Source organism: Pseudorca crassidens, chromosome 2 (assembly GCF_039906515.1).
Source record: "Pseudorca crassidens isolate mPseCra1 chromosome 2, mPseCra1.hap1, whole genome shotgun sequence".
Classification (NCBI taxonomy): domain Eukaryota; kingdom Metazoa; phylum Chordata; class Mammalia; order Artiodactyla; family Delphinidae; genus Pseudorca; species Pseudorca crassidens.
The window spans coordinates 146,934,081-147,001,475 of NC_090297.1; the positions used below are offsets into that span (position 1 = coordinate 146,934,081).

Sequence of the window (67,395 nt, forward strand, 5' to 3'; positions counted from 1 at the left end):
GGCAACCACAAGACTGTTCTTTACATCTGTGAGTCTTCTGTTTAGTAGAAAAGTTCTTTTCTGTTGTATTTTGGATTCCACATGTAAGTGATATGGTATGGTATTTGTCTTTCCCTTTCTGACTTACTTCACTTAGTATGATAATCTCTAGGTCCATCCATGTTGCTGTAAAGGGTATTATTTCATTCTTTTTTTAAGGCTGAGTAATATTCCATTTTCTATATGTACCACATCTTTTTTCACCTATTCATCCGTCGATGGACATTTAGGTTGTTTCCATGTCTTGGCTATTGTGAATAGTGCTGCTATGAACACTGGGGTGCATGTATATTTTTGAATTAGAGTTTTGTCCAGATATATGCCCAGGAATGGGATTGCTGGATCATATGGCAATTCTATTTTTAGTTTTTTGTGGAACCTCCATACTGTTTTCCATAGTGTAGACCAATTCATTTCTGAGGATAGAACGAAGTAGGGAGTTCTGGACAGTGTGCACCGAGAACTCTTCCAAAACGTTGGAACTTCACCTTGGATCTATAGATGGGAACTTCTAGTTGTCATCCTATGTGAAATCAGTTTCTTTGTGAGTCTCTCCCAGAAGACTGTGGGTACATTAGAAGCAGAAACTGTGACTTAATCATCTCTGAATCCTCAGGATTTATCAGGGACCCAGAGAATTCTTGCTGAATGAGCAATTAACTCTAGCTTTTAAGGTTCTCAAGATCAAAGAGTCAGCCCTTATTAAAGCAAATCTATAATTCAAAATCCAGTGTAAGTACATTCAAGTACAATACAGTACAATAAGTATGTTCCAAGTCACTTATTGACTATTACATGTTGCCACAATTTCCAAACAATGGTCTGTCAGTAACATGGGTAGGTGATCTTTGGGGAGACAGTCTACAAAATATTTTCTCTCAAAGATCACCATCAATAACTCCTATAATCTCATTGAGTAGCTTGAGGCTGAAAATTATCCTGTATTTCTCTTGCCCACTACATTATTTGCTGAGCAATATACAGAGACCAAAAATGGAGGGGGCATTACCAGGAAGGGTGTTAAAAATAAAACAAAACTATCACCTTCACTTTTAAGAAGTTAAGCATCAGGCAGACTTGAATTCTAGTCCCAGCATTACTTCATAATATGTACCTTGGGCAAATTGCTTAACAACTCTGAGACTCAGTTTCCTCATCTGCAAAATGGGGATATACTTCCTACCTCATAAGGTTATTGTGAAGACTAAATGAGTTAACACTTGGAAAGGACTCAGAACAGTGCTTAACACACAGTAAGTATTAACTATCATCATCATCATCATCACCACCACCATGAGGACTAAGTGAGAAACTGCACCTTAAGGATTTTGCATAGTACCTGGTGTATAATAGGCACCTAACAGATAAAAGCCAACTAGTACTGATAATTCTAGTTAGACATGATAAATAATACATTTTAAGTTATGCAAAAAACCAAAAGATCATGTGTTTCAGATAACCAGAGTCAGTCAATTTCAGGCTACTAGGATTTGCTATTTCTCCAGAAATAGGGAGGCTACAAGGAGAACTAACATTTATGGGACACTTATCTTTGTATCAGCTAGTTGCTAGGGGCTTTACAAACATTTTTTTTCTATTTAAGCTAATAATTAGTCAAAATTTTATAGACTAGTTTCTTAAGGCCCAAAAGATTAAATATCTCTCCCAAGGTTGCATGAGACAATAGTGATAGAGCTAAGATTTCAACCGGATGTATTTAGATTCCATATTTGGACACCATAGCATGTGCTCTTTTCACTTTTCGAATTTACTGAAACAACAACAGCAACAACTTCCCAGAGATCTCTGGCGCTCTCAGCTGTTCTCCTGAGCTTTCTTTGCTGTGTAGGGAAGCAGGCACACTTTGGCTCAGGCTCAGCTTTCCTGTTTGCCAAAAGAGCCATCTCAGGGGGCATAGCCTGGAGTTGCAGCTCAGCAAACATATGTGTGACTGCTGAGTGCCAAACACCACACTGAGATCTGGATTTACTAAGATGAATAGGACATGGTGGCGGCTGTCCTTGAGGAAGTCAGTGCCTGCAGAGACAGATTCCATGTAATCTGATAATGTTGGCATAATGATAAAAGTTGAAGGGCAGAGGCATGCCTAGGGAGCTGCAGGAGCACAGAGGAGGGGACTGGGGAGCCTGGGCTTTGAAGGAAGATTTTCTGGAAGAGAAGATGTCAGAACTTAGCCAGATGAGGAAAGGTGGCAAGAGTATTCAGGAAAAGGGGAGAGCAGGGGCAAAGCCACAGAGGTGAGGAAGAACGTGGAGTGTTTGGGGGATTCTCCAAAGTGGAGGGTGCAATACAGAAGTGGGAAGATATCAAGCAAGAGAGGTAGGCAGGGTCAGGTCTCAGATGTCCTTGTATGTATGTCTGGGAGTTTGGACTTTATCCTGTGCATTCTAGGGATCCAGTGAATCCCTCCTGGCAGAGAAGTGGTAGGTAAGAAGGTTGGAACTGAAGTAAAGGAGGCTGGAAGTAAGGGGACCTGTTAGGAGGCTATTATTCATGGGTAAAGATGATAGGAATGAGGATAAAAGCAGAGATTCAAGAAGCATTAGGAGGCCAAGTTTTCAGGACTTGCTGGTTGATTGGGTGTAGGAAGGAGGGAACGAGAAGATCAAGGATGATTTCCAAGATTTTGCCTTAGACAAGTAGGACAACGATGGTGCAGTTGACAGAATATTAAGAGGAGGAGGCTTATGGAGAGATATAAAGCATTGATTGTTGTGCGTGTTGAATCTGGGGTGTTTGTTGGGCACCCAAGTGAGGATAAACGTCCAGCAGGCATTGTATCTTGAGACTGAAGCTAAGGAGGGGGTCAGGTTTGGAAACCATAACTTCTTGGCCACATCCAAGTGCAGAAATTATCAATGACTATAAATGTCTCTTCTTGACCTCACTAGTCTTACATCTTCCCTATTTCCTATTTGCATGTTTTAGCAGAGTAGCACTGTTGTGTGGAAAACCAAATTGCTTGGCCTGGATTCCCGCTCCCACCATGATGTTCCACCCCTGTGCCTTTGTTTATGCTGTTCCCTTCATTCGAAAGACATTTCCACTTTCTTCACTCAGGTAATTCTTACTCAGCCTTCAAGACTCAGTTCTAGGTTCAGGGGCAAATATCTAAATCAAACTCTACAAATAGCCCCCATGATCCCCATAGTCTTCAAGGCAGATACATATCTGGTTTTGACAAATCACCCCGAGTTACACCATCAGACACCTGTGTGTCATCGGAGTTTCCTCTCCCCTTCCCCCTTTCCCTCTTCCTCCAGGCTTCTATCAAGTCTTCTTTTGTGACCTGAGGTTTCAAACACTGCAAGCCTAACAGTAGTGACTGCAAATCAAGAAGCTTCCCTCCCAGCGGGGTTCTGCATGGAGGTCCCCCCATGCCACCCTTGCCCTGGGATTTCTCAGCCACTCCAGTGATCTGCATTGGCTCATTGAAAGTCAATCCCAAGTCAAAACGACAAACTCACATAAAAGAACACTGTGGTTTGGGCCCAACTGCTCTGGAATCAATACCTTTAATTGTGGAATTTAAAGTGAAATAAAAATAGAAAGAAATGAAGAAAAGAAGGAAGGAAGGAGGAGAAGGGGAGAAGGGAAGAAAGAAAGAAAAAAGAAGCAAGGATTTATTGAGTTTCTACTATGTACCAGGCTTTGCACAAAAAGCTGGTGATCCATAGGGTCATTCGACCTCCGTTTATCAAGCACCTACTCTGTTCCAAATATACCAGACACTGAGGATACAGAGGTAAATAAGCACTTACACAAGCTTTGCAAAGCTTACGACTTAGGGGGCAAATGAGCACCTAATGAATACACAATAGAATGATTTTTCTGTACAAAAGTCTACGGAAGCACACAAGAGAGAACAGCTTTCTGTGGTTGGGGAGAAAGGTGGTCGGGGGAGAATTCATAAAGGGCTGATAGGAGTGTCTGAACTGAGATGGGATGGAGGAATGTCCTAAGCAGAGATTTGCAGGAACAAAGGCACAGGAACCCCCACACCTGCCTGCGTATTTGGGGATTATTATGCACTTTGGCTCAAAGTGGCTCCTACTTGCCAGTGCCCAATAGAGTAGTTCCCTGAATATTTACTTTCTTCATTTGCCTTTAATAATTAAGAACCAAGGAAGTTGCTTTGACTGTCAGCCTCCCTCTTGGGGTTAATTAGATATTTCTGAATAACTTGCCAAATGCTTGCTTTTGTCCAAAGTTTGGCTCCCCCTTTCTTTCCCTTTCCCCAAACACTGATTTCTCTAGAGAGCTCTTGTTGGACAACTGACAGGAGCTAATTATTCCAGATAATTAAAATTGCTAAGCAAGGCAATTTAATTCTTTCTATTTAAAATTTTTTGAGAAATGTTAATGCCTGCAAAGCACACCATCAATAAAACTCCTTTTAAAACGTTAAGTTGGCTGAGCGCTGTATTGAATTGAAAATGACTGGGATCAAATGAAATTCAGTAAAGATATTTAGCAGAGTAATGAAGTTTATTCGGGAACAAATGGCTTTTTCTTAGAGTTTGCTTTTACTCAAGGCAGTGGTGAAATGGGGAAGAACCAAGTCAGCCCAAGCCAACTGTATTAAAAGAAGTTTGTTTTCTGTGACCTTCTGTGCTCGCCTTGCCCACCCTCTGTCCTTTCCCTCTCCCTCCTAAGCGTAAGACTGAGAATCTGGCTTCCTTCTCTCCTTCTTTCCCTTCCATGCATGGGTGCCTTTAAGGCTATAATTCTCTCCAATGTCCTCTGCATCACAGAATGATGACACATAGGTCAGAACTCATGTGACAACTTGGGGGGGGGGTAGAATATACAGTATTGAAAAAAAACAGGAATTTAAACATTTGGAGACTTCACATAAATCCACATTTCTAGCTCCTAGAAGCCTGGCATTCCTCCACGATAGCAACTGACTGGAACAGACCAGCTGCTGTCTGCTTTAGACCGGCACATGAGCCAACAGCCCACCCAGACTTCTTCATTTATTACCTTACCTGCTTGATCCTATAGACATTTAGGTTTGAAGCCCTTGATGGAAACTGCTCTTTCCACTTCTTCCTTTCCCCATTGTACCCAAACTAACATTTTCTCTTTTCTTGGATGGATTTTAATTTTGTAATAAGAAAACAATCTGATTAAGCAAATCTATTTACTGAGAGTAAATGATTGTTTACTCAATCCCACCAGGGTGATTTCTTTTGCAAATTATTTCACTTGGATCTCTGTTTAATTTGGGGTCCTGTGCCAAAGAAAAGTGAAGAATATTAGGTAATAGGAGGAGTATTATTGGATAGCCAGGTTTCCCCAGGTGGTCTTCAAACACTTTCATGGTTGCAGTATCCTTTAGTGGAGAGAGAAGGGGCTTTGTTCTCAAACAGATCTGGGTTCACATCTAGATCATCACTTGTTATCTCTGGGGACCTTCACACAGTTTCTCATCTTCAGTTTCCACGTCTGGAAATATAGTTTGTTCCTAGGATTGCTGAAGGGTGCTGTTGGACTGGTATATGTAAAGTGCTTGAGACATATTAGCTGCCCAAGAAACGCCGTTCTTTCCACTGCCACTTTTACCTTAATTTGGGACTGTTGATAGATATTGTGAATGTTTCTGGATGACAACAGAATCATTGTCTCATTTTTTTATTTACAAAGAATTATATGCAAAATATCAGAAAACACATTTACTGTTAAGAAAGGACTTGCTTAAATTAGCTGATTTGGTGATGCACAGACACAACTATCATCCTAGCTAGGAACTGCACAAATCATAATTCACTCACTTATTCATTCTTTTATTGGTGCACCTATTTATTCAGCAAGTCTTTGTTGGGTCTGTATTAATCAGCTTTCACTAGGTTATGATGTGGTAAGAAACAAACCCAAAACCTCAGTGGTTTACAGCTGAATACTTATTTCTTCTTCATATTATGCACTGGTTGCAGGCCAGCTGTTGTTGTGGTCCTGTTCCAAGGTGTGTTCTGGCTTCTGGGATCCAGGATGAAGGAGCAAACTCTACCTGGGACATGCTGTTCTCACATGTAGAGTGGGGATGGGAGATGGTGATATCATGCAATGCCTCTTGAAGCTTCTTTTTGGAGCTATCGACCATCACTACCACTCACATCTCATTGGCCAAAACAAGTCACATGATCACGGGTGGTGTCAATGGGCAGGGAAACTACTTTTGCCTTAGGAGAGTACTGCAAGTCACAGGCAATGGGGAGGGATGCTTAATCCTCTTACAGGGAAGAGGGAAGCAGGTATTTGGGGACAGTATGCTAAGTGCTAGGCATAAAGGAATGGACGTGATATGGACTCTTCCCTCTACGAACTCACAGCTTAGAGAGGAAGATGGACCTGACATGACTGCAGGGAAGTATAATTAATGGCTTTAATAGCTCATAATGAGCACTGTTCTAAGTAATTTACATGTATTAAATAATTTAATCCTCATACAACTCTATGAAGTAGGAATGGTTATTATCTCCCCCCCATTTCATAAGTGAGGAACAGAGGCACTTGCAGTCAATAAACTCACTCAAGATCACAGAAGCAATACACAGCAGAAATTAGACTCAGACCTGAGTGATGTGGCTCAGGTGTCTGACCATGGTACTGGATTGTCACTCTGGGTGTGATGGTAGAGTGTCACACAGGTTCTGGTGGCACAGGCTGGAGGTGGGAAAGTGGTACAGTAGATGAGATGGTCCTTAAGGACTGAGGAGGATTTAGCCAGGTGGATAGGAAAGAAGAGACAGAGGCTCAGAGTGGCACAATGTCCCGAGTGTGGCACCAGGAGCAATTGGGTGCTGCTGAAGCTGGAGGTGTGCTGCTGCAGAGCTGGAGAGGTGCCAGATCATGGGGGTCTGGCTTTATTTTTAAGATGCTGGGGAGCCACTTAAGGTGGATTTGGGAGTACAGGAGTGGAAGCAGGGAGACTGGTATAGGGTGATTGCAATATGCCCCTCTATCCCCTTCCCCTAAAGAGATTTCCTATTAAGAAATTCGTTTTCCTATTTACAGGATCATTTTTTCCTAGCTGTCTGCCTCCATCTCCCCGGGCAGGGGTGCTGAATGGGGAGCAGGGCTTAGTGGCCCCTGCGTTGATAAAAGAGATGACTGGCCTGTCCAGCTTGTGGTATTTCTACCTCATCACACTGTAGTCCACAGGTCTGCAGAAACACTGAGCATTTTTGTTTTCCCTGAAAAGCAGAATGTTGCAGCTTTATTTTTCTCCAGGGTATAATGCTGAATGTTATTTATTGTTCTGACTCTGAATTCAGTGGTGTCTTTTTTTCTGTTGCCTTCTGACAGATGATTTGCTCTTGAGCAATTAGCAGACTGAAGGCTGTGTTCCATCTCCTCATGGGCTCCCGCCAGGCATCCCTGGGAGCGCAGGAGGAGAAAGGTTTTCTTCTTGATCCTATTACTCCTGCCCAGCATTGAGCAGGATTAATTAACCTACCAGGTCTTGCTTCATTACCAGGAAGAAAGAAAAGCCAGTGACACTGAAATTCAAACATGGAGAAGGCAAAGAATTCGGTGCTCAAGCACCTGCGAGCCCTTCCAAGACAGCCCGGCTGGCCAGTGGGGGACCTGGTGCAAGTTACAAACCCTCACAGCCTTGTGTCTCATCCTCATAATTCGCACTTCAATTCCACAAAATCGACCGCGAACTCTGAGCTGAGCCCCGCGGGGGCCAATAAGAAACCGTCTCATTCTTCTGAAGTTCACCGTCTGGTCTGAACTGGGGAGCATAATCATACCCACTCCCCAGGTTTGTTGTGAGAATTAATTAAATGTGGCACCATGTGTGAAAGAACTTTGTAACTAAGCACTATGTAAATGTTAGTTATTACCATTTGATATTCAGACTTTCCAACAATGACTGAGCACTTATTTGGGAAGAGGGCTCTACTTGGAGCTAATGGTTATGTGAAAGGATTCAAAAACATTGTCTTCGCTGTTCAGGAAAGTGCAATAGGCGTGCACATGAAATAGTTTAATGACAAATTCAGGGCCTCAAAAAATTTTCATCTCACATGCCAGCCATGGCTGTTTAGCTATGGCTGTCCGGAGTATTTGCTGAAAAGGATTCTGAAACTCTTTTTAGGCTCAGTTTAAAAGGATGTTGAGGCAGAATAGAAATGAATGACACAGTCACAAGATGGGCATGTGGAGATACACATACCAGGCAGTTATAATGCCTGATGTTAGGCAGCAAATTGAATGATTAAAAAAAAAAACTATTATAATAATTTAGCGAAGTCGGCAATGGTTGGGCTTGCGTGGTTAGCAAATAACGGAGAGGAGCTAAAAGTCAAGCTTAGCCCTGAATTATGGGTGGGAGAGAGGATGACTAGTTCAGTGAGGGGGAGCAGAATGAGGGCATCTGGTAGGAAGGAGCAGATAATACAGGTCAGGGAACCTGAACAAAGTCAGGAAATGTGATTCAGAGTCCGGAGTGTTGACCATTCCACCGTGGAACCACCATGGGAGACCTGATTCAAAGCTCAGGTCTCCCAGAGGTGAGAGTGTGTCTTGTGTAGCCCTTATGGTCTCAGAGTTTTCATTATAAAATTATAGAGCTTGACTTGATGTCCTTAAACATCTTTTTAGATTTTATCGAAGTATAGTTGCTTTACAATGTTGTGTTAATTTCTTCTGTACAGCAGACTGACAGTCACACACACACACATATATATATATTCATATCTATATTCTTTTTCATATTCTTTTCCATATTCCTTTCCATTATGGTTTATCACAGGATATTGAATATAATTCTGCAAAACAGTGCATCTGTGGGCTAGATGAGCCTCGGCCAAACTGTATTTCATGAAACACTGGTGTCGTGAGCTGCTCTGTGAAAAATGTTTCATCATCAAATCATTTGGGGAAATTCTGAATTCTATAGACTTGTGGATTCCTATTCTTCTCTTTCTATTTCTTCCTTAATCCACTCTAGCTGGCCCTTAGATTTGGTGTTTATTTTTATTATAGTTGTTATTATGATGGTGGTAAAGAAGGGAAAAGGTGGATTCCATAGACATTTCAAAATATAAATCAATAGAACTTGGTTATTAATTGCATGTGGGTAATGAAGGAAAGAGTCAAAGCAAAGATGACAACTGTTTCAACCCAGAACATGAATAGAATAAGCCAGGGGCATAGTGATCAGAAAGGAGAAGTTGAGCCAGGTTTGGGGACATGGAGCAGGGCTGGGGGAGGGAGAGTATGATCCTGCAGGGCAGGTGCCTCATGGATTTCATAGAAGAGATGCATCTAGATTACTCACAGATATGGACATTTGTTGCAAAGAAAAGGTAAAGGAAATGAAGTTGTCACCTCTGCAGTAGCACAGTGTTAGGGTCTAGAGTGACCAACCATCTTGATTTGTCCAGGACTAAGAGGTTTCTCAGGATACAAGACATCCAGGTCAAAACTGGGAAAGTTCTAGATAAAAAGAGTTGGTTACTTTCTCAGGGTACCAGTGTTCCTCACCCTAGGATGGCCAGATGAATTCATAATCAGACGACAATTTGTTTGTTATCAGCGATTTTTGTTGAGCAATTTTTCTGGACAGAGTTCCAGTTATTCCCCTAATAGGTGCTGGTCTCTCCTGTGCCCAGTGTATACAAGGGTATCTTCAGCTTGTCCAACATCCTCTGAGCCATTCAGCTAGAGCTGGGTAACATTTAGCTCCACCTCTTAATGGGATATGTTGAATGCAAGTGGGAAAAGGTAAATAGGACCACTTTCATCAGGCAGTTACTATCATATTCATTTGATGGGGTCAAGGCCTCGTGGGTCCTCCCTTTGTCCATTCATTGTAGAGGAAAGAGGATGGGGTCAATTTCGGACAAGCTGACTTTAAGGGAGCCTTGAAGATTTAGGTGGAGTATTCACAAAATCGGGAGAAAAACTTGCATTTGAGCTAAAAAATTTCTGGATATTTTTTTTAAAAAAGCCTGATCAAACTCTAGGAGATTACTGAGGAAGAATTCAAGAGAGGGATGGAGAGGGAAGAGGAGATGTAAAGGCAAAGAAGAGAAGAGAAAGAAAGGGGAATAGAGAGTGAAGGGGGGAGGGAGAGGGAGAATGGTTTGTCACAGCCAGGCTCTCCCATCCCCACCTAGTACATTGATACATCCCACTCCTGCACTAAAAGACTAAGGCACATGAACAACTCACACATTTACTTTAATACAAGTGGTTCCAGGACTTCCCTGGTGGCACAGGGGTTAAGAATCCGCCTGCGAATACAGGGGACACGGGTTTGATCCCTGGTCCGTAAAGATATCACATGCTGCAGAGCAACTAAGCCCGTGCACCACAACTACTGAGCCCGTGTGCTGCGACTACTGAAGCCTGAGTGCCTAGAGCCCGTGCTCCACAACAAGAGAAAGCACAGCAATGAGAAGCCCATGCAACACAACGCAGAGTAGCCCCCGCTCGCCACAACTAGAGAAAGCTCGCTCACAGCAACAAAGACCCAACGCAGCCAAAAATAAAAATAAATTAATTAATTAAGTTTTTTAAAAAAAAGGCTCCACGTTCCTGTACAGGACACTACGGAAAGGTGCAGTAGATTTAGGGACCCATCACTTAAGACAACTCTTCACCTTCCAATCAACAACGTGCATTTTGCAGTGTAAATGTCATTTCACAGATAGGAAAGTTCAGCAGGTATATCTATGAAGCCCAGGCAAGACCTAGAAGTTGGGAGACCCAGGGCCTAATTTTTCTTCTCTGAACTCCATTGTGTGATCATGGGCAAGAGGCTAAACTTTGTTCTTCTAACCTTTCTGTGGGGCCAACGATCCACTCTCTTACTGGGAGAAGATGAGGAGACGAAGTACTGAGCCAGGGAGAACAGGGCAGAAGAAGGTCCTTTCCAGCCTGGTGTCATGGATACAAACATTGTACTGCCTGGTTTCCCATGAAGGTCCTTCCTTCCTTATGGGTTACTCAGGATTTCTAATCTCCCTGGGCTCTCAAAAGTCAACAGGAACCACTCAACTGACTTCAGAGGTTGTGATTTGATATAAGCGGTGTGTGGTAAGAGATAACATCTAACGCCCTTCTCTGAATCTAGGTAAGTCATAGCTCAGCCTTTGAGAGTCCAGTAGGGGAGAAATGCACTTTGGTTTTCAAATCCCATTGACCCAGGGCTTATCCACAAAGACAGGCTGAAACCTGGAGCATAACATGGAGGTGGAGATGGCAGGTCAGCCGTAGGCAAACACCGGGCAGGAGATGAAACCAATCCTTGGAGCCTGACCCTGCATCTGGGAAAGTGACTGACAACAGCTGGAAATTATAGTCCTCAGGAGGGTATGTCAAAAGAGATCAAAGCCTTGTGCTAAAGCGGGCCCTGGGAACTCCAGGAGGAATAGCTGGGAGCCACCAAAAGTCCAAGAAGTGGAATGGGGCATTGAGGCAGGTAACTAGAACTGCACACAACCCCAAGAGCTGCAGCTGGAAAGTTGAGATATTCATATGGAAGATGAGGTCCAAGTTTACATCCTTCACTATGAGTCTTACCCTTTGGACCCATCTACCTGTTGATCTTGAACGGATCCAAGACTGTAATGAGGCAAAAGTACCATTAGGTGGCGATGCATGAAAGCTTTTTTTCTGGTCCTGAAAGAAGAGCGCTGTGGGTTTGTCTTTAACACCAAGATCACAGGCAACTAACTCACCCATGGTCCCTGCATCTACAGAACAGCTTTATCTTCCACGAGTGGCAGCTGCATGCGAGGGCTGTGTGTGCTTGAGTGTACGTGTTTGCGCGTGAGCGCATGCTTGCCTGTTGGTGTGCCTGCCAGCAAACGAGGCGGCAGGGACACACTGGCAGCAACGGATCGCTTGGGGCCACACTCTGTGAAAATGGATTGCCTCCGTCTTCTCTGCTTGATCTTTGCTGGGGGGAAAGCCTTAAATTAGTTTTCAAGGAACGCTCCCTGGCAGCCCTCTTCAGAACAATCTCATTTCCATAGAAGATACTGAGTCTCCTGGTTTGCAAAGCCCGCCTAGTCCCTTCCCTAGACAGGCTGGATTCCTTCCCAACTCCACTTCTGTTTTGCCGCGGTGCTATAGTTCTCTGGCTGGTGGAGGCTTCTCCCCATCCTGCTCTTCTCTCTCTGGGTCTTGACCATACTGCTCATCAGTTTGGTGCCTAAGCACAGGATTGGTACCAGCTTCCTGTACCCCATGGAGCCCCCAAGTGCCAAAAGAACGAAATCAGCCTTTCTCTATTCATCCAGGATTCACTAATGCTTACTCACTCTGGGGTGGGTGGAGGGGGGCACACATTTTTGTTTTTGTTTTTTTAATTGGAATATAGTTGATTTACAACGTTGTGTCAGTTTCAGATGTATAGCAAAGTGATTCATATATATATATATATATATATATATTTTAGATTCTTTTCCATTATATGTTATTACAAGATATTGAGTATAGTTCCCTGTGCTATACAGTAGGTCATTGTTGTTAATCTATTTTATAGACAGTGGTGTGTATATATTAATCTCAAAATCCTGATTTATCCCTCTCCCCTACCTTTCCCCTTTGGTAACCATAAGTTTGTTTTCTATGACTGTGAGTCTGTTTCTGTTTTGGAAATAAGTTCATATCTATCATTTTTTTAAGATTCCACATATAAGCGATATCATATGATATTTGTCTTTCTCTGACTTACTACAAATTTTTGTTTATAAGTCAAAACAAAGGCAGTGTGTGGTTCCAAAGGAAAATGCCTCCTGGTGAAAGAAACACTTAAAACTGCTGAAGAATAAATTCCGTTCTGTCCTAGGTGGCTACCCTGTCAGCAACTTTGCTGGATCTTCTGTTGGGCAGAGTCTTGCACTACCTGCCAAGGGAAGAATTTCACCCATATTCCTAAGTTAAGGCACTGGGCCAGGGCCACCAGGGAGTCAGTTTGTGAAACTCAGCCATTGCTCTGCAGTGACTTTTACCCAATTAGAGATGTACTAGCCACCCACCCACACAAATGCACACACTGTACTGGGTGACTTTTATGTGTGCAACATGTCCCATGACTGGGTCGAGTTCAGGCACAACGACCTCCTAGGAGGGCTGAAATACCATTCTTTTCTTCCCCATGTGAAAAACAATTAAAAAATACAAATGTGAGTGAGCGATCTTGCAGGAATACCATTGAATCTGCTCCATTTTATACATTTATAAAATTTGAAGCTATTTTAGTCTAGTAGATAAAAATGGTACACAGATAACTTGGATAGGAAGCAAAATATGGAAAATATGAAACAACACCCAGTGAATTTGGGGGCTTCAGGAGGTGGAAGCAATTGCAGCTGACTGAGAGCAGGAAGGTGGATACTAGGAAAGGGCTTCCCTCTGAGATAAGCTTTGATGGATGAATGAACTATTTTTTCAAGGGATTTTTTTTAGCTTTATTGATGTATAATTGACAAATATATTTGTAAGTTATTTAAAATGTTATTGTGATGATTTGATCTACGTATACATTGTGAAAGGATTCTCACCATGTAGTTAATTAACACATCCATTACCTCTCATGTTTATCTTTTTAATTTTTATTTGTATTTTTTGGTGAAAGCATTTAAGTTCTACTCTCCTGGCAAATTTCAAACAGTGTTATCAACTATAGTCACCATGTTTTAGAGCAGATCCTCAGACCTGGCTCATCTTATTAAAGTTTGTACCCTTTTACCAACCCCTTCCTGTTTACACACCCTCAGCCCCTGGCAACCACCTTTTTACTCTTTGCTTTTATGAGTTCGACATTTTTAGATTCCACATATAAGAGAGATCAAATGGTATTTGTATTTCTGTGTTTGGCTTATTTCTTAGCATAATATCCTCCAAGTTCATCCATGTTGTCACAAATGGCAGTATTTCCTTCTTTTTCGTGGCTGAATTATATATATATATATATATATATATATATATATATATATATATATCACATCTTCTTTATCTACTCCTCTGTTAATGGACCCTTAGGTTGTTTCCATGTGTTGACTATTGTGAATAATGCTTCAATGAGCATGGGAGTGCAGCTACCTCTCCAAGATAGCGATTTTATTTCCTTTGGATATATACTGAGAAGTGGAATTGCTAGATTATATGGTAGTTCTATTTTTAATGTTTTGAAGAACCTCTGTACTGTTCTCATAGTGGCTGCACCAATTTACATTCCCACCAAGAGTGCACAAGGATTCCCTTTTTGCCACATCCTTGCCAACACTTGTATCTCTTGTCTCTTTGATGAAAACCATTTTAACAGATGTGAGGTGATATCTCATTATGGTTTTGATTTGCATTTCCCTAATGATTAGTGATGCTGAGCACTTTTTATGTAGCTGTTGGCCATTTGTATGGCTTCTTGGAAAATGTCTGTTCAGTTCCTCTGCCCATTTTTTAATTGGATTGTTTGGGTTTCTTTCTATTTTTCTTTCTTTCTTTTTTTTCTTTTGTTAGCTTTATGAGTTCTATATATTTTGTATATTAATTCTTTAACAGATATATGATTTGAAAATATTTTCTCTCATTCAGTAGGTTTCTGATGGTTTCCTTTGCTGCACAGGAGTGTTTTAGTTTTTGTAGTCTCACTTGTTTATTTTTGCTTTTGTTACCTTTGCTTTTGTTGTCATATCCAAAATAATCATTGCCAAGACCTATGTCAAGAAGCTTTCCTCCTATAATTTTTTTCTAGGGGTTTCATGATTTGGGGTCTTACATTCAAGTCTTTAATCCATTTTGACTTGATTATTGTGTATGGTATAAGATAGGGTTACTCTTTTGCATGCAGCTCTCCAGTTTTCCAAATACCATTTATTGAAAAGACTATACTTCACCATTGTATATTCTTGGCTCATTTGTCATATGTTAATTGACCATATATGCATGTGTATATTTCTAGGCTCTCTATTCTGGTCAATTGATCTATGTGTCTGCTTTTATGCCAATGTCATACTGTTTTTATTACTATACCTTGGTAACATAGTTTAAAATAAGAAAGTGTGATGTCTTCAGCTTTGTTCTTTTTTCTCAAGATACTTTGGCTATTTGAGGCCTTTTGTGGTTTCATACAAATTTTAGGATTGTTTTTTTCTATTTCTGTGAAAAATGCCATTGGAATTTTGATAGGCATTGCATTGAATCTATAGATTGCTTTGGGTAATATGGACATTTTAACAATATAAATTCTTCCAATTAATGACTTCAGAATATCTTCATTTATTTGTGTCTTCTTCAATTTCTTTCCACAGTGTCTTATAGTTTTCAGTGTATAGATCATTCCCCTTATTGGCTAAATTTATTCCTAGTTATTTTATTCTTTGTGATGCAATTGTAAACAGGATTGTTTACTACAAGTTATTTTTTAAAAAAATCTTTATTGATGTATACTTCAAATACTACAAAATTCATCTATTTAAGGTGTACAATACAATGAGTTTTAGTATATTCACAGAAGTAAGCAATCATCACCTTAATCTAAATTTAGAACATTTTGTCACCACAACAAGAAACCCAACATTAAAAGGGAGTCACCCCTATTTATACCCACCATTCCCCAGACCTAGACAACCACTAATCTACATTCTGTCTCTGTAGATTTCTCTATTCTAGATATTTTATATTAATGGAATTATATAATACGTGGTCTTTTGTAACTGGTTTCTTCCACTTAGCATGACTTCAAGGTTCATCCATGTTATAGCATGTATCAATACTTACTTTCTTTTTATGGCTGAATAATATCCCATTGTATGGATATACCATATTTTGTTTATCCATTCATTAGTTGTAGGACATTTGAGTTGTTTCCACTTTTTTGTTACTATGAGTAACGGTGCAGTGAACACTCATGTACAAGCTTTTGTATGGGCAAATGTTTTCTTTCTCTTGGGTATATACCTAGGAGTGGAATTACTACGCCTTATGTTACCTCTATGTTTAACTGTTTGAGAAACTGCCAAACTGTTTTCCAAAGTGGTTGCAACTTATTTCATTTTCACCAGCAACAAATGAGGATTCCAATTTCTCCATATCCTTGTTATTGTCAGTCTTTTTAATGATAGACATCCTCGTGGGTGTAAAGTGGTATCTCATTTTGGTTTTGATTTACATTTCCCTAATTACTGATGATGCTGAGCATCTTTTTATGTGCTTATTGGCCACTTACATGGTCTTTTTTTTTTTTTTGGAGAAATGCCTATTCAAATTCTTTGCCCATTTTTAGTTGGGTTCTGTATCTTTTTATTATTGAGTGGATGGATGAGTTTTTGAGAGGTAAAATGCAGGAACAAAAGCTTTGATATGGAGAAAGGAGAATGCTAGTCAAGAGTGGGAAATAAAGCAGATTGGCCAGAGAGTAACATTTATGTAGGAAATGTGAATCTGGATTTAGCAGAGATGACTGTCAAACATCTCTATTTATCTATCAAGTTGGGATAACAAGGAGACAAAATGCCATAAAGAACCAGTGTTTACAGATAGATTAAGATCATACAAAGAAGTTGATACCATTGCTGTTGCTGGCTGTCTAAAATGAGTTAGTCACTGCCTTAAGAATATTATGTGTGATCTGATTTAGTCGTTCCAGCCACTCTATGAGTTTTCCCATTTTTCATATGGGGTAACTAAAGCTCAGAGAAGTTAAATAACTTGCCCATGTTATCCAGCTAATAAATTGCAAAAGTGAACTCCAAACCAAGGCCTTTCAGCTTCTAAAATGCCATGGGAACTGCAGTGTGCTACTTGGGAGATACAATGACAGAGGAAGGTTTGGGGCTGTAACTGTACAGGACCTTGACTATGCAGAAAGAGTTTATGCTTAATTTGGAGGCATGGGAGAGCTGCACCTATGAGCAGGGCAGACTAGAATGATAAAGCTAGATAGTTTGAAGTAAGGGACAAGAAGCTGAGAGACAGGTTAGGAGGCTATTAAAATAGTCCAGGTGAAGGATAAAGAGGACAGAACTGAAGAGGTCATAAGACACCCCAGAAAGAACACAGATATGCAGTGCTTTGTTGGAGCCAGCACACGAGAACCAGTTATTAAATTTTTAGCCATGTGTTAAACACTGCCTTTATTATAAGTTAAATTACATAAACTCAAAAATTTTAAATTTATATTAAAAACAAAGATAATATCATATGATTCAGCAATTGCACTGCTGGGCATTTATCTGGAGAAAATGCTGATTCAAAAAGATACATGCACCCCAAAGTTCATAGCAGCACTATTTACAATAGCCAAGACATGGAAACAACCTAAATGTCCATCAACAGATGAATGGGTAAAGAAGATGTGGTATATACAATGAAATATTACTCAGCTATAAACAAGAATGAAATATTGCCATTTGCAGCAACATGGATGGACCTAGAGATTATCGTTCTAAGTGAAGTCAATGGAAAAAGACAAATATCATATGATATCACTTATATGTGGAATCTAAAAAAGTGATACAAATGAACTTATTTACAAAACAGAAATAGTTTGGTGGGGCTAATGGTGGACTCTGGGAGGGCTCACACCAAGGAGTACTTCCCAGAATTTCTGCTGCAAGTGTCCTTGTCCCCACAGTGAGCTACAGCCACCTCCCACCTCTGCAGGAGACCCTCCAACACTAGCAGCCATGTGGCTGACAGGGTCTTTGTGCTCTGGCCAGGTGTCAGACCTGAGCCTCAGAGGTGGGAGAGCCGAGTTCAGGACATTGGTCCACCAGAGACCTTCTGGCCCCACATAATATCAAATGGTGAAAGCTCTCCCAGAGGTATCTATCTCAGTGCTAAGACCCAGGTCCACTCAATGACCAGCAAGCTACAGTTCTGGACACCCTATGCCAAACAACTAGCAAGACAGGAACACAACCCACCCATTAGCAGAGTGGCTACCTAAAATCATAATAAGTTCACAGATACCCCAAAATACAACCGGATGTGGTCCGGCCCACCAAAAAGACAAGATCCAGACTCATCCACCAGAACACAGGCACCAGTAACCTGCACCAGGAAGCTTACATAACCCACTGAACCAACCTTACCCACTGGGAGCAGACACCAAAACAATGGGAACTACAAACCTGCAGCTTGCGAAAAGGAGACCCCAAACACAGTAAGTTAAGCAAAATGAAAAGACAGAGAAACACACAGCAGATGAAGGAGCAAGGTAAAAACCCACCAAACCAAAGAAATAAAGAGGAAATAGGCAGTCTACCTGAAAAAGAATTCAGAATAATGATAGAGAATATGATCCAAAATCTTGGAAATAGAATGGAGAGAATACAAGAAACTAGAAGAACTAAAGAGCAAACAAACAATGATGAACAGCACAATAAGTGAAATTAAAAATTCTCTAGAAGGAATCAATAGCAGAATAACAGAGGCAGAAGAATGGATAAGTGACCTGGAAGATAAAACAGTGGAAATAACTACCGCAGAGCAGAATAAAGAAAAAGAATGAAAAGAATTGAAGACAGTCTCAGAGACCTCTGGGACAACATTAAATTCACCAAAATTCGAATTATAGGGGTCCCAGCAGAAGAAGAGAGAAAGAAAGGGACTGAGAAAATATTTGAAGAGATTATAGTTGAAAACTTCCCTAACACGGGAAAGGAAATAGTCAATCAAGTCCAGGAAGCGTAGAGAGTCCCATGCAGGATAAATCCAAGGAGAAACATGATAAGACACATATTAATCAAACTATCAAAAATGAAATACAAAGGAAAAATATTAAAAGTAGCAATGGAAAAGCAACAAATAACATACAAGGGAATCACCATAAGGTTAACAGCTGTTCTTTCAGCAGAAACTCTGCAAACCAGAAGGGAGTGGTGGGACATATTTAAGTGATGAAAGGGAAAAATCTACAACCAACATTACTCTACCCAGCAAGGATCTCATTCAGATTTCAGAGAAATCAAAAGCTTTACAGATAAGCAAAAGCTAAGAGGATTCAGCACCTCCAAACCAGCTTTACAACAAACACTAAAGGAACTTCTCTAGGCAGGAAACACAAGAGAAGGAAAAGACCTACAATAACAAACCAAAAACAATTAAGAAAATGGTAATAGGAACATACGTATTGATAACAACCTTAAATGTAAATGGATTAAATGCTACAACCAAAAGACTTAGACTAGCTGAACAGATACATGAACAAGATCCGCATATATGCTGTCTACAAGAGACCCACTTCAGACCTAGGGACACATACACACTGAAAGTGAGGGGATGGAAAAAGATATTCCATGCAAATGGAAATCAAAAGAAAGCTGGAGTAGCAATTCTCATATCAGACAAAATAGACTTTAAAATAAAGACTATTGCAAGAGACAAAGAAGGACACTATATAATGATCAAGGGATCAATCCAAGAAGAAGAGATAACTATTGTAGATATTTATGTACCCAACATAGGAGCACCTCACTACATAAGGCAAATGCTAACAGCCATAAAATGGGAAATCAACAGTAACACAATAATAGTAGGAAACTTTAACACCCCAATTTCTCCAATGGACAGATCATCCAAAATGAAAATAAATAAGGAAACACAAGCTTTAAATGATACATTAAACAAGATGGACTTAATTGATATTTATAAGACATTCCATCCAAACCCAGCAGATTACACTTTCTGCTCAAGTGCTCATGGAACATTCTCCAGGATAGATCATACCTTGGGTCACAAATCAAACTTTGGTAAATTTAAGAAAATTGAAATTATATGAAGTATCTTTTCTGACCACAACTCTATGAGAGTAGATATCAATTACAGGAAAATATCAGTAAAAATTACAAACACATGGAAGTTAAACAATACATTACTAAATAACCAAGTGATCACTGAAGAAATCAAAGAGGAAATCAAAAAATACCTAGAAACAAATGACAATGAAAACATGATGACACAAAACCTATGGGATGCAGCAAAAGTAGTTCTAAGAGGGAAGTTTATAGCAATACAATCCTACCTCAAGAAACAAGAAACATCTCAAATAAACAACCTAACCTTACACCTAAAGCAGTTTGAGAAAGAAGAATAAAAAAACGCCAAAGTTAGCAGAAGGAAAGACATCATAAAGATCAGTTCAGAAATGAATGAAAAAGAAATGAAGGAAACGATAACAAAGATCAATAAAACTAAAAACCGGTACTTTGAGAATATAAACAAAATTGATAAACCATTAGCCAGACTCATCAAGATAAAAAGGGAGAAAACTTAAATCAATAGAATTAGAAATGAAAAAGGAGAAGTAATGACTGACAATGCAGAAATACGAAGGATCATGAGAGATAACTACAAGCAGCTATACGCCAGTAAAATAGGCAACCTGGAAGAAGTGGACAAATTCTGAGAAAAGCACAACCTTTGAGACTGAACCAGGAAGAAATAGAAAACAAAAACAGACCAATCACAAGCACTGAAATTGAAACTGTGATAAAAAATCTTCCAACAAACAAAAGCCCAGGACCAGATGGCTTCACAGGTAAATTCTATCAAACATTTAGAGAAGAGCTAACACCTATCCTTCTCAAACTCTTCCAAAATGTAGCATAAGAAGGAACACTCCCAAACTCATTCTACGAGGCCACCATCATCCTGATACCAAAACCAGAAAATGATATCACAAAGAAAGAAAACTATAGGCCAATGTCACTGATGAACAAAAATCCTCAATGAAATGCTAGCAAACAGAATCCAACAGCAAATTAAAAGGATCATACAGCATGATCAACAGGGGTTTATCCCAGGAATGCAAGGATTCTTCAATATATGCAAATCAATCAATGTGATAAACCATATTAACAAATTGAAGGAGGAAAAACCATATGATCATCTCAATAGATGCAGAAAAAGCTTTTGACAAAATTCAACACCGATTTATGATAAAAACCCTCCAGAAAGCAGGCATAGAGGGAAATTATCTCATCATAATAAAGGCCATATATGACAAACCTACAGACAACATCGTTTGCAATGGTGAAAAACTGAAACCATTTCCACTAAGATCAGGAAGAAGACAAGGTTGCCCACTCTCACCACTATTACTCAGCATAGTTTTGGAAGTTTTAGCCACAACAATCAGAGAAGAAAAAGAAATAAAAGGAATCCAAATCAGAAAAGAAGAAGTAAATCGGTCACTGTTTGCAAATGACATGATAATATACATAGAGAATCCTAAAGACTCTACCAGGAAACTACTAGAGCTAATCAATGAATTTGGTAAAGTAGCAGGATACAAAATTAATGCACAGAAATCTCTTGCATTCCTATACACTAATGATGAAAAATCTGAAAGAGAAATTAAGGAAACACTCCCATTTACCATTGCAACAAAAAGATAAAATACCTAGGAATAAACCTACCTAAGGAGACAAAAGACCTGTATGCAGAAAACTATAAGACACTGATGGAAGAAATGAAAGATGATACAAACAGATGGACAGATATACCATGTTCTTGGATTGGAAGAATCAACATTGTGAAAATGACTCTACTACCCAAAGCACTCTACAGATTTAGTGCAATCCTTATCAAACTACCAATGGCATTTTTCACAGAACTAGAACAAAAAATTTTACAATTTGTATGGAAACATGAAAGACCCTGAATAGCCAAAGCAATCTTGAGAAAGAAAAACAGAGCTAGAGGAATCATGCTCCCTGACTTCAAACAATACAACAAACCTACAGTAATCAAGACAGTATGGTACTTGCACAAAAACAGATATATAGATCAATGGAACAGGATAGAAAGCCCAGAGATAAACCGACACACATATGGTCACCTTATCTCTGGTAAAGGAGGCAAGAATATACAATGGAGAAAAGACAGCCTCTTCAATAAGTGGTGCTGGGAAAACTGGACAGATACATGTAAAAGAATGAAATTAGAACAGTCCCTAACAGCATACACAAAAATAAATTCAAAATGAATTAAAGACCTAAATATGAGGCCAGATACTATCAAACTCTTAGAGGAAAACATAGGCAGAACACTCCATGACATAAATCAGAGCAAGATCCTTTTTGACCCACCTCCTAGAGAAATGGAAATAAAAACAAAAATAAATAAATGGGACCTAATGAAACATAAAAGCTTTTGCACAGCAAAGGAAACCATAAACAGAGAAAACATTTGCAAATGAAGCAACTGACAAAGGATTAATCTCCAAAATATACAAGCATCTCATGCAGCTCAATATCAAAAAACCAAACAACCCAATCCAAAAACGGGCAGAAGACCTAAATAGACATTTCTGCAAAGAAGATATACAGATTGCCAACAAATACATGAAACGATGCTCAACATCACTAATCATTAGAGAAATTCAAATCAAAACTACAATGAGGTATCACCTCACACGGGTCAGAATGGCCATCATCAAAATATCTACAAACAGTAAATGCTGGAGAGGGTGTGGAGAAAAGGGAACACTCTTGTACTGTTGGTGGGAATGTAAATTGATACAGCCACTACGGAGAACAGTATTGATGTTCCTCAAAAAACTAAAAATAGAACTACCATATGACCCAGCAATCCCACTACTGGGCATATACCCTGAGAAAACCATAATTCAAAAAGAGTCATGTACCACAATGTTCATTGCAGCTCTATTTACAATAGCCAGGACATGGAAGCAACCTAAGTGTCCATCAACAGATGAATGGATAAAGGTGTGGCAAATATATACAATGGAATATTACTCAGCCATAAAAGGAAACGAAATTGAATTATTTGTAGTGAGGTGGATGGACCTAGAGTCTGTCATACAGAGTGAAGTAAGTCAGAAAGAGAAAAACAAATACCATATGCTAACAGATATATATGGAATCTAAAAAGAAAAAAAAATGGTTCTGAAGAACGTAGGGGCAGGACAGGAATAAAGACACAGACATAGAGAATGGACTTGAGGATGCGGGGAGGGGGAAGGGTAAGCTGGGACGAAGTGAGAGACTGGCATGGATATATATACACTACCAAATGTAAAATAGATGGCTAGTGGGAAGCAGCTGCATAGCACAGGGAGATCAGCTCAGTGCTTTGTGTCCACCTAGATGGGTGGGATAGGGAGGGTGGGAGTGAGACGTAAGAGGGAGGATATATGGGGTTATATGTATATGTATATTTGATTCACTTTGTTATACAGCAGAAGCTAACACACCATTGTAAAGTAATTATACTCCAATAAAGATGTTAAAAAAAAAACCAAAAAAACAGAAATAGACTCACAGACATAGAATGTAAATTTATGGTTACCAAAGGGGAAAGATGGGGGAGGGATAAATTAGGAGTTTGGGATTAGCAGATACAAACCACTATATATAAAATAGAGAAACAATAAGGTCCTACCGCATACCACAAGGTATTCAATACCTTGTAATAACCTATAATGGAAAAGAATCTCAAGAAGAATATATATATATCAGTACATACAAAAGAATATATATATATTTATATATATAACTGGACCACTTTGCTGTACACCAGAAGCTAACACAACATTGTAAATCAACTGCACTTCAATTAAAAAAACAAAAAAAACAAAGGTAATATGTACTCAAAAGTCATAGCTTCCTAATTATTTGACTGCTTTTTGCTGATATCTACGCTCTTAAGGTTATTTCATCTGTTTTTTCTATATGGTGGAAAGGCTATATGATAGTGCAATATTGCACTTCTCTTCCCAGTGTTCAATGACATCATGCTGGTACCTTGAAATTGTCCATGGTGGGGTAGTTATAACAAGCAGCAAATTCCATAAATCAGGGGTTTTCTTTGGGTGATTGCTTACTGTTAAACATTTAGCAGCCACCACTGGGGAGGAGAGATGCTGTGGAGGCAGAATATGTAGAACTGGGCAGTTCCACAGATGGAGTGCAGAAGGAGAGGCAGAGGCAAAGGAATGGTGTGAGGGTTTCTGGTCTGTGACACTTGCCTGGAGGTTCTGCCCGTGAGAAATACGCGATGTGCAGCAACAGGAAAGACAGGCTGAGCAGGAGTGTTTCCTCCAGGAGGCAGGTGTGTTTCAGAGTTTGAGAGAGAAGGGTAGGTACAGGGGTGGTAGAGCCCATGGGACACATATGTTTAGGAGGCAGGTGTGTTTCAGGGTTTGAGAGAGAAGGGTAGGTACAGGGATGGTGGAGTGCATGGGACACATATGTTTAGTCTATGGGTTCTTTGTTTGGTCACCTGATTTCTTCAGCCACAGAACGGATAGTGGAACTTTCCAGGGCAGAGACTTTTATCTATGACTGAGTGCACTTCAGGGGGTCTGCTGGGTGCTGTGTAGAGAGGATTTGAACTGAATTCTCCTTTCATTCTGAGAGTGAAGTGGGAATCACCACTCTCCATCTTTCCTGGACAGCGAAAGAAAGAAAGAAAGAAAAAGAAAGAAAGAAAGAAAGAAAGAAAGAAAGAAAGAAAGAAAGAAAGAAAGAAAGAAAGAAAGAAAGGAAGGAAGGAAGGAAGGAAGGAAGGAAGGAAGGAAGGAAGGAAGGAAGGAAGGAAGGAAGGAAGAAAGAAAAAGAAAGAAAGAAAGAAAGAAAGAAAGAAAGAAAGAAAGAAAGAAAGAAAGAAAGAAAGAAAGAAAGAAAGAAAGAAAGAAAGAAAGAAAAATCCAACCATCAAGGTCTCTGGGAATCCAAAAATCTACTTAAACTAACCGTCTGACCTTAGGCAAGTTATTTAATCACTTCAAGTCTCAGTTTCCTTCTCTGTTAAATTATGAACGTTGGACTAAGCTTTTCCAGCTTAGGTTCTCTGAGCCATTGCCCTTCACGCCATGTCTCCTTGCTGTCTGTTCAACTCCTGGGCAGGCTTGACTGAGTTCTGGGAGCTCTGCTCCCAAGATAGTAATTTATGAAGCAATCATTCATCTGGACATCATCCACCAGGTGGGGAATGAGGGACTGTGATCCCGTCAGCCTGAGTAAAGGTGACACAGAAGGGCTTTATCAAACGAAATGGGACAGATGGATGGCGGGCTTCCCAGTGTCAGGGAAATATTGATTCAGGCAAATATGTGATCTATCACATGAGTATCTCAGAGGCTGTTGCAAATAGAGACACCGTGGTATGGAGAGTGTTTTTTATATGATGAAGGATGGCTTTTTTGGTGCCGCTTTGTTGTAATGAGAAGCGATGTGCGGAGACCTAGCCTCACTCCCGAACCATGCACTGCGACGATTTTTCATCACTACAGGTAAGCGGAGAAATGTACAATTATGGTCCTAATAAAATCAGAGGAAGAGAGATAACGGCAGCTTCTCTAGGGATCCAGAGCTGCCTGGGACCAGGCAGGGTGCAAGGCTGCTAATCAGACTTTCTGGAAGCTGCCTTTTGGAGGGAGCTGCAAGGTAACTTCTGACTCCCTGCACTGTTGTCTGTCTTGCGTGAGAGCCAGTGAGCCAAGAGGAGCGCTTTATGAGGCTTTAGTCATGCTAATTATTGTAATCACTGGTGGAATTATCTTAATCTAAAGGGTCCTAACTTTACACTTATACCCACTTTCTATTTCTTCCTATTGAATATATTGGCATTTGAGCCTATAAATAAACCTGTTTTGCTGATGCCGGAATTGGACTCAAGAGAGGTCATTTGACTCATCAAGGCTATTTTGCTATTTGGCACAAGAGCTAGGACCAGAATTCAGGCTTCCCAAATAGTCCAGGGCTGATTTCTGCCATACAACAGTTTTGAAGCATACTACAGGGATTGCTCACATCAGTAAAATCCTCGTAGCCCATTTGGAAATCTCAAAGACTGCACTTCATTCAGGCTAGTGTTAAAGGAAGAGAGCCTTGCTTACCAGCCTTCTTTTGTGGGCCTGGAGAAAGATACACTTGGATTCCAGTCCCAACTGTGCTCTCCTGTGTGTTCCAAATACTATTTCTAAGCCTCAGTTACCATATCTCAAAATGGAAATGAACTCATAGTCAACATGTATTAACTGAGCATCTATTACGTGCCAGGTACTGTGATAGATGCTGATAATAATAATGCCATTCTCATTGGTATTTTGGCGAAAATTAAATGAAATGAAGGCAAGTAAAGTACTAAGCATAGTGCCTGGCCAATGAACTGGCACTGATGGCAATGAACGTGAGTATAAAGTTCCCCCAGATGTCCTTATTTCTTCCTTTCATGAATATTTATTTGAGGGCCTAATATAATCTGAGGGTTCAGGAATGAAAAAAGCATAGTTCCTGTCACTCAGGAGTTCTGTCTTATGGCACTGATCATCCTGGGATAGAATCCTGTCTGCTATTGGTGCAATCATGTCAAGATTATCTATGTAAATGTCTAGCCCAGCGCCATTAGCACTCAATTAGTGACGATGATTATCATTATTATATTATCATTACTCTTAGATTATTATTAAACAGATTAATGGATACTTTTAATGCGATATGAATTAATGCATTAATGCTAGATGCCTAGAACACAATTAGCATTTAATCAGTGATACTGAGTATCATTGTTGTTAGATAAAGAGATACTTTCAATGCAATGTAAATACACTAAATGGAGCAAAAAGCAAAGGGGCCATAAAGAGGTGAGTTCACAGAGCTGGCCCTTGACAGATATATTGAAATTACTCTGGAAGAAAAGGAAGAGAGGAGCTGCCACAGCTGAGGGAACAGAATGTGCAAGGCTTGAATAGTCAGGAGTGGGGACAAGTTCTCTATGGCTGGAGGAATGGGAGAGTTGGGGAGGGTGCATCAAGGTGAGGCCATAATGATGGAGTAAAGTTGTAAAAGACACTGTAAGATACAAAGGAGTGTATTCTGTAGAAATTGGCAGTGGGAAGCCATTGTAGATTTATAAGGGCATATTTGAGGATGGGAGACAGAGACCAGGCAGTCTGCTTTCCTGGTCCCTTCTTCCACCCCACCTCAGTCATCCAGCTAAATACTCAACCAGTAGCCCTGAAACTGATGCCTCTCTGTCTCTGCTACTGGGGGCGCTGAACCTGGGGTGGAGTTTATATGCACCATGCCCCCTGCATGGCCCTGTCTTGGTGGAAGCTCCGCTGATCATCTGAATTCAGCTCCAAAAGCAGAAGGAAGAACAATTCTGAGCCAGACCATTTGACCTCCACTTAGCAGAGCTCGATTTCCGAAGTGTCCGGGTTCCAGAGACTTCTAGGCTGAGGCGGTATCCCTGTGGTTGATGCCTAGAGCTTGATATGGGTGATCCTACCAACCAGTCTCCCTGGGGTTGGAAAATAAGGAAAAAGCAGATATGAGTAAAATCTCTCCGGCAGGCTGACCGAGTTAGCGAGGTTCAGATCCCTCACTGACTGTGGCAGGGAGCGCCCTGGCCTGGCTGCTTCTGGGAGGGTTTGAAGGGATATCGATTTCCCACTGCAAAGGTTCGGACTGTATGGAACAGAGAATCCACGCCCTGCCCTTAGTGGAGCTTCTCTTTTCTCTCTGCTTAGGAACTAACTCCACCTCACTGTTCTTCCTCTGTTTCCCTTTCATCTCCATTGTATGTTGGTGCCTTTCCTGATAATACGCATCAGTAATTGAATGGTAATTGTGTTCGGGCATCTAGTACATTCACATTGCACTGAATGTATCCTTTTATGTGTTTAATAATAATCTAACAGCTATGATAATAGAAAACGATAATCAGCATTATTAGTTGAATGCTAATTGTGTTCAAGGTACCACGCTAGACATTTACACAGATGATCTTTACACCTCACATAAGCTTGCATGATTATGCCAGTAGCAGAGGCAGGTTTCAAACCCAGGATGACCTGTGCTGTAAGACAGAGCTCCTGCCTTTCTGTTCTACATGAATGATGAACTGTTTTCCGCTTACACCCCTTTGAGATTTTAGCACTGTTATTAACTTTCAACAGTTTTCCCTGCATTTTAATTCCTGTTGCTCAGCAGCAGGTGATGGAACAAGGGCACAGCTGATTTCTAAATCACTTTTCCTTTCCAGGAGTGGCTGTGTCATCTCTCCCGGTTACCTCTGTGAGTGAAAGTCACACTGTCCACGTGGCATCGATACAGTACCCAGTTCTCTTCCTTGGCCTGCACAAAGTCCACTGTTTGCGGCAGGGAGCGCCCTTACCTGGCTGCTTCCGGAAGGGTTTGAAAAGATGCTGATTTCCCACTACAAAGGGTCAGACTGTATGGAACAGAGAATCCAGGTCCTGCCCTTAGTGGAGCTTCTCTTTTCTCTCTGCTTAGGAGCTAACTCCCCCGGCACAATGCAAAAAGGAGATGACACCTACCGGTATCACACCTTCTATTTCTTGTCCTAAAACTTCCAGAGGCTGAGGTTTTCCTTGGAGAACCAGGGCCTCACAGCCCAGCTGGGTCCTCCACGGTGTCAAGGCCTTTCCTGACTTCCCCTGAACATAAGTAGGTGTAGGTCAGCATCGAGACCTCAGGAGACACAGGAAACCTGCTTTCTCAGATCATCCTACTGGTAAAATCACTTAAACCCTAGTGAACGGTCACCCACTCAAGCTATTTTTTTTTTCCTTTAAACAAGAGCTTTCAGGATACAGTGGTTTGACCTCCAGAGTGGAGCTGTGGTGGAGCAGAGCCTGTTTGGGCAGACAGGTCTTGGAACTCTTGATCAGCATTTACCGTGTAGGTAGTGCCTCTGTCTCTGCTGCTTCTGGCTCGTAAACTTTTTTTCTGGCTTTCTTGAGAATCGTCACGGGGATAACGGGGAATAGTAAGTGTCCCAAGGTTGTTCTGATGTGGCTAAAAAGAGGAGTGGCTGCTCACTTCTAACATCCCTTTAGTGTGGTGTTGCCACCTCTTATTTTGTCTACGTTATGCTGACTCCCCAGCTAAGTCATAACCTCCTTGAGGTCAGGAACCTGTACTGATGCTTTGTACATTTCATGTTACTAGGCAATCTCTGTTCAAAGTCAGAGATAGTCATTATTTTGATAGTTATTGCTTTATTTCATAGTTTCAAATCCCTGTGAGGATAGATATGATCGCCGTTTTACAGATGAGGATAGAGAAAGGTTGGAAAGCATTGGCCAGGGTCCCATAGCTGGTAAGTCACAGAATCGGGATTTGAACGGGGCTTGGCAAAGCCTGTGCAATTGATAACACCTCATACGATATAGCATATGCACCAGGTTTCCTGACTTCCAGTCTAAGCCTCTAGTTATATGGTTACTAAAGTGAATCTGTATCACAGGTTCTCAGTCCTGAACTTTGTAGCCTCATTTGTTTCCTGGTGAGAAAGCAGAGGAAAGAGTGCCAGGAGAGTTTGTGGGTGTGGCTGAGTCTCTGTGTGCAGGAGTCTGGCTTGCAGTCTGACAGCCCCTATTTACCTCACTTCACTCATTTTGATTTGATTTTGTTTTAAAGATACACATGCACACAGTCTTTTCAAAAGGGGTTCCCCATTTGAACCACAAAATCAAGAATGTGATTTGAGTAAAAATCTGCTGAATTCTCCCCAGGAGTGTATATAACTGGTACCATGCAAGATACATGGGGGAGAAATTAATTCATTACATACAATGCATGCCTTAGGACAGTGGTTCTCAAAGTGTGGTGTTTAAATTCCTGGATGTCTCTAAGACCCTTTCAGGAGATCTGGGAGATCAAAACACTTTTCATACAAATACTAAGTCATATTTTCTTATTTCACTGTGTTGACATTTGCACTGGTTGTGAAAAAGTAATGGTGTGTGAAACTGCTGGCACCTTAGCAGGACTCAAGCCATGCACAAAACTGTACTAGGAATTGGGTTTTTCACCACAACACATTTGCTGAAAGAAAAAACAAAAAAAGGTTGATTTTCCTTAATAATTCCTTCATTGGGTTCTTCTAAATATTTTGTGTGACAAAATAAGAAGTATGCATAGAGCACTTCTGCTGCATGCCAAGGTACCATGAACATCTGAGGAAAAGCAGTTGCATTGGTGGTTTGCACTGTGGGCTAAGTCCGCAGATTTTTCCAAGGAACACCATTTTTTGTGTGTGTGTGTGTGTTACGCGGGCCTCTCACTCTTGTGGCCTCTCCAGTTGCGGAGCACAGGCTCCGGACGCGCAGGCTCAGCGGTCACGGCTCACGGGCCTAGATGCTCTGCGGCATGTGGGATCCTCCCGGACCGGGGCACGAACCCGCATCCCCTGCATTGGCAGGCGGACTCTCAACCACTGCGCCACCAGGGAAGCCCCAAGGAACACCATTTTAACCTGAAAGAATGATTGATAGGCAAGTTATTTATACTTGGGTATTTAGCAGATATTTTCTAAAAAAGGCATGAAGTGGGCCAGTCAATTCAAGGAGAACAACTGACAATATTCTTGCCTAAAATAAAATTGAGCTTTCAAGTGAAAATTAGAACTTTGAAAAACCTCTACCTATCTCTGTAAGCTTGACAGCTCCCCAGTTCTTATAGATTTTTCTGATGAGATTGATGATATTAATCCTTGTGACTTTTTTGAATATTATATAATGAAGTATGTCAAATTTGAATATTATATAATGAAGTATGTCAACATTTGGAAGATCTGCATAACTCAGTGAACTAGTATTTTCCAAATGACCAATGCATACTATTATAAAATCATGCATGGATAAAATAACAATTCAAAGTTCAAGATAAACAGTAGATTTTAGTGTAACAGAGTACATAAAATTCATTGAAATGATTTCAAATTCTACATTAAAACTTAGCTTTAAGAAACTGTCATTTCGGGCTTCCCTGGTGGCGCAGTGGTTGAGAGTCCGCCTGCCGATGCAGGGGACACGGGTTCGTGCACTGGTCTGGGAAGATCCCACATGCTGCGGAGTGGCTGGGCCCTTGAGCCATGGCCGCTGAGCCTGCGCGTCCGGAGCCTGTGCTCCACAACGGGAGAGGCCACAACAGTAAGAGGCCCGTGTACAGCAAAAAAAAAAAAAAAGAAATTGTCATTTCTTGCATTCTAGTGTAGAATCGAAGAATACCCTCAGTTATTACAAAGGGCTATAAAATTATCCTGTTTGTGTAGTTGGATTTTCTTCATTTACTTCACAAAAACGTACCACAGAAGATTGAATAAGGAAGCAGATATGCAAATTCAACTGTTTTCTATTGTCAGACATTAAAAAGATTTGCAAAAAAGAAAACAATGTACTATTCTAATTATTTTTTGAAAAATAGTTTCTATAAAAATATGTTGTTTTATTAACATCATAGGTTTATTATTGTTATTTTAAAATAAATACTTAAAATTAAAATTTTTTGTTCTAATTTTTAATATGGTAAATATTAATATATATGGTCCATATAATTCAAAGCTCTTTGGGGTTCTCAATGATTGTTTTTGAGTATAAAGAGATTTTGAAATAAAAAGTTTAAGAACCACTGCCTTAGCGTCTTAAGTTTAATTCTCTCCCAGGCCCCAGAAGTTTAGTCAAAAATTTTTTAAGAATGACTATGAGAAAGACAGTCAGTCTCACATTCTTTAATAGCTTCCTGAGAAAAGATGCATAGGAAGTAAATTTGAGACATTTGTTGTCTTAAATTAACATTATTATACTCTCATACTTAATCGATAGCTTTGTTGGTATAGAATTCTAAGTTGAAAATCGTTTCCTTCAGAATTTTGATGGCTTTCTCACAATTTCTTAGCTACCAGTGTTGCTGTTAAGAAGTCCAAAACCAATTTGATTACCGATCCTTTACATTAATCTGACCATAACCCGCACCCCCACCAAAATTGTAGAGTATCTTCTTTTTCTTGAGTGTTCTGAAATGTCATGTTTATGTAACAATGTGTGTTTGTTCTTATCCATTTCTAATTGATGGATATTTGGTAGACCCTTTCAATCAGAAAACTCAGGTCTTTCAGTTCTGGAAAATTCTTTTGACCTCCTGAATTGGTCCTCTAATTTTTTTTATCCTTTCTCTCTCTCCCTCTCTTTTTTTCTTTTTTCTTTTTTTTTTGTCCGTGCCACACGGCTTGCAGGATCTTAGGTCCCCAACCAGGGATTGAACCCATGCTCTCGGTAGTGAGAGTGTGGAAACCTAACCACTAGACCACCAGGGAATTCCCAATTATCCATTCTCTTCTGTTTCCCCTTCTATTCTCTCTTATTCTCTTCTTCTCCCCTCCCGTTTTCTTTTTAGGAAATTTCCTCAACCTAACAATTGAACTCATACTGAATATTTTATGTCTGCAAATTTCTTTTTAATTTTCAAGAGTACTTTTTCTGGTCCTCTTAATTCTCCTTTATTAAGTGTTTTGTTTCTGTTTCATAGATACAGTATGTCTCCTGTTATCCTTCTGAGAACATTGATGATATAAAACTTTACATTTTTTCCCCCTTGGCTTATCTCTGTTTCCTATAAGTTGTTATTTACTCTCTGATATTTGTGTCTATCTTTCCCATTGGAAGATTCCCTTAAATGTATGGTCATCTGCTCATATTTATGAACAAGCACTCAAAAGCAAACTGAAATCTCTGAGCATATAAGTTGGGGGTGTTGACCTTTGAGCTTCACTATAAGATGATCAGTGTGAGCTATTTGCTGGTAAACCTCCAATGTGGAAAATCTTTAACTTTTTCCTTTTGAGCTGTCCAAATTTGCCAAGAAATGTCTTTCAAACATCTATCTTATAGGTCTAACTGCAAGCATTCTGGAAACTGATTGGAGGGAGAAGGCTCAAGTTCACAAAATACTGAATATAAGTTTCCGTTTTGTGCTTCTTTACAGTATGATCTCTGTCTTCAGCTCTGGTTGGTGTCTATCATTCCAAAGACTTCCTGTTTTACTTTCTTAGAGATTAAATCTCAAGTCTTCTTGGGTGTGGAAGAAGCAGTAACCCAGTAACTTGGAATGGGAGAAGAGATCTGGTTGTTTATTTTTTTAAATTTAAAAATATTTATACAATATACAAACATTATGCACAAATCATACAAGCAACATATATAAATTATGAATATTAATTAGATAAACAAGAATTAAGAACTAGGACATTCTAAATATTTTTGCACCTACATTTGTGCTCCTTCTTTTTCCCATCTCCTTGCCTCCTTTACCATCCTAACCCAGAGGTAATTACCATCATGAATTTCGTATTTATCATTTCTCTGCTTTAAAAAATAGTTTGATATGTATATCACATATGTATATATCCATAAACAATGTATATTTTTGGTTTTGATTATTTTGAGATTTATAAGAATGTTATCATACTATATGTAGTTCTTCTATAATTTACTTTTTTCATTCAAGGTGTGTTTCTTAGAGTAACTGCTTCTAAGCAGACATTAGATCAATCTTCCTGCTTTTAGTTCCAACTTCATCCCCACTTCCAGGATTGTCTTGTGCTGCCAATACCTGAGTTGTTGGAGTTTCCTCAGTATAAATTGCTTTACTTGTTGGATTTCTCTACTACCAGCTTAGGTTTTAACTTTTTCAAGTTTGTGAACTCACTAAGTTACTCTTTTTTCATGTGTTTTCTAGCTTCTGAAATGTTGTTGCTTGTGCTTTTTTGTTTTGTCTTTGAGAGTTTTTAGGTTTTAAATCCCTTTGCAAAAACACCTGTGAGATTTTAGGAAGAAACAAATGTAGCTGTGTGTCTGATCTGTCATAATTACTTAGAAGTCTTTAATTCTTTCCTTTGGATGGATTAAAATCACCCAAGATGGTCTAAAATGACCAGATTTCAGTTCTTTCTACCAGCCCCACTTGCAGAGCCTGCTCTATAGATATGTGTGTATTCATATGTGCATTTGAGAGAGAGTGAAATCATGTCTATGTACAAGTGTGCAGATAGAGCTCCAATCCTAATTTTTTTTACCATTGGTTTCATGATAATTTTTTCAAGCATATTAAATGTCTATTATATGTCACACATTGTAATAGATGTACAAAGAGATAACTCATTATGGTTTCTTTCCTCAGAGAGTTGATACTATAGAGAAAGAAAAAATATAAACCCATGATATAGTACAGTATGATACATAACTACCTTGAAATTGCAAGGCATTGGGACTAGATGGTCTAGAACTGAACAAGGGGAAAGAGAGGAGGGTTGGAGTAGGTAGGGGCTCAGAGAGGGGGGTGAGGCTTTAATAAGCCCTAAGGGCATACTTCAGAGGAGAGAAATGGGGAGGCCATTCCAGGAGTGGGGAACTCTGTGTACCCTCTCCCTGGCCTACTGAGTTCTAGCTACACTAGCATTTCATATCCCTGGCCAATATCTGCCCTCTTACAGAAAGTATGCTCACGTTGTTTCCCTGCTGGCATCCTCTTTCTCCCATCCTTCCTTTAGCTCACTTTAGAACTTAAAATTTTGCTTCCTCGGGAAAGCTCTCCTCCATCCTCTCAGCCCACACTGCACTCCACACCTGTGGCAAAATGTTCTATTCTCACATAATGCATTGGACTTTTCCTTCTCAGTTTCTCCACAAATTGTTAATTGTACATTTATTCGTGTGATTATTTGTCTAACATCTATTTTTTGCATTCAACAAGAAGTTCCAGGATGGAACTTTTCAAAGTGAGATCCAAAGAAATTGTTATATTAGAATCACCCAGGTTCTTTGTAATATAATCCAGATTCCCAGATCCACCCCAGTCTCACAGAATCAGAATCTCTGGGTGGAGCTTAGCAATCTATGTTCGAATCATTCCCCACATGATACCTGTTGTCTGCTGCCTGCTCTGCATCTATAAAATGGACTTAGGTACCAGTTAAGTTATTAGGAGGAACTTTCCGCAAGGACCTGAAGGGTCCTGCGGGCAAGATGGTATAGCATGAGGAATCTCATTCTCAGGAGGTTTGTAAATGCAGCTTTAATTTTCCATCAGGTGGGTAGATTTAAGAAGCTCTTTCTTAGCCCACACCAAGAAATCCAGATCTGTGAAATGAATGTACTTCTTTCTTATGCCCACAGGAGGTCAGTGAAACATTAGGCCTATCTTTTAAAAAAATTTCAGAAGAAATTTCAACAGTGCTGTTTTAGAAATAGACTGCTTCCACATTACAAAAGGTAAGCTTTATTTACTAATAGGTTTCTCGGGTGAGTGTTTGAGTTTCTATGCATCCAAAAATCCAGCAGTGCCCTGCTCTTTATAGGGAAAGGTACATTAGCTTTCAGGTTCATAAACTTTAATCCAGCAGTAGGCTTTCCAAAATGACTGTCCTTGGAGCTCTGGGAGTCATTTTAAGGCAGAGAAAATTCTCTGCTTTAAATTTCTCTCGGGCACCTCTTGAGAAGAGTTCAAGATGTCTGGCATATGTTGATTCACATGTCCCCCCAATGGACGTGGGGCAGAAGAATGATTAGCTGAGCACAGAGGTGGGCTAATGCAGGCTCAGAGAGGCTAGACCACCTGACTAAAGACACACAGTAGTGGAATCAGAACATGGGTCCACTTCCTCATCACCCAGGGCCTTCTTTACAAGATGAGATTTGTGATATGGGGTGTTCAAGCCAAGTGTTCTCTTAGCCGATTTATACTATTCTGTATGTCTTTTATGGAGCTTCTGTCTGGAGCTCAACAGTTGGTCTTTTCCCTAGTTCAGTTTCTTTTTTCTTCTTTTAGCATCATGGTCATCAAGTGAGAGTGGAAGAAGTAGGGTCAGGGAAGAGTCCACTGTAAGGGGCATAGGGGTCTGTGTCCACTTCCTGAGCCCTTGTCACTGCCCTGGCATAAGACCCAGGCTTGCCTTGGGGCTGGCCATAGTGACTGCTCACCCCAGACTCTAAGGCTTCTGGGCTCTGATGGGTTTCCTTCTCTCTATCTCTTTTATTTTCATGAAGCCACCCATGCAGGTGGCTTCATGACTAACACATCACAAATCCAGAAAGTGCCAGGTCTATATACCTGACTCCAAGAGAAAGATTATGCTGATCTACATTAACTAACTCATTAATTAATTAGCTTACTTGTCAGATGGCGCATGAGGAATTCCTTCATGCCAGGCATTTTCCCTTACACTTAGGGTTTCAAAGATGAGCAACATGTGGGTGCTGCTATGAAGGAAATTGTTTCAAGGGGAGGAGGTTGATAATAAAACTATTAATGACTGAGTTACATTCTGAAAAGTGCTACAGTGGGGCATATCTGAGAGAATGTAGAGACGTAAACAAGAGGACTTCTCTTGCTTCAAGTGGATAAGTTGGTAAATGACATTTTTTTGGTACATCCCTGAGAACATCCCATGGAAGATTCATGGCAGTGGTGGAGTGAAAGACAAGGAGAGAAGGAAAAAACATACCTGTGGACAGGGCCTGGGGCTTTTTCCCTTACAAGGCTCCCAGTGGGATTGAGGAATATGGTGGACCAGTCCCACTGAGTGAAATGTGTTGATAAGTTCAGTGTGAAGGGCTCCTCCCTTTGGAGACATCCTGGACAGGGCAGAGCCTTCCAGACCGCAGAGGGGATGCTCCTGTCACCCACCATTCCCTTCCCAAGAGTCCTTGGTCAGAGTAGAGGTTCTGAGTGAATCCTGAGCACCAGTTCCCCTGGATCCACTGAGAGGCACATCTGGCCAAGTCACAGGAAGGCAAGGATGCTCCAGGTCTGGATTGGTCTAGATCAGTTCTGCATATACATTCTGAGGGCTGACAACTTCTCCCATCATGCAAACCTTTCTTCTTCCACTCATGTCTCTACTCTCTCTCATTAGATGACCAAGTCATCCTTGCTGGCCTGGGATTGTTTCAATTTTCAAACTGGAAGTCCTGTGTCCCAGGAACCCCCTCAGTCCTGGGCAATCTTGGATGCTTGATCATTCTATTGTTTTGCCACCAATAAGTGGGAATGACCCAACTAGACAAAGAGTGCCAGGCTGGCTCTGAGGCACCCAGCACTATTGGGTCTACACCCATGCCCAGCTGATCTGTTAAGTAGCAGGGATGATTTCTCTAGCAAACCTCACTGCTACTTCCAAAGTAAGTATATTGGTTTCCTAGGGCCACCTTAATAAAGTACCACAAACTGAGTGGCTTAAGAGAGCAAAACTTATTGTCTCACAATAGTGGAGGCTAGAAGTCAAAGGTCAAGGTGCCATTCTTCCCCTGAAACCAGAAGGGGAGAATCCTTCCTTGCCTCTTCCTACCTTCTGGTGGTGGCCACCAATTCTTGGCTTGCAGCTGCAACACTTCAATCTCTGCTCTGTTGTCATGTATTGTGTTCTTCCCATGTGTCTCTGTCTTTGTGTCTCTTATCTCTATAAGGACACCACTCAAATTGGATTAAGGGCCCACCCTATCCAGTATGACCTCATCTTAACTAATTACATCTACAACTACCCTGTTTCCAAATAAGGTCATGTTCCAAGGTGTTGGGGGTTAGGACTTCAACATATCTTTTTAGGGGACATAATTGAACCCATAATAGCAAGCAGGTGAGAAAGGATGGATTGGGGCCATTTTCTTTGCAAGGTGGCTGTGTACACAGCAGGCCCTAAGGTTTCATATAGTTTTCCTTCAGACCACTTAATTGGCCTTTTGTGGAGCTCTCTTTCTGTTCCTATCTTTTGGGTTTTTTTCTGTTTGTTTGGCTTCTTTTATCTGTTTCTCTGCTTTTTCCTTTTTCCATTCCCCAACCTACTTTAAGCTGCTGCTCCCAGCCCCGCACAGTACCTTCCTTTAGAAGAGCTCTTCTTTCATAGCTCCAGGACTTACCACAACCTTCATCTCAGCTTGAACCCCTTCCTTGTAGTCATTGTTTTTTACATTCAGTCCTGGGATCTACAGAAGGGCTGGAGACGTGGTGGTGATAAGGGCAAGGAGACCCCATATAAAAGAGTATCACTGAATAATAAAGATTTAATCTGCCCAGAACTCTCTTTATCCCTTTGATCTCTTCTTCATATTGTGTTTTTCTTATATGATTTCATTTAGGAAGGAGTTCTGCTTTAAAAAAAAAAAAAGAGAGAGAGAGAGAAAGAGAAAAAAAAAATTACAGCTCTAAGACATAGTGAGAGGAGTCTTCGGTCCATAAGGTTGAAAGTCCAAGCTGGTTGGTTACCCGGAGAGCTGTTAGAGAATTGAATAAGCATTCAGTGTTAACTCTGGCCTGAGACCTTAGAGGTCACCCCCTTCAGTGTTTTTCACAATTATTAAATATCTGAAACCCCACTCCACCTTGACCTGTCCTTTTTCAAAAGCTAAGTGGAAGTCCATCACTGCAAACGATAGAGTCATCCCTCAGTGTCTGGGAGGGGGTGAGGATTGGTTTCAGGATCACCACCTCTTCCCCCCACTCTTGCAGATACCAAAATATGTGGATGTTCTAGTCCCTTCTATAAAATAGTGTAGTATAGTCAGCCCTCTGCATCGTTATTGGATTCAGTTGGTTGAATCTGTAGATACAGAGGGCTGACTGCACACGTGGCAGAGGTTCTAATGGCCCCCAGAGTCCTGCCTCTTCTCCTTTCCCTTTGGCCATTGCTGAAGTTTGAAGGAACTCTTTACGTTTTGAAAACTGTCAAGTGGTAACGCAACCCACAAGTTTTAGATGAAGATGGGGCCCAGATAGGAGTGATGGTTTGCCCAAGGCCCCACAGTGCTTGCTGGCAGAGCACCAAGTGGAGATGAGCTTTCCCATAGTGAGAGCAGAGCTCGGGTCCCCAGCCAAGAGCAGAACAGGACTCTTCTTGCTTTGACGTCCACCACCCTGTCTCTTGGCTGGGAATTTTATCCTCTCATTGCTCTACCCGTCCAGTGACCAGCTCTTAATCATCCTTCAAGATTAAGCCCAAGCACTGCCTCCTTTGTGGAGTCTTTCTCCACTGCCCATGCCAACTCAACTCTTCCCATATTCCCACCCTTTGTCATTCATATCAGAGAGGTTCTTATATTCTACCACATAGATTTGTCTGGGGTCAGTCACTGATGCTTCTTGTTAATCTGTAATGTGCCTTATTCCAAAAAGATTTCAGATAGACATTTTCCCTGCTATTTGGGGTGTTCAGCAGCATAACTCCAACATCTAGCACAGTGCCAGCACATAGTAGGTGTAGAGTCATTACTTTTATAATGAAAGAATTATACAGCTGGATGGAAATCAACTTATGCTCTAAGCCAAGGTACCCCAAACTTTAATGCACTTCAAATCATCTGGTAATTGTGCTAAAATTTAGATTCTGATTCAGGAGGTGTAGGTTAGGGCCCATGATCCTACATTTAACAAGCACCTGTGGATATTGATGCTGCTGGTACTCAGATACTTTTGAGTTACAAAGAGTAGAAGATTGAAGTATGCTCTGTTAACCATACTGAAAACGGACAGGAGAGTAGGGATAGAGCAGGGATAGTCAAGGAGTCCAAGTCACATCCAGGAGTGCACACAGCTGAGCTTCAGAATGAGCCTTGCAGAAGTGTCTCCAGTTAGAGATTCCTGTCTGCCTGGGGCTCAACTAAGAAATGGACTTTAGCATTGTTGACTTGGGGAAAACGCAAAGCCATCAGGAAGTTCCCTCACCATTCAGCGTGATACGGCCTTCAGAAGGGAAGATAGACTGGGAATCTCAGCAGTACTTTCTCACCTTTGGGAAAGAATATACATTTTTACAAAATGCTACACATACACTGTCTCAAAGATTCCTAAGGGAGATGTGTGATACTCCATCGTGTGGATGACAAAATGGAGACTCACACACATACAGATGGCTTGTCCAGGGTAACTCAGGCCCCAGGACACTGATGAAAGGGATACTGCAATTAGATTTTCATTACATCTATTCTTATAGCACTTTCCCTATCCTAACATCCTTACTATTTTAGTATTATAACTTGTTTGAATAATTATCTTCCAGGCAAATTGTGACCTAATCTGAGTTGTTTGTCATCAAACCCTTAGCACCTAATGTGAGGGTCTTGCACCTATGAGGCACTCCAAGAATATTGGTTAAATAAAAGAGTATTGAGTTTCACCATCGGAAGGTCTCCACTTATACGCTCCATCAAGATTATGGGTTGTGTTCAGCTGATTACAGTACAGCATTAATGAGGTCTAGGCTGTGGGTTTGGTTACCCTGTATGAGTGGCACAGCTTTGCCCTCTTCCCCACCCATATGCTTCTCAACACGCTCAACAGGTTTTGTGAAAATGGGACCTATCACTGATTCAGGAACTTGGCCTCCTGAATCGGAGTCTTTGGGGATGGGCCTATGAATCTGCATTTTAAATAAAATCCAGTGTGATTCTTTAGGGTTTGAAGATCTTTGATTTAGGCTGGTCAGACACATCTCCCCAGAAAGAGTTTAAAATCTCTGTCACCTCCTACTCTCACCCCTGTGACTCACTCGGACAGGATTCAGATTTGTCAATCAGTCATGATTTTTCCTTGAAGCCCCTTAGAATTAATTCCACTCCCTTCCCTGAAGGGCTTAGAGTGGGACAAGCACACTTGGCTCAGGAACAAACAGAAATTCTACCCCAAATCCCCATCTTCTCCCCTCTCCTATCCTCCCCACCTTGAGAAACAGCTCTAGTCCCTCCCTTCCCTGCGTTGGTAGAGAGGAGAGTCAGTGTGAGCAGGAAACTGATTAATCTACTGGTAGACATCAGAGAGATAAAAATCCAATCTTTTATACCTTTTTAAAACCTGCCTCAGGGAGAGGACAATAAACCAGGACCCCCTGTACTCCGAGGACCTTGGTCGTTCCTTATCCATGTGGAGATAAATCAGAGAAATTAAGTTCTCCTCAGAACACAGTGCTTCTCTTTATGCTCAGTGCTTTCCAAACAGCAACTCTGCTGCCAGGGTTTCTGCAGCCTCCCCCAGTGCTGCAAAGATGGGGCGTTGCTCCTCAGTTCTGGGACAGCTGATTTCTATCACTTGAAACAGCTGAGTTTGAACTCAGAGGACCGGATTGAAATCCAAGCTCTACGCCTTACCTGCTCCATGACCTTGGGCAAATCACTTAATGTCTGTCTCTATTTTCTCAGCTCGAAAAAAAAAAAAAAAAGATCCTATTTTTCTCTACCTTTACTAGGGCTTTTGAGGACAGATGAGATGATTCTTGTTTTGAAAAGGGTAGAGCTGTGAACTATTTTAAGCGGCAGTGGACCTAAGCCATATCCTGAAGTCCCCTCCACCAGGGGTTCCATCTGTAGCCCACAGAAGGTGACCTGCTGGGGCTTCCAGTAGCCCACAAACATTGGTGAGATCAGAGTGCTGCCATTCTTGAAAAATTCACATTCCCCAGCTCTGCCAGAGTGCAGATGGACTAGTGGTCCAGGTATCACATCCAAGCAACCCTAGGAAGAAATGAAGAGAGCTGGCTCGCCCCATAAGGTCGATGGAGAACTCAGGCTTCCATTAACCTCTGGGGACTTTGACTCTACAGCTTCCAGTTTGTATCAAGAGAGCGGAAGTTGCTTATTCAACTTCCCCATAGTTTTCAAACACACCAGAGGAAGGTTTGGGGGAGCTAGGCAGGCCAGCTGTTCACACTATTAGATTTTGAGGGACTCCTGGCCCAGCCCATCATCTGGGCTTCTCCTCAACTGTATCCTCACCCATCAGCACATCCCTGGGTCTTGGTACTTCAGGTCCATGACTTGGGAATGACCTATGTAGTCAATTGGTTCTGAGGTACCAGGACTGACACAGGTTTAGAGGGTTCTGACCCCTTCATGTTTTTATTTTTAAGAGGTTTGTTATTTTATTTGCCTGAAAATAATTCTATACGGGCAAGAATTTTGAGAACAGTGGCAGGGGCTGGCCCCTCATACAACAGCATAGAAGAGCTGGCTCACTGGGCCTTTTAAGAAATTCTTAACCAGGAAAACAATCGCATCTCAAGCTGTAGGTGGCAATGTCTCTTTTTAAATGATACAAATGATGTCTCCAGTGGTTTCTCATTATACTTGAAATAAAATCTAAACGTCTTGCCCTGGCCTTTGCCTACAGCCCTGGGCTCACCTCAGACGCTCAGTGTCTCCCACACTGGCCTTCTTCCTGTTCCTCTCATGTCATCCAGCCATGATCATTCCACCTTTGGGCCCTTTGCAGTGACCATGTCTTCTGCTCAGATTCCCCTTTCCTCTCTTTTTGCAGGACCTGGCTCTTTCTTGCCCTCAGATCCCTCCTTAGATGTCACCTCCTCAGAGAGGCCTTCCCTGACTACTCAGTCTCCTATTTGCCACTATCACATGATCTTATTTTCATTCCCTGCAGAGCACTCAGCACTCTGATATTTTTCCTATTTATTTCTTGATTTCTGTTTCTTTCTACTAGACTGGAAGACAGAGATCTCATGTTTGCTTCGATATTCCCTGCTCTTAGTATAGTACCTGGCGCGGAGCAGGCCCTCAGGAAATATCTGATGACTTTGAAGGAAGTGCTTTTAGAGCTGGATGATCAAAGCCTCAGTTTCTTCCTTTGTTAAGTGGAGATTGTAACATTGACTTTGCAGAGTTTTAAGTGTTTAATAGGAAAGAATATGTAAAAGTCAGACAGAGAAAGACAAATATCATATAATATCATTTATATGTGGAATCTTAAAAAATGATACAAATGAACTTATTTACAAAACAGAAATAGACTCACAGACATAGAAAACAAACTTATGGATACCCAAGGGGAAAGGAGGTGGGGGAGGGATAAATTAGGAGTTTGGGATTAACAGATACACACTATTGTATGTAAAATAAACAACAAGGTCTTACTGTATAGCACAGGGAACTATAGTCAATATCCTGTAATAAACCATAATGAAAAAAACATGAAAAAGAATATATATGCATAACTGATTCACTTTGCTGTACACCTGAAACTAACACAACATTGTAAATGAACTACACTTCAACTTGGGGAATTCCCTGAGAGTCCAGTGGTTAGGACTCCGAGCTTCCATTGCTGGGAGCCTGGGTTTGAACCCCGGTCAGGGAATTAAGATCCCACAAGACAAGCGGTGCGGCCAAAAGAAAAACCAAAAACAAAAAAACAAAAAAACAAAAAACTATACTTCAGTTAAAAACAAAAGTGCCTTGAACATAGGAGATGCTCACAAAATTAATTATGAATTAATTAAAATAATTCCCTTCCTTCTTCTCCTCCTTTCTCTGGCCATGGCTCTGCCACTTAGGAGCCTATGGCCTTGGTGAGTCATTTTTGCTCTCTGGGCTTCATGAGGGGAAGAGAATGTCAACAGGTCATCAGCACAGATAGTCTGAATTTACTGTTTACCAGGGGGAAGGAGATGATGTCTCTTTTTCCCCAGCCGCAGGGCCTAAAGGACTTGCTTAAGTTAGCGCAGAGATGCCCCTCCCCTGCCTAAATGGGCATGGTGGGGGACTTCAGAAAGGAAGCTAGTGAAAGGGACTACCCTTGGAATACTAAGCAGGCTCTTAATTTCTCCTTGAATCGACGAGCATTATATTATGGCCCTGCCGTTGGCAGACAGGGGAAAACCTTGATGGTGGCTGAATTAAATATGACTGGGATTTACAGAGGAATAAAAGGTCCCGGAGTAATATGGCTTCTTTTCTCTGAACCGTACATTGGAAACCCTGGTGCCTGATCGGCTACTGAATCTCCAGTCCTGAGGGTTTTTAGATGGAGAGCTCTGGAAGCCCCCACCTGGCAGCGAAGTTTCCAGCAAATGATATCACCAGAGGTTTTGCCCTGCAAGGCGTGCTGGGTTGAAGGGCAAAGGGACCTACCATATTTGCATGGTGTTGATGACATCACACTGGCTAAGAGGACTTCAGCCTTTCTCCAATCATCTCAGGGGATGGCCTGAACAGAGGGCAGCAGACGAAGGGCTGGAGGGAGCATAGGCAGGCAGCATCATGGTTCAGCTGCTTGGAGTTATTTGCACAAGTTCGATAAGCACCTCCTCCCCCTCCCTCTCTGGAAGAATGCTGCAAAGATGGAAAACAGTCGGGACCAGTGACTGCTGGGGGCCATGCCTGCAAGCCCCTAAGGACATTTTCTTCGGGAAAATACCCTGCAGCATTTTAAGGAGCATAGTCTGGGTACAGCAGAGAGTAGAGTCCTTACTTGCTTGAAGTCTGGCGGGGGAGGGGCAGAGAACAAGACAAAGGCAGGGAACCTGTTTCATTGTCACAATAAACTTCAAGGTGGGTGGGACTGTGATTGATGTCATTGTAGGAATAAAGAAACCAAGATCCAAGGAGATTAGGTGACTTGTCCACAGTCACACAGTTGGGAAGCAGTTACTGAACAAGAAACAAATTCCCTGGACACCTCAGGCCCTCATGCTCTCTCCTGTTAAAGCTGCCTTCAATCCCCCTGTTCATAAAGAGGGGTACAGATGGTGCTGGGGAGGATGTGAACATGGTGATGATGCAGGGTTTTGTCCTGCTGCTTGCAGCCTTCTCCAAGGCAGGGGAACAGGCTGCGGACTATGAAGGCTGTGAAGACAGAAGCTAAGATATTCAGTGCCTTTATGGGGCTTAGAAAAGATGCCCACTCTGGGTCAATGTAACCCTGTGCCAGGCCTGGACTTTAGCCTCAACTTATCCTTCAGGCTGCGTACATTTTTGCAGAGGATAATGTACACGTCCCTCCACATCTGCTCTGCTGACAGGAATTCAAATCTCAGCTTCAGAACGAGGCTTTCCACCACCAAGACTTGCCATTTGCCTCTCTCCTCTCCCCTCTGCTCTTTTAAGCAACTCCTTCAAGGAACTGTCTGCTAAAGACACCCAGACAACTTATCCTACTGCCTATCTAGTACTTTTTTTTTTTTTTTTTTTGTGGTATGCGGGCCTCCCACTGTTGTGGCCTCTCCCGTTGCGGAGCACAGGCTCTGGACGTGCAGGCTCAGCGGCCATGGCTCACGGGCCCAGCCGCGGATGTGGAATCTTCCAGGACCGGGGCACGAACCCGTGTCCCCTGCATCGGCAGGCGGACTCTCAACCACTGCGCCACCAGGGAAACCCTATTTGGGACTTTTGACAGAACCCCACCAGACCATTCAATCCAGGCAGGAAACAGAAAGCAGCAGAGGTTGGGAGACATGCCCGAGGCTGACAGTCAGGTGGGATCCACCCCAGGCATCACCCCTTCTGGTGTCATCTACCATCTTTCAGGTGTCTTCTACTGTCTTCTCAGCCACTCTTGGAGTGGTCCCAACCCATCTCTGAGCCAGTAGTCATTAAGCTGCTTTGGCTAGAGCTTCCATGGACACATAGAAGGATATTAATGTCCAATCTGCTTTTTTTTTTTTAATGTCAACAACTCAACTTACTTTTTGGCTTTTTCTTTGCTACATTAAAAGTCAATTTGTCTTAGGTGACCTTCTCTTTAATAAAATACAAATATTTTTCTTACTAACAACTGTGCTTCTGAAGACCAAACACTTCCTGGTATAAAGTAAGAGAAAAACCACTATTGTGTGTGCATGTGTGCGTGTGTATATGTGTGTGCGTGCACACAGGTGTGTATGTTAATTAACTAGGATGTCATTAAAATTTCATTTAGGGGTTTTATGAAAGAGAAGAATAAAATAAAACTTTTGAGTTGAGGGCAATGTGAGTATGTTCTGCAAATGAGAAGAGACTGGGAAAGAAGGAAAAAGAAGCGGGGTCTGGTTCCAGGCGTGTGTTGGAGTAAAACAGCCAAGCTGGGGTTCCAGGCAGCTGGGCATCAAGGACCAGTGTCAGGGTACTGTTTGAGTTTCTAGGAGGTAGGCTGGAGCAGGATGTTTGTCCAGGGACAACGTACCTAATATTCAATTCACATGAGGGGACCACTTCATCTGCCCCTAACGTCCTCATCAGCCCAAAATCCAGTGACTTGCAAGTCTTTTCTCTACCGCCATATAGATATGCACAAAGCTGTCTCTCTGTAGAGGTCCAAGATCCACTGTAATGGTGGAAAGGGATTTTGAGCAGGCAGCAAGGAGATGGGGAGAAGCTGATGTACCTGTGTGAAGAGGTGAAGCTGAGCAAACAAAGGTCCATGGAATTAAACATGTGGGGCTTGATTTCTCGAATAGGTAACCTCCTCAAAGGATTATTTTCTGGTGAGATCAAATCCAATTGTAAAGGTATGAGGAGAGCTTGCGATTGAAGAACACATAAAACATAAAACAGGATGTTTTATGAAATAAAGAATCCTTTGGTCATGAGTCAAGTTTGCCCCATGATTTAACTTAAATAAAACCCTGTAAAAATCCACACCATCTTGGAAAGTGGATTTTCCTAAACCTAACTAGAAATGCAGCCACTCTTTAGCTCCTCCCTTAGAGGAGAAGAAATAGGCCCTCTTGGACAGGAGATAGCAATGCATCACAGGGAGCCCTCCCATCTTCTCTACTCACATTCAAGCTGGAACGTATTGGTGAGGTTTGCTGGGACCAGACTTCGCAGAAGCTAAGACTCATTGGATGCTGTGGTTAGAAAGGATCTCAGAAGTCATCTGGTCTGCCCTCACACCTGTTATAGCAACATCCTGCTCATGACAGATGGCCACTTGAGGACAAGGACCACTGGGTCTCGTTTGACTTTGGTTCCCCAGAACCTATAACATCATTTGTTAAGTATCAGGTGCTCAATAAATATTGATCTAATTACCTGCTGACTGAGTAAATGAATGCATCTCTCTCAGTAACAAAGATTGTCTCCTTGATCAAAACTCTCATTGGGCTCCTCTGAACTCTCTTCTCAACTAGTCTCTGACTCTTGTGTTTCTATGTTCAACTTTTCATCGTCCAGTTTTAGCAAGAATTCTGCTAAATCAGTTTAACCAGAATCCTCCACGCTCAATATCTGATGGAGTTTTTCATCCTCCACCATTCCCCAGCTGAGGTCTGATCACCCTGGCATATGCCTTCAGCAAGAATCCTATTAGGTTAATTTAGCCAGAATCCTCTCTTACCCCTGATGTTTCCTCTTAGTAATTTTTAATCCTCTGACTCCCTCTCTGCTCCTTGGCTGTAAATTTCCACTTTTCCTTGTATTTGGAGTTGAACCTCATCTCTTTCCCTTACTATAAAACCCCATTGTAGTAGCCACCCCCCACCTCCCGCCTTGAATAAAGTCTGCCTTACCATCTTTTGATGAGTACCATGAATAATTTTTTCTTTAACATCAAAGCTATTTGGACACCTCCAGGGATATGATGCTTACTATCTCAGAAGGCAATATATTGTTTTTGTAGATCTTTCTGATTATTAGGAAGTTGTTTAAATTGAGTCAAAGATGGATTCCTTGCAAATTTTCTACATATGTCCTGGTTCAGTTCTCTGAAGGCAGCAAAAAAGCCTCTTCCTTTATTCCCTTACTATAGTTTTTGCTGTCCTATTTTTCATGTGCTCTTTCTTCAGTAGCCAGTGACCTCATGCTTTTCCTTGCTGAGCTGGAACATATCCAGTGAAGTGTTTAACTCACAGATGCCTTGCCATGGCTCTATGATTTAGGTCTCTCCTTTTCTCTTGGACGTGTTCATGTTGAATGAACTTGTCATAGGTACCATCCTTTCTCAGCTAGCTGCTACCATAAAAAACTAGCTGAAAGAGAAGATATTTCTGGTGGGGATATTATTAGTGACTTTTTTTTCTTCTTTACATTTTCTTGTAATAATGGAAAATATTTACAATGAGAACGCTTTACTTTAATAATCAGGAAAGAAAATCTATAAAGCTATTTCTATTACGGAAGAAAGATACTGATAAACTAGCTTATAATAGAGTGCTGATGAACAGTATTGGCCTAGAGAAACTTTATCAAATATCTACTGTTGGAGAAGAAAAAAATTCCTCCACTCTTCAAGGTTCATTTGCCTGGTCTAATAATTAAATTGAGATAAGACAGATTAACAGGAGAAAAACAAATTTAATTATGTATGTACGGGAGTCCCATAAGAATATGAGACCCACAGGAAGTCAGGCAATTAAGACTTATATGCCATCCTGAGCTGAGGAGAAAAGGGTAGGGGTCTAGGGCTTCAAACGGAAGGAAGACAATTTACAGGAAGATGGGAAAAGCAAATGTTTGGTAAACAAATGTTTGCCATGCCACACAGAGACGATGGGACACAGAGAGGAATTTGGTCCACAGGCCCTGCCTAGCTTCTCCCCACCCAATTTACCACGCCTAGCCCATATTCTTTGTAGCTATCTTTGGTGATAGCTCTCTTCCTGGACCAGGCCCCGAATCTAAATTCTTTTGGGCAGTTAAGGGGAAAGGTGAAAAGCTCTTCCTGAGTCATTTGGGCCTTGACTGTCTTCAGCTCAAATAAATCCATATGGCAAAGTGGCACATTTTGGGGAGGCTCATTCTGAAATCCTCCTGTCCTGCCTTTAAAATTTATTCAAGAAATTTTATAGTCCAGAAGCTGAGTTGGTGGATTGCTCCATCTATTGAACCAGTCTCTTAGTCTGAAAATAGATCAGTTTAGTTAAACAGTTGTGTCTCATTTTAGGAGGCAGTGAGGCAGGTGGGCTCCAAAAGTGAGGCCTATGGTGCAAGCAATCAGGTACTTTATAAGAGGCATTTCTATGGAAACAAAAGAAAACAATGGTTAATGGTTGGAGCTGACTATAATCTTAGTGTCTGCGTTCTGAAGGCGGTCAGTTGGGAAGATTGCTCAATGTCCAGCTCATGACACTTTCAGATGGAGTGAGGGCAGGCAATGTCAATCTGATATGTTTACTGGATTGCAGTTTGAATGTCTCTGGTGATTTTTCTGAGTAGCCACACAGTAACAGGCACAAAGATTGCCCCTACATGAGCTGCTATGGTGATTTCTCTAAAGTTGATATCAAGTTGTCCAGGCTGATTTTTCCAATGGGCTTTATTGGTTCCATAAAGTCAACCTTAGTTCCTTAAAGCTGTGTGGTCATATATGAGTCTATATACATTTCTCTCAAATATGACATTTCATTCAAGGCCTTGGTGATGTAACCAACGTTTCTAATTGTGTCTTGTTACAAGGAGAACAGATTCTTAGGGAACTTAGGCAAATAACTGCTGTGAAAATAAGAATACTCACTGAGAGTTTCTGAATCCTGGGAAGGATCAGGCAGGGAATAAAAGTAATTGTTTCATCTTTGTTCACAAAGATAGATTTTACCAAATTACTCTAAGAAAAGAGAAGAATGTTTGCTTAAATCTGGAAAAACAAAACTTAAAAGGACCAGCGATGTTTCAAACAAAAAGTCATAAAAAATTATAATCATCCTCATCAGTTCATTCAGTCCCATGAAATTAATATTTGTTATACTTGAATCCAGTTTTTCCATTAATTTTGAAATTTCTTACCCAGTTCAGTTTGACAATCTTAAAATTGTCAGAAATCTATATTCTAGAATACTTTAAAAGTCCTTTCCATGAATCTCTCTAAAGATGAAGTTTTTCAGGAACACTTCTGCAAAAACATCAGAGTAAAACAATGACAGAGTGAATGACAAAAGACTTAAAAATACCCACTTTTAAAGATCTGATGAGAGTTTATTATAATGTAATTGACAAGGAAATTTACTTATTTTTGTAACGTGCAACATTTTAAGATAATGACTATAGTTATGACTGATTAACATTATACCAGGACATATCAGAATTTTAGGAATTTCATACAATTTCTAGAACACTCATATTTTTTAAAATTTAATTTTATTTATTTATTTTTATACAGCAGGTTCTTATTTGTTATCTGTTTTATACATATTAGTGTATATATGTCAATCCCAATCTCCCAGTTCATCCCACCACCACTACCCCCCTCCTCCACTTTCCCCCCTTGGTGTCCATATGTTTGTTCTCTACAACTGTGTCTCTATTTCTGCCTTGCAAACCAGTAGAACACTCATATTAATAGTATATATCTATACAAATACAATCTAACACTTGTCTTCACTTATTTGATAGTGCTTCATGTAACTTATCAAATAAACCTAATTATTTTAACATCTCTCTTTTTATAAGGAGAGAGAAGAAATCTTTTGAGATGTTACAGAGGCCCTCTGGAAAATCCCAAAGTTACTTCTGGGTCAAAAAGACATCATTTAAAATTTGATTTGGGGAAGTTTGTCAAAAATATCAAAAGGTTTGGACGCTTGACTAAATAGAATCACAGATCATTATGAAACAATATTTAATTATCCATTCAACCAAAATGACAAGAAGATTTCAAAGGCAAATGTAGAAGCTTACATAGTTCTGAGCAAAACTTAGCTCTTTTAATACTTCATTTAGTTAAGTAATCAAAAGACCTGAAGATAAAGACAACATGAAGCACAGGAAATTATTCTGATAAAACATAGAATTTCTGCTTTTAGGCATATTATTGAAAAAGGTAAAGAAAAACCTTTTACAATCTCTTATTAGGAGCAGACCAATAGTCCAACAAAACGTTTTTCTTTGGCAGGTGAAAGAAAATTAAGGTTCAGTTTTATATAAGTACACTATTGACATTAAAACTTATTTTAAAAACCCCTATAATAACAATTCAATTGTAGCCAGCTTGATTATACAAGGTAAAATTCTGCCTTTTTTTCTCTCTCTCTTCCCTACCTTCTATACCATTTAGTTTGTCCTTCATTCTTATCTTTCCCATTCTAAAATAACCAGTTTTACTTTAGGACAAATTTGCTTTCTTTTTCCTTAACACAAATGCACCTCCACACCTCTTACATTTTCTTAGCCCAATCCACATCCTATTTTCTTTGTATTTCCCTTATTTCTAGTAGTTTTAATTACACATATTAGAATTTTTAAATTAAAAAAAAAACCCTTAATTTCTAGTGAAAATAAAAAAGTAAACAATTGTGAACTATCTTTTATATTAGCATTCTGTGGCTTGGCAAATTTATAAATACTTTTTGTAATTTCTAGAAACACATGCTTAGATCTCACAGTAAATTTTTTGGTGTGGCACAAAACATGCTTACTAAGAGACCCAAATATCTTTTGTTCCTTTGTAATAAGGGGTTAAAAGTATTGCATAGGTAAACTTAGACTTATTTAGCAATTAATGTTTTAGCGTTTTACCTTATTTGGAAATGATCTAGCCATTTAATGAATTCCCATCAGTTAATTTAACTTAGCAAAATTCTAAGGGTGGAAGTTACCAAAGAGATTTGGGAAGCTATTTTAAAACAGACATACCATAAAACAATTATTATTGAAAAGTTACCTAAAAACTCTTATGCCACTTACATCTATTACACAGTTCATTTGTTTTTAACAATCATATTTAGATTATGCCTGAAGATTTCATAAGACTTTAAAGCAGCTAGCCATCACCTTAAATTATTTTTCTTGCTGACATGTTTTGTAACAGAGATGAGCTTATTTGACTTTCAGTAAACCTAGGTAAAATAAAACTATTATACCTGATGCTGATAACTCTAAAGACATGTCTGTGCTAATTAAACCAACAAACTTAAACTAGATTTTATTTACCCAAAATTATCCTAGGTCATGCAAACTTGAAAAACATTTGGGCTAGTTTCTATTACATTTCTGAGATTTAAAAATAATTTATAAGTGCTTATTTTAAGCCAATTAAATAGAGTTCTTTTACAAATGAATTTGGCAATACCATCCAGAGGTAGAAAAATATATCTGTAATGCACATACATAGACATACATAAACGTGAAGACAGACATAGAGACCGTATAGTTTTTTTTTTTTTTTTTTTTTTTTTTTTTTTGCCATACGCGGGCCTCTCACTGTTGTGGCCTCTCTCATTGTGGAGCACAGGCTCCGGACACACAGGCTCAGCGGCCATGGCTCACGGGTCCAGGCGCTTCGCGGCATGTGGGATCTTCCCGGACCGGGGCACGAACCCGTGTCCCCTGCATCGGCAGGCGGACTCTCAACCACTGTGCCACCAGGGAAGCCCGAGACCGTATAGTTTTTGATTTAAAATTGTAGCCATGGGATGGGTATGACTGTGCAAAACTCACTAGTTTGTAGAATAGTGAATTGGAATAAGTTAAGTGTACCTGACTAGATTTTGGGCAAGAGAGCTTTTATAGCAGTTTGTTTAAAAAGGCTCTTCCCTTCCTTTGTCCCTTTTTTCAATCTTAGGAACTAGGAATGGTCTAGATAAGAGTTAATATTTACATCTCAAAGGCACAGGAAATGAATGCAAGTTCCTACAAGAAAGACTGGTTTCCTAAGACCAATATTTACAAGCCTTTTGAGGTAAACAGGGGAGGTTCTGGGATTGGTGAAAAGGAATAGGCCTTTAGAGCTGCATTTCTACTTTTGCAAAGATTTGTAAGATAAACACAGTTGCTTTTCATTCTTCAAAGAACGAGGTTACAGCCTAAATGAAGGAGCTGACCTGTCCATCCAACTATACTATCTTCAATTTACTTCTGTATATCAAAGAGAAGATTTCCAACTAAGATGGAAACCAAAAGATTTATGTCTTTGAAAAGTCCATATAAAGCATTTTTAAAAAGCCTTCCTTTTGAGTACACAGTTCAACCTTGGACCAATTCACCTTAGGGGGAACGCCTCTAGATTGCTTCTATCAGCCCCTGAACATCAGCCTTCAGCTGATCATTTGTGGGAGGGCCTAGGAGGAATTCTGGTCACCTATTTCCCCTGTGTGTGTATTTTTCTTCCCCAGGGGGCCATCTGAATTGTCTATAATTACGGTATAATCACAGAAGGGAAGAATACCCCTTAGCAGTTAATCTAGGTTCTGAAACTGAATAGGCCCCCATAAGGCTCCTGGGCATGGAAGACTTTCTGTGTCCCCCTTTCCTTGTTTTCAGGAAACAGACTCCAGCTTCCATGGCCTTCCCTGAGTCTCAAAGGAAAGATTTGAACAGTTGCTAATCAGGGATGGGAGAGGATGCAGAGATAAGGGAGGAGTAACCAAGAAACTGTAGTGCAGCTTTGGGGCAGGGTCCTGGTTCTGCCTTAAGAGACACACATCACAATATCTTTGAGCTCTTTATAGAACTAAAACCCCAACAAATGGAAGATGTCAGCATTCTTTATTCCAGAGAAGACCACCTGAGGCCAGATTAAAGGAAACAGAGAAGCTCACCAAGAGATTATCTGAGACCAGATTAAAAGGGTGCAGGACCTGCACACACCCTAATCTTATCAGCAGTCCCACCCTTGAACCATCACTATAAAACTCCTCAACAAATCCTCCTGGGTGGGGACACACGGTTTTCAAGGACTGGAGCCTGCTGTGTCCCTCTTTTCCTGGCAAAGCAATAAAGCTATCTTTTCTACTTCACCCCAAACTCGGTCTCTGAGATTTGACTTGGCACTGCTGCAGAGAGGCCAAGTTTTTGGCCTCAGTCCCTGTGAGGGGGCTTGTGAATGGTCACGAATCTTTCAAATTCCTTTCTAAATTTGATACCTAAGTCAAATGCGTCACTGGGTGGAAGATTGTGTGGTATTTTACAGAACACCTTGTTGTACGGAATTTTCTTGAGGTTTGGTGGGTGACCTAGTGTCAATCTAACCTTCTCCGTGACCAACTGATCTTAACATGAGAGTCTTTGAGTTAGGTGGTGAGCACTCTAATAGCTTTTAAGTGCTTGATCCATGCCTGCCAGTTTCACAGATTTGGCTTCCAAGATGTCCCTTAACAAAAGCCTTTACCTCATATGCACACTAACCCACAGCAAAATGTGTCTAAACATACTCCAGTCTGGTGAGAATCATGAACTCAACCAGTCTGTGAGGCTGACTCAAATATCGGACTTATAGGGTTTCTGCCTACATTCTACCCTATGGTTTTCCTCCTTATGACAAATGACACAACAGACAGAGACAAAGAAAGACAGTGGTCATCTCTATGAGGGAAAGGATCAACAAGAAGAATAGCAAATCTTTACCAAAGTTGCTATACCTATAATATTTTCTCCTGCTAATTTAAATTTAGAAAAGTAAAAAAAAGACTCTCACCACTCTTGCTTCCATTGGATTTTGCAGCCTGGAAGACTGAATTGGTAAGAATTTTTACTTTCTGCTGGCTTGTTGTCAGAGGTCCCAGTTTTCTCAGCTGTAGCAGCCTCCGACTGAGCAGTGTCCAGCCAGTGAAGGTAATCCTATCTGGGTCACCAACTGTTGGGCAAGAAAATATTTTCCTCTACTCTACTAGGTTCATTTGCCTGGTCTAATAATTAAATTGAGATAAGACATATTAACAGGAGAAAAACAAATTTAATTATGTATATATGGGAGCCCCATAAGAATATGAGACCCGTAGGCAGTTAGGCAATTGAGCTAACATGCTGTTCTGAGCTAAGAAGGTGGTAGGGGTCTAGGGCTTCAAAGGGAAGGAAGACAACTTACAGGAAGATGGGAAAAGCAAATATTTGGTAAACAAATGTTTTCCATGCCACACAGAGACAATGGGACACAGGGAGGAATTTGGTCCACAGGCCCCTGCCTAGCTTCCCTCCACCCAATTTACCACACCTAGCCCATATTCTTTGTAGCTATCTTTGGTGATAGCTCTCTTCCTGGACCAGGCCCCCAATCTAAAATCTTTTGGGCAGTTAAGGGGAAAGGTGAAAAGTTCTTCCTGAGTCATTTGTGCCTTGATTGTCTTCAGCTCAAATAAATCCACATGGCAAAGTGGCACATTTCAGGGAGGCTGGTTCTGAATCCTTTCACTACTAAGTAGCAGGCACCGACCTAGGCAGTACAGAGATTAACAAAAAAAAAAGTTTTTCATTTAGGTAGCTCTCAGTTTATTTGCTCCAACCATTATGCCCTATGAAAAGAAAATGCTCAGGTTGCTATGGGGGCACTGAGGAGATGCACTGAAAGTAAACTGGGAGAGCAGCAAAGAACTTTAAAAAGTAGGTGTCTCACAGGGAATGAGGAAGGGAGAATTAAACAGGAAGGTGCACTGATATGCAAGAGACTGTGGCCCTTTGAGGAACTTCCAACGGTTTGGTGCCCTGGGAGGGCAGGGTGTGAAGGAGGGAGGGGAAGAGCTGAGGCAAGAGGGGTCAAGGTCATGGAGGACTTGCTGCTAGACTTTTAGACTATTCTGTGTGCATGTACATGAGGGTAGGGTGGTGGGGAAGGAGGCAGGAAAGGTGAGAGCCTTTAAACAAGGAGGACTAATAACTTTGTCCAGAGAAATGATTGGTAATGGTAGAAATCCTGGCAACATGATTGTTAGAAGGAAAGATTTCTGGGTGACGAGAACGGGGAGTAGGAGAATATATGTGCTTTCATTTTTCAAGGAATATCATACTTGTAACGACTCATAGTCCTTCTGCTCTGCCACAAGAAATGGGAAAAGTCATTGCTTAAGGCATAAGGACACGTGTTCTAGAACCAGTCTTCCTAAATTCTAATCACAGTTCCACTACCTACTGGTGATGTGATCATAGCCTCTCTGTGTCTTAGTCTCCTCATCTGTAAAGTGAAAATAATAATAGTACCTACCTTATTAGGTTGTTGGGAAGATTAAATGAATTAGCATATAGGCATGGCTCTTAGAAAGTAATATTATTAGGTATGGCTTATCTTCTAAAGGGTACCAGAAGATGCCACTCAAAAATATACCTCTTTGGGGCTTCCCTGGTGGCGCAGTGGTTGAGAGCCCGCCTGCCGATGCAGGGGAGGTGGGTTCGTGCCCCGGTCCGGGAAGATCCCACATGCCACAGAGCGGCTGGGCCCGTGAGCCATGGCCGCTTAGCCTGCGCGTCCGGAGCCTGTGCTCCGCAACGGGAGAGGCCACAACAGTGAGAGGCCCACGTACCGCAAAAAAAAAAAAAAAATTATATATATATATACACACCTCTTTGGCATGTGGATTATTTTGAGTTAAAAGGCAATTGAGAACCAGAAGGTGCAGGAAAAGCTTTAAAAGGAGGGCACAATTTTTTCTTTTACAAAGAAAATTTTCGCTTGTAGAGATGTCTCTGTTGCCCATACCAGGAAGAGGAGGACTCTTAACAATTCTTATCACCAATGTAAATCTGCATAACAAACCTCACCAAACAACATTTTACTAAACAAGTTTACCATACTTTCCTGGTCACCTTTCCAAAACTTGCCTCCCCATCCCGTCTTTCTACCCAGAGGCCCCAAACACTTTTTCCTTTTGTTTAGCCTAAGATGGTATATAAGCTCAAATTCCAACCACCCCTGCTCCTACGAGCAATGCACCTATTAATAATCTTCTGTTTGTTTCTCTCTTGTTAATCTGGTTTTGGCCAGTCTCATGCACAGGAGTCCTCTGAAGAAACTAATCTGGGTAAAAGAAAAACCGATTTTTCTCCCTTAGCTTTTCATCATTGTTCTATCTATCAAGGAGAAAGAAGGGTTGAACGGGATTTGGAGTCAGAAACAGCATGCCTCCATAACTAACTGTGTGACTTGCACAATTTAACCTCTACTGGTCCCAGTTTTCCTGTTGGAAATGCAAATAATGATAATTCCCACCTCACAGGGTCTTGTGGGGATCAAACGAGATAATGGGTGCAAAAACACTTTATAAATTGTAAATTGTCAAATACCAGCCACTAGATTAATATTCTCTCACCAGTCCTCTCATGAAGAGGGCAGGGATGGGTCTCCCTGCTTAAAAAACTGAAGGCCAAAGGGGTTCAGTAATTTACCACAATTCTTCTGCAAGTCTGGGTCAGGTCTGGCCTGGGACAGGACTCTGCACTCAACAATTTCCCTACACAGTCTGGTCAAGTGTGCTCTGCTGGCCACCTCCACACCCAAGAATTCACATGATTAAAAGCAAAATCCTGCCCCCCCCCCCCCCCCGCCACTTCACTGGGTTCTAATTGCCTTTTCCTTCAGAAATAGGAATAATTAAATAGCAGCTTTATTTTAATAAGCCTCAGGTCAGGCTCAGCATTCTGCATCCTAGGTCAATTTCCCCACGTTTCTTAGCTAATCTGGGGGAGAGGAAACTGTCTAGAAGCAGAAGCAGCTCATTTGCATCAAAAGCACTATAATTTGTAAGTAAATGGCATTGCTTTTAAATGCAAAGGAGCTTCCGTGAGCTGACAGAGAAGACTGTCTTTGATTCTTCAAATAACTGTGACCCCTAATGTTCTGGAAATAATCTTTCCCTCTCTCCAATTACACCCATCCCAGGAGGATCCCCCCTTAACTTCTCTTCAAAATATAGCTATTAACATTTCTCCAATCAAAGGCAGCTCTCCTTGCCCACAGGAGGACTTATTTGCGGAACAATCCTCAATTGGGCAGACACATTGAGATGCTACTAAATGCCAAGTGTTGGGAAACAAAGATGAATAGGACACTGTCAGGGCTGTTAGGAAGTTTACAATCTTGGAAGATAAGGCTGCTACATGTGTAATAGAAGATAGAATATGTTGTTTGAAGAGAGATGCAAAATGTTCCATGAATTAGTCTGAACCTGCCTGGGAGATTAGGAAAGACATGGAGGAAGATGGTTACTATTTTGAAGCTCAAAATCTGATATGATCTCTCCACCAAATCAGTTCTCCTCTGTCCTCCACAATTCTTACTCACCTCACAGTCTCAGTCCAGTTCCTTTGCTCATGCTTGGTCTTCCGTATTTGACAGTCCTTCCTGTTAAAAACAAGACAACAGCCCCAAAAGGAAGTCACTTGTCACCAGACGTCATCAAACCAAGACTTAATACCTAATTTAACGACACTTTCAGTCTTTCCCAAGAATGAAATCTTAAACCAGTCAACTGGACTGGAATTACCTGGTCAACATTAATGAGGTCATCTAACTGATAGATCCCTGCTGTCTCCTATAGGAAGGTGGCCTTGTCACAGACAATCCACTTTTAGCAAGTATAAATCCCTTGTCCTGATCTCTCCGGCATAGGAGTCTTCTGTTTTGTACAGCTCCTCAGAGCTCCTTTCTAGCTGCTAGATGGGATGCTGCCTGATTCATGAATTGTTGAATAAAGCCAATAAGATCTTTAACATTTTGCCAACTACCAGTTGGCACTTGCCATCTACCTCTACAAGGATTAAAAATCACGAGCCGCTGCAGCTGCTGACTTTCAACACCCCCTGAAAGGAGTTCAGGGTGGAGATCAAGAATGAGGCACTCTGTGCTCTGGGAAAAACTGGCAGAACAGGCCTTCAGATAGTTAGATATTTTCAGGAGAAGATTTTATGAGCCCAACTCTTGCATCTCCTTGTATCTAGAAAAGTACTGAAATCATTAACTGTGATATTTGCTCCTCGTGCCTAGCAGCAAACCTCTGCCAAAATGTGTGCTTGATTGCACGTCCCCCCTTCACTAAAATCGTATATAACGCTGACCTTCCCCACTACCTCTCTGAAGCAGCTCCTCAGAGCTATCCGAAACGCTGTCTCCCAGGCTATAGTCCTCATTTTTCCCCCAATAAACCTTAACTCACAACTCTCCTGTTGTGTTTATTTTTTTTCAGTCGACAGTTAACTCAGTTGAATTTTGTTTTCTTAACAGTCCTTAGTTAAAGCATCACTCCCTCCAGGAGTCCACCAGGAAGAAACTTCACCCTTGTTAAAAAAACGAAATTCAACCAAGTAAATTTGAAGATCTAATAGGCTTTATTCACTGATTCACGAATTGGGCAGCATGGTATCCGGCAACTAGAAGAGGACTCCAAGGGGTTGTACAAAATGAAAAGTTTTTATAGGAAGAAGGGTGGGGTAAGGGAGCTATTAGAAAAAGAAAAGAAAGGATTATTTTTAGGCCAGGATATCTTCTTTTCTGGGAGAAGGGAAAGGCTAAGGTTTCATCATGCAGATTGCCTCTTCTGCCTCTGAGGGTATGGAGAGGGTCCACATGACAGATTACCTTATTGGTGTTGACCAGAAGATTCCAGACTGGTTGATTAAGGTTACATTTCTAGTGAAGGTCTAAACTGCAATTAGGTTAGGTATTACATCTAGGTTTAGTATCATGCGTTTTGCACAAGTGCTACCATTTTGGGCCTGTGCTTATTCTCTTTGACACCATCTAAAGTGAATTTATGTAGCCTATTAACTAGCTTCCGGCCTCTTTTCGAGCCTTTGTTCTGTATACTCTGAATTCTTTCTCGCTTTGGGCAGACCCCTGAATGCTGAGGATAGACGGTTCAGTGGGAGATTAGAAGTGGGAGTGGCTTGGAATCCAGCCTCTGACCCTAGCCAGCTGTGTAAATTTGGGGAAGTTATACAGCCCCTGAACTTCACACTCCTCATCTGTAAAATGATAGTAATAATTATCACTGTACCGAGTTATTGAGGAGAGATGGCTAATGGATATAAAGCAGTTAGAAACTGTTTCATAAAAAAAATGTTTGTGTTCCTTATGGCTATACATCATTAGTTTTGTTGGGTGTGTTAGGCCATTTCCTGGGTGTGTAGGAAGATCTTTTCCTGGTACTTGGTATTTAGTAGATGATAACTAAGTGCTTACTGAGTGAATGAATGTTCTGTTTCATCTCTATAAGTTTGTGTATGCTTTTGCTCGTATTTGAAATATCAGCATCTTAATCCCTCTCTCCCCACCACATAACTTGGTTAACTACTGTTAATTACTTGAAAAGCAGTCCTGCAGCCCACTTCCAAGCTAGACAGCTCCTGTTATGGAGTAGAAAAAATAAGGGTAAGAAGACTTGTTTTTCCTGGGGTGGCATGTCACTGACTACATTGCTACTGTTCAAAAGTAACCACTGCCTCTTCCCTACTACATTGATGGCTGGCTTGACCATGTGACTTGCTTTACCCAATGAAATGTGAGCAGCAGAGTCACGTGTCATTTCCAAGAAAGAATTTTAAGAGCCAGTATGTGAACTGCCACAATCTCTTTTCCCTCTGCAATCCCACCAGTCATGCTCTTCCACCTGCATGGGAACTGCTTAGAGAACATGCGGCAGAGCCACGAGTGACCTGCAATGCAAATGTATGAGAAATAAACCTTTGATGTTGTAAGCTCCTGAGGTTTGGGGGCCATGTGTCACTTCAGCTTACCCTGGCTGGTATAATAGCATAGTATCTGGCTTTTCTTCCTCTGAGGTGCTGCCCAGCCCTTTTCTCCCATTCCGGTGATTGCATCAATTCCATGCCTTAATATTTACCAAACCTATGTATCTCAAGCCACAGTCCTCACCGTGTGGATAGCCTGCTGGCACCTGAAACTCAGCAGGCACAGAACCAGACTCACTTTGCTCCCTCCCTTCCCCAATTCTGCTGCTTCTCCCATCATCCTTTCTATATCCATGGACTAACTAGAGAAATCTGAGAAGTCACTGGTACCGTTCTCAAACCCTTCATTCCACTGAGGGGTGAGGCTGATCACTTCTACTGCTGAAATGTCTCTCACTTCCGTTTCCTCCTTTTAAAGTCTCTAACCCTAATCTGGCCTTCCATTTGTCACCTGAATGCCTACAGGAGCCCTGCAGCTAGCCTCCCTGCCTTTTGTCTCTTTCCTAATCAATCTGTCAATCCTAATATTTGCAGGGCCTGGGATAAAAATGTGAATAGAGACCCAAACATTACATGTCTAAATATTTAAAATTTATAAATCAAGATAAAATACATGCTAAACAGAATATATTCTGGTTTCCTGTCTTAACAAATAGACCTTCATAATGACTTGGAAGCCCTGATCAAATTTCAAATTTTGGGGGGGTTACATGATGGAATATATAGAACGGGGAGAACTGGATCCCGGACACCAGCTCATCACCCACACCCTTTTCTCTTCCCATTCCTGACTTTACTCATGACATAAGAAGCTTTGCACACACGTGTGAGAATTCTGAGCTTGCATGTGTAAGATTCACCCACACCCCATGCAAGCAGCCAAGCTTTGCCCACCCTTCAGCCTAGGGTGAATATGACAAAACACAGTCTGCCCTTAGGATGAAGAATCAAAGATGGTAATAGTTTGTGCCATGGAAGTGGGCTTGCAGCCATGTGTGTAGGGAATTCCACGATCTCGACACGCTGAGGGAAGGACACTCTGGAGGGAAGGACGTTGGCTAGAATGCTTTGTCCTCCTGGTTCCTTGTACTTTCACCCTATGGGAAGGGCATGACTAGAGATATGGGTCAAATGCATCCTTCTAAAGTGGAAGGCCTAGGGCAGGGGTCCCTCTTCCTGAGCCTAAGAGCAATTCTATAAACCATAATCACAATCAACATTGATTGAGCATCACTGATGTGCCAGGCATTGTTCTAAATTACTTACTGATGAAGAAACTCAGCACATCTCTTAATTTGCCCAAGTTATACTGTTACTGGACACAAGTTTGTGTGCCTGTTGCACAGTGAGGCCGAACTGAAGGCTTGGAGTTTAGAGAAGAGAAACTCCAAGGGCCCAGCAAGGAGAAGAGAAACTCCAGGGCCCAGCAAGGAGAATGCGGCTCATGGCCAAAAAACTCTTGAACTCTCTGAAGGGTTTCAGCAAAGCATTTTAAAAGTGAGTATTTCAGCAAGGTGAGGGAGGGGCTTCCCAGGGTCTGTGACCAGCTCGTGCACAGTTCTCTGATTGGTTGATGCTGAGGCCACAGGACAGGTAACATTATCCATCCTTAGGCACCAGAAGGTCTGGGAGCTATCTGCTCATGATCATCAAGCAGTTAACTTCTTCCATTTGGTGGTGGTTTTTAGTATCTGAAAAATGCAGGAAGTATGCATGAGATACTAATATCTAGGTACTTCAGAGAGGAGCTACAGCAGAAGATATGGGGCAGGGGTCTGTCCTGGAAAGACCCCAAAGGGTTCTGACCAATTACAATACAGCTCATAGGAGGCAGAGTCAGGGACTGAACCCAGGCAAATCGAATCCCAGAACCACAGCACATAACATGCTACACTGCCACTAGAATCAACTGAAAATCCCGGATCTGATTGAAGCCGTCTCCTGTTCACCAAAATGCAGTGTGTGACCCAGTAAAGATAATATTAGGGAAAGGACTCCAAGATTTGGAGCCAGAAGATTTTGGTTTTAATGTTAGCTCTACCATCTGCTAGCTCTTTTAATCAAGGAACTTTGCCTTTCCATAAAATTAGGAGAGTAATAATATGTCTCCCATTGGGGATTAAGTGAGTAGTGAATATGAAAAGCTATAAAGCCCCGTTATTATTAAGTCTGTTATTAAGATATTACAGTTACTATGGATACATAATAAATTACCCTAAAACTTAGTAGTATGAAAGAACCATTTGTTAAGCTCCTGGATTCTGTGGGTCAGGAATTTCAACAGAGAAATTTCCATTTCTCTGCTCTGCAACGTCTGGGGTCTCAGCTGGAAGACTTGAAGAATGGGAGCTGGAATAACTGAAGACTTGCCCTCTCCCAATGATGCTGGCCGTTGGCTGAGACCTGCAATGGGGCTGAGGCTGAAACACACGTGAGGCCTCTGCAATACCTGGCCACCCTCAAATTGTGGTGGCTGGATTCCAGGGGTGAGGAAATAGAGAGATAGATAGAAAGATAGTGATAGAGACAGATAGAGATAAAGACAGAGAGACAGAGACAGAGAGAGAAAGACAAAGAGACGGAAATGGTAAACAATGTTGAACAAATCTCTGCCCCTCCTGGTTTGCATCTTTCTGAAGTGATATTATCTCTCCACACTTTCCACGTTAGCTGGGGATCCAATTACAAGGTGTCCTTGCCATGGCATTAAGCATCACAAATCAGGATGGATCCTTGTCTGCTTGACTGAAACATCCCTCATCTTTCTGGCATATATTGGACGAATATTTTGCTAAGAGCAGGTAATTAGCTGTGCAACTTTGCTTTTGAATGGAGGAAGTTACGGTGTATCAAGCAGCAACTTGCCTTCCAACATCATATTATGTTAATTCTTCTCCATCATACGAAGGTGATTTGACACAGCGTAATGTGATGTGACTATAGAACATCAAAGAAAAAGATGGGGGCGGTTACTGCCCAGCCTCCTGTTCCTGAAAAGGAAGATGTTCCCAAATGGGCTGTCCTAAACAACCTGAGAGCCCAGGGGATCACTACCGTTGACTAAAAGATTTTTGTGCACAGCATCTCATTTACTCCTTACACCATAATCTTGTGGGATAAGCATGGGTAGCGTTCACATTTTACTATTGAAACAGTGAGGACTCAGAGAGTCCAAGTTACTTTCCTACAATCGCATGGCTGTTAGGATGTGGAGCTGGAAGTCTGGAGGAACATGAGGGATGTCCAGTGTATGAGCTTCGAAGCCTGGGTTGCCTGATACTGAGCTAGCTGGGATCAAGGGATCCCCCTTCCACAGAGGGAGGGGCTGTGTCAAAAGTTAGCTTCCCACTGGTCCTGAGGGCCCCAAGCATCCCAGGCGACATGGAGCTGTGTTTCTCAGTATCCCCCTAAGAGCCAGCAACTAAGCTGAGACTGCTAGACATTTGAGCTCCAAATATGTATCTCCCCATACAAAGCTGCTCCCACCCTCACCCCACAAAACAACGAGCAGATGGAGGTGTTGGGGGCCTCTGCTGGGATTCAGCTGCACTCTGGCCACTTCTCTGGCCATAAGACGTAGAGAGAAGGCCCCCTGTGTGCACCTACTGAAGTCCTGCCCAGCGGTGCCTTCACCCTGGTAGGGCTTGCTGGTGGTGTTGGAGCCCTTGTTTTACAAAGACAAATCCACATCCTCTACTGGACATCCTCTGCTTCCTGTGTTGTTTGAGGCCATTGCATTTCATGTGGACCTGTTCACATTTATTCAACTTTAATTTATATGAGCTCATTACCTACATAATCTCATAGAATCCAGGAGGGTCTGGGAATGCAGCATGAAATACTATTCTACCTCACAAAGAAATGTGTTCTTTCAGATCTGCATCCTAAGGAAATGTTTGGAGATAAATAGAAATAAAATAAGCTTTTTTTTTTTTTTTTTTGCGGTACACGGGCCTCTCATTGCTATGGCCTCTCCCGTTGCAGAGCACAGGCTCCGGATGCGCAGGCTCAGCGGCCATGGCTCATGGGCCCAGCCACTCCGCGGCATGTGGGATCTTCCCGGACTGGGGCACGAAGTCGTGTCCCCTGCATCGGCAGGCGGACTCTCAACCACTGCGTCACCAGGGAAGCCCAAAATAAGCTTTTTTGAAAACAAAGCTGTTCTCCATTGACAATTGTTTTTCTATATCTAGGTAGAATTATGTTCACAAGATCAGGGTAGATATTCCTTCGGATTTGAAGAATCTGTTTGGAACAGTGTTTGAATCATTATCTCCAAAATGAGCCCCAGTTGAAAGCTCTCCTAAGATCAAGTCTTAACAGGGAAAGGGAGCTTACTCAGCTACCTGGGAATGATGTTGCTGTATCAATTTGGGCAAAAGGAATGATTTTGAAACGACACAGACAATCTGACATAATGTAGATCCAGAAGTTGGAATCAGGAGCAAAGAGACTGCTTGAAAAGTGAATGGGCTGCTTGAGAACAAAGTAAATTCTGTTTCTCAGAGGAATTAAGATGGATGACCGTTTGGTGAGGTTACATTAGAATGACCAGAAGAATTAGATGGGGGCAGTAATAATAATAAGAGTAATGGTAATTTTTATTTTTTGAAACTTAGTCTAGGCCTAGGAAGGAGCTAAATTCTTTACATACACAGTATTACTTAATCCTCATAACAACCTCATGAAGCAGGTATTATTATCCACATTTTGAGGATGAGAACACTGAGGTACAGAGGTTAAATAGTATATTCAAGCTTAAACGTCACAGAAATAGGTTTAAATCCAAGTCTTTTTGATTCTAAAAGCCCTTGTTCTGGGACTTCCCTGGTGGTGCAGTGGTTAAGAATCTGCCTGCTAATGCAGGGGACAAGGGTTCGATCCCTGTTCCGGGAAGATCCCACATACTGCAGAGCAACTAAGTCCATGCACCACATCTACTGAACCGGAACTCTAGAGCCCATGAGCCACAACTACTGAGCCTGCATGTTGCAACTACTGAAGTCTACACGCCTAGAGCCCGTGCTCCACAACAAGAGAAGCCACTGCAGTGAGAAGCCTGTGCACTGCAATGAAGAGTAGCCCCTGCTTGCCACAACTAAGGAAAGCCCGCATGCAGAAACGAAGACCCAGCACAGCCAAAAATAAATAAATAAATAAATTTAAAAAAAATTTGGAAAAGATACTTTAAAAAAATAAATAAATAAAAGCCCTTGTTCTTGACAGTTAGTCCTGGAAGTCAATGCCATTCTTCTAAAGAATTCTCTGACCCCTGCTAAACTCTTGACTTCTTGATTTAATAGTCATGGAATAAGTCCCCTTACGAGGGAAGTTCAGAGCCCTCGCACTGTGTGTGGTTACACTGGAGGTTATTTTCCTACAATATTTTCCTCTGTGTGGTCCCCACCTCTCTACTGGCAGATGGAGATGAGCAAAGTCAGGCCTCCTAGCAGACAGTGAGCGGGGGGGCTACCTGCCAAGAGTAATGACCTGTTGTATTGTAAAGTAGAGGGCTGCAGGACAGGGTTACTCCAGCCCACTGAGAGTGCAGAAGGCTCCTTTGAAGTAGAGAGTGTAGCTTCTTTGGGGAAGAGTTCCCCAGTGGGTGTCCATGGCACCAATGGGTCTTAGGGGTGCCAAGATACTGATTCCCCCAGTCAGCATGGCAGGAGGGCAGGTCCTGGGATAGCCAGAGCCTGGATCCCGAAACCCTAATGGCCTTTGGCCACAGACAGGCTCTCTGATTTCCCTGGTGTTGTATAAACATTATTTTGTGTATGTGCCTTGATGTGAAAAAGTGAGAAAACCCTATTAAAAGCATATTGCAGACGGAATGTTAGTTAGGAGGAAATCACTGAATTTTATGGATTTTATGGGAAACTGAGGCTCAAAAGATTTACTCTGGAGGCTGTTCACAAGTTCCCTTCAGGTTCAGTCAGGACGATAGTAAGAAGGAGGAAAGAAAAATAAAACAAAAAGAAAAAAAGAAGGAAAACAGAGGATCTCTACTGTCAAAGGGGAAGGACCGGGTGTGAATGTTGTGGAGCCTTCAGACCCATTACAGTCAAGCAGGACCTTAGCCAGGGACTTCTTAGCAAGGGGAGATGAATTATTGAAATGCCGGAATTTAACATGCTATTCTTACTAATAAGTGCTCTTAGCTACAACCCAAAAATGTCACTGGATGTCAAGAGAGGATTCATAATGACACTTAAGTTTGCAAAGAATCCCATTCTGAAACTGCAGCCAATACATAACACATTATCCACGTCGTGCTGAGCTCGTATTTAACTCTAACAAAGGACAAATATGAGGTGGTGAGAACTTGATGCTTTTCTCCGCCGCCGCTAGAGAGGAGAAGCGTTGGGGCATATTGTTTTTGAAACGGCACCTCAATTAGGCCTTAAAGAATAGGTAGTACATGCTTGATGAAATAGGAGATGCTACACTGATCCGAGGAGAATTCAGCAGCTTGGTTTGAGGTTTAAGTTTGATGTTCCCCCACCAGGGACCCAGCAGTCACAATAATTACATTGCTGTCTTTTCATAATATGATTTATTTAGATGTTGCTTTATGAATTAATTCCCTCTAATTGCTGCTCCTCTCAATGTAAATCAAGGTTTCTTGCCTTCTGTAGTACGACGAACATTATCCTACAGTGCAGTAATTAGTCCAATTAGGAAGCAAGGCAGATGTGGAAAACCAATTAGTTTCAGGAATATATCTGTGCCTATGTATCCCAAGCACTACTCAATTGAAATTTAATAGCAACTTAATAAAACATTGTTTTATTCATAAACCATCTCCTCTTTCCAAGCTCTCATTTGTTTGTTTATCTGTTCATTTCTAACGGAGCCAGCGCCAACTTGCTTCATGCTTGGCGAGTCTCTTTCCATGCAGAGAAGATTATCATTCTCCCTGTTATTGGAGTGAAGGGATCCTTGCTTGGAGAAGGAGGCAGAGGCCAGTGGTTTGGGAAGGGGTGAACTTTTGGCATCCTCATCCTCTTTATCATAAATGTAACCATCATTTGATCCAGGGACTTAAACCAGGAGGTGTCAGCTCTGCATTCTACAGACACACATGTACATACATTCTTACACACACAGAAATAAAACATGTATGCACAGATACATACACATATACACATATATAGATACACATGCACATACATAAACTCACACACGGACACACACGCACACACACAGATAGATACACATATTAACATACACACTTACATGCATACACATACATATACACACATACACACAGAATCATGCATGTATATACACACAGGTACGTGTATATATCCAAACATACATGCACACTCATACATATCTATACACATATACATGTACACACACATGTTCTTGGCCACTGCCCCTCAAAGGAACCTTGTTCCTAGGCCCCTTTCTGAATCTAACAATCTCGCTGGGGCTTTTGCTGCCTTAGTCTGGGCATGACTCAAGAGACATCCTACTTCCTGAGGTTTATTTCATTGGAAACTTAGAAT

The 67,395-nt window shown here is 41.3% G+C and overlaps 1 long non-coding RNA gene across 1 annotated transcript; it reads right to left on the minus strand.

Annotated features, from left to right (window-relative positions):
• Positions 1–47,815: 47,815 nt before the first annotated feature.
• LOC137211988 (uncharacterized) lies at positions 47,816–57,813 on the minus strand. The gene is made up of 4 exons (XR_010937309.1): positions 57,477–57,813; positions 53,904–54,062; positions 49,280–49,385; positions 47,816–48,514 (listed from the first exon to the last, which is right to left on the minus strand). It is a non-coding gene; the product is annotated as an uncharacterized lncRNA (long non-coding RNA).
• Between the last annotated feature and the right edge of the window lie 9,582 nt (positions 57,814–67,395).